The sequence below is a fragment of the Coregonus lavaretus genome (genome assembly GCF_964263955.1).
Source record: "Coregonus lavaretus genome assembly, chromosome: 12".
NCBI classification, from domain to species: domain Eukaryota; kingdom Metazoa; phylum Chordata; class Actinopteri; order Salmoniformes; family Salmonidae; genus Coregonus; species Coregonus lavaretus.
In genome coordinates, this window is record NC_139999.1 from 34059059 (window position 1) to 34131147 (window position 72089).

Sequence of the window (72089 nt, forward strand, 5' to 3'; positions counted from 1 at the left end):
GTTGGCCATCTAGTTTCACAGTGATGCCATGACATGTGCTATTGAACCTACTGCAACTCTTTTTGCTTTCTGGCACCCTCTACAGGAAGGAGCTGCGGGGTGCATGCTGCCTTTAAGAATGCCACTACCAACGGCCGCGCTAAATCCTCATAGGACCAATCCTTCCTGCCCAAATGAGTTGTCGCCAAATACCAACACCATCTGCACACCAAAGGGTCATTTGAGACAATCTTACTACAGCCTGACAGGATATCTGAAGGGTGAGAAAGTGTCTATAGCAGCTGTTATCACTTTTTGATAACCTGTTATGATTTTACACAATTCATTTTAGATTGGAGGGTTATTTTTAGATTTAGCAAGTTTGTCATGGAAATAATGCAGACAATTACATTGATGTAAACTACAATCTGCAATGTTAAAGCTGATCTACCCGCTAAAAAATAAACATTCAAAAGAAAAAAAGTTGTAAAAAAAAAAATGTATTAATAAAAAAAGTTGTCAGGGTAACAATCTGCTGCATCGAATAAAATAAATGTAGATGACCATTCAATGTGTGATTAAGTTTTTTTTGAATGGCACGCCTTATCAAGAGGCTGCACTGAAAAAGCTTAAGAAACCCTGCTCTAAAGCACTTAGTTTATCATAAGCATGTTTGTCAGGGTAACAATCTGCTGCATCAAATGCCTTTCATGTGAAAACAATTAATGGAAATGTGTATTAAGTGTGATTTTTTTTATTTGAGTGACAGAGCTATTCAAGAGGCTGCACACAATGACTTTTAGTCACATATTGACAGGAGTTTCACTGAAAGTGCAAAACAGCTCAGGTGTTATACAAGTGCCTCTTTACTCACATTTATAGACAGTGCAGACCAGACATAACAAATACAATGCTATGCATAGCTACATGAAACAGAGTAACATTTTAAGCACTATATTTTGGGGCCACTACAGTCCTCCATAACAGTAAAAACAAAGGAAATCCAACTATTGAAAAACAAGGACAAAGAAAAAAACACTTCTCATTTGATTCTGCAAAGAGCCATGAAGTCCAATTCAGACAGTTAACTCCAGAGTGCTGTCGATGTTGGTCGGGGTTGTCAATGTATGTTCTAGAATACTGTCAACGCCAGGTCGTTGTTATGCCAATCGACAAACAAGCAGATACATTGGTCATATCAAAGCACGATATTCACAAAGTTGAGTGTTGGTGAAGCCAGCCTTGCTCAACTTTCCATTACTGCACAGCAAGCCAATAAGGGACAGAGACAACCCCACCCCCCACAAAAAACTATTGCTCTTCCATTTCTTTTCACCCCATTTAAAAACCCTTAAAAATCCCAAGTCGTAGATGAACATGTTGACCCATTGTCCAAGTATCCACCATGAGCAGAGTCAATAAATCAGTCTTCTGTCCATTCAGTCGTGAGGAGTCAGTCCCAGTCCTAGTGTGGCCCATGGGCGACAGACAGTGCCCAGTTATTGTGCAGTGTCATGTTCTCCATTCTGCTTCAGTGAGGAAGCTTTGTGTCCATCATCACACTAGCTGTACAGAGGCAGCCTGGAGGTAGCCCTGCAGGTACTGGAGGGCCTCAGCATTCAGGCTGGCGCTCAGCATAGAGGGGACCTGCCATGGGAGGAGAACAGGAGAGATTCACTCAGTTGCCGTCTACTACTGAAAGCATCTATAGTAGTCAAAGAAAAATTATTCAGGGAGGCATTGGCAATCTAGGAGCCAAAATGTTGTACACTTCTCCCTGCTCTGCTTTTTCTGGGGCCGCACACCATCTACGCTGCGCTAGAGCGCCTTCAATGCTATGCTTGGTGGCTTGCTCTCAGTCGGCTGGGGCTTCACTTTTATAAGTAAGCTTTGTCCGAGACAGAATGGACCATAGGACAGGAGCCCATCTCCTGTGTCTGTAGTGTGAGGCAGTTTGTTGGGCAAGTACAACCATTTGAAAGAACACTAGTCGGTCACAAGGCCTTACCCCCTATCCAACTCCTTAATTCTGAGTGTCAAACAGAGGCATTGGGTCCCATTTTTAGAGTCTTTGGTAGGACTCGACCGGGTACCGAACCGCCAACCATCCAATCTCAGAGCAGACACTAACCAAAGACACAGAGTTGGTGCTTAACTTTTATGCCATGTTGTTTTGCTTAAACTGACCGACAATCATATGAAGCGAGTAGAAGATTGGAACAAGATGGACGTGAATATAAATACCTTGCTAGCTAGCGTTAGCTATCTCTTGGAGCCTTGCTGTATAGTTGTTCCTGTTATAAGCAGTGATTTAGTCAAGAGGCCCACTGCCTCTAATATAGCCTAGTATTAGTGCATTTCAATATATCAACTTACCCGTCCAGGACATGCAGTAGAGAGCTTGTGGAGAGACTGAGCTAGCAGGATCTTGGGGTTGCTGACCACCTCTCTGATTGGGTCATGCTCCTTCTTCCCAGCAAAGGCCAGCTGGGAGAAAGCAGTCTGGTAACCGGGCGTGTCCTCTATGTCAATGAAGTGCTCGTCGTCAGGGATGCTGTCATCCTCTGGTAGCTCAAACAGACCAATCAAGGCCTGGAGCAGGGGGGTCCTAAAGAATAACAAACAATTTAGCAGGCCATTCATTTGGTAAAAACACTGCAAAGTGTAATAATACTCCAGGACAGTTTCTCACCAGAGTTTGGTGTACTCAGTGTCCATCATGACAGGGCACTCAGTGAGGATCTTGGTGATGCCCACAGCACAGATCTTCTTCTCCACTGGTCCAGACACTTTCTGCACCTCTGGAATGACTATCTTCTCCAGCACCATGCCAAACATCCTACAAGAGAGAGAAGACCCAGCACTGAGAATACCTTTCCACATGGTTCTTATCTTTTATCATCAGATTCAGTAAGGACTATAATATGGAATATGATACAACTTCCAGGCTCATCCTAACATGCATGTATCTGAAAGTGTGTGTAATGCAGTAAGAGGACATGGTTGGCCTTTAAAAGCCAAAAGGGACAACTGACTGGCTTGTCTGCAGTGAGCAGATTAATGCAAATGAGTCATCTGCACACTCAGCTCCAAGGCTACACTAACGGACCTCGACAGAATCAAACACATCAAAGGTCAGTTTAATTTAATCTGACAAGGGATACTTACTTTGGCTGTATGCTGTCAAAAATCTCCTGCAGAGCAATGGCTCCGTACTTGACACCATACAGATTGATAAACACCATGAAACCTGTGGAAAATAGGAGGGCCTGTGAAAACGTGCAGCACTGAGAGATCAGAGCCACACAGAGCTCATTCTAAAACTAGGCTAATATAACCCTACACACTCCTGTTGTGCTAGCATGACAAAGAGGATGTGGGTGCAGTTTCAATTGTACTTTAAATAAACATGCCCAAAAAATGTTAAGCTATACTCACTCTTGATGAACTTGGTGGTTTTGGAGCTCTGCAGTCTCTGGAAGAGCAGGATGAAGATCTGTTTCCGGTACTGAACAATGGACTCCCTGAGAGAGCGTGAGTGAACAAATAAACTCATGATACAGCCCCCATGTCAATTACATACAAAGTCCACCGTTAGCAGACAGACAGGTGGCGGTGGTTGACTCACGTGGGCATGTGCTCTATGATGCTGTTCATCAGGTAGAAACCTTGGTGGTCATTGGCCTTGGAGGCTATGAGCTTCTGGAAGACTCCTAGCAGGCCAGGCTGTACAGGGAGAGCTCTTTAACGTCAGATTATCACAACTAACTAATTTCACCAATCAACAGTTAAATTAAGACTGGTAGGTTACAGAAAAGTTCAGTAAGAGTCCGCTTATTACAGCAAGAGTCATCTTACCATCAACATACCCCCAGCTGTAACTCACTATTTTGTCAGCAGCAGAGCTGGCTATGGTGGCGCCTCCCTTCTCCAGATAGGCCTGAAGCAGGCGCACCAGAGGGGGAATGTTGCCAGTGCGTTCCCACAGCACGGGCTGCAGCAGGTGGGGGAAAAGGGTCATGTAGGAGTTGGGGATGGAGCAGGTGTGGATCTCCAGAAGCAGGGACATCACCTGGAACACGTACGGCACAAACTCTGCAACAGGAAGAGCGACAGTTGACGTAAGAAGGGCAATGTGTAGTTTGCCAACATTCAAGCTTGTCAACATTGCATCCATGCGATTCAGAGGATGGCTATTCAACCCCTTCATTCACCTTCTACTCAGTTTCCTAGGCCTGTTCTAGTCAGATGGGTATCTTATGCTTAACATGGACTTCTGTAACCTGCTGCCTTCTAGGGTACAGCCACATACCCTGTACATCATTCTGTAGGATCTCAGTGAAGACTGGGAAGAGGGCCTCCTCGAAGCTGCCCACGGTGGTAGGGTTGGCCTTGCAGGTGATCCGGATGGACAGGCACAGGGACTCAAACAGGTAGTGGTTAAAGTGAGGCTTGCTGGGGTTCTGGAAGAAACATGACACAGGTAAATACTAGGGCTGGGAATTGCCAGGGACCTCACAATACGATATCACAGTACTTAGGTGCCGACACAATATGTATTGCAATTCGATACTGCGATTTTATTGCGATTCAATGTTCCAAACATATTGCTCACCATATTTCTGCTCTGCAGAGGGACAAGAGAGACCCATGAGAAAACTAGTTCTGATCAGTCATGGAAATAAAAGTGCTAAAAACTAATTGGCTCCCTATTTAAAAAGCTGGAGAACAAGCTATGAAGGAAAAATACTGGTTTTGGTGCACAGGTACAGCCAAGTAGTGCAAAAATTATATTGCAATCATGTCAAAAAAGAATATCCCGATATGCAACTATCGATCCCCCCCATCACTAGTAAATACAGCGGCCCCTTAAAGCCAGACTAAGTCTCATTTAGGTAATTTGTGTTAATGAAATGTTAAACTGTCGGTGCGACAAAACAAACCCAGGCAAGACGTCATAACGTGCTCCATCTTGAAGTACTCAAAGCGGCCGCTGGGCCAGCCACCCTTCAATCAGTCAGTATCAGACAGCTGGAGTTCTGATTTGCTTGTAGCCTACAACAAGCATGTAAGCTACTCTTTTTTTATTTATTTTTTATTTCACCTTTATTTAACCAGGTAAACCAGTTGAGAACAAGTTCTCATTTACAACTGCGACCTGGCCAAGATAAAGCAAAGCAGTGCGATAAAAACAACAGAGTTACATATGGGGTAAAACAAAACAAAACAAAGTAACACTCTACTCAGTAACATTCATAGCTGACTTCACTTGTAAATTGTATAATACAGTAACTATATAATACAAATTACAATTTACAAGTGGAGTCAACTACGAACTTACAGCAGTAAAACGTAATTCAAATTTACATAGACAAGTTCAACAATATAGGCCGCCTACTGCGGTGCAATGGTAGTGCAGTTATCGTAGTGCCATTATCTGCTTGATTTCTTGCAGTGCAAACACTTGCCTGGAAAAGTCTACCCTCAGAAATTATAGCAGGGTTGAATTATAAAATAAATGTGTCATCAAAAGGTTGCAATAGTAAACAACATCCAAGAGGAAAACAATTAGCCAGCTAGCAACTCCAGCAAAGTTTGCAAGTGCATGAACGTTTATGTCTGTAGGCTATACACATTTTCAAGCAATGCGTGTGTGGATCTATCGGTTTGCTAGCCAGCTAAATTAGCTAGCTTAACTTACCAGTAGCAGAGCTTTGAAGTAACCCAAATGACAAATGAATCTTTCATCTATAGATTAAGATATATACACTGAACAAAAATATAAGCGCAACATGTAAAGTGTTGGTCCCATGTTTCATGAGCTGAAATAAAAGATCCCAGAATTTTTCCATACGCACAAAAAGCTTATTTCTCTCAAAATGTGTGCACTAATTTGTTTACATCCCTGTTAGTGAACATTTCTCCTTTGCCAAGATAATCCATCCACCTGACAGGTGTGGCATATCAAGAAGCTGATTAAACAGCATGATAATTAAACCGGTGCACCTTGTGCTGGGGACAATAAATGGCCACTCTAAAATGTGCAGTTGTCTCAAGTTGAGGGAGCGTGCAATTGGCATGTTCACAGCAAGAATGTCCACCAGAGCTGTTGCCAGATAATTAAATGTTACCATAACGTTGTTTTAGAGAATTTGGCAGTACGTCCAACCGGCCTCACAACTGCAGACCACGTGTAACCACACCAGCCCAGGACCTCCGCATCTGGCTTCTTCACCTGCGGGATCGTCTGAGACCAGCCACCTGGACAGCTGATGAAACGGGTGTATTTCGGTCTTTAATAAAGCCCTTTTGTGGGGGTAAAAACGAATTCTGATTGGCTGCGCCCCTGCCCAGTCATGTGAAATCCATAGATTAGGGCCCAATGTATTTATTTAAATAGACCGATTTCCTTATATGAACTGTAACTCAGTAAAATTGTTGAGTTTATATTTTTGTTCAGTATATTAAACCAGAAAAAAATGTGATTTTATTTGGGACTGACCGAGTCTGGCTTTAAGCTTACCGTATGCTTCCCAGTCTAAACAGTTTGCACATGACGAAATTGTGAGGTTTTGGTGTTCGGCAAAGAGCACACCATTTTTCCTTGAGGCAAGCTGAAGTTCGGTAGTCGAAGTCTACGCCCCTTTGTCGGTGACTAAGACCTCCTCGACAAAAGCATAAAAATAACAGATTTCTTGAGTTATCCTAGATAAATTCAGATGAGTTTTAGGAAGTGTACTAGCTACAGCGTCAAGAGGTTCAAACCGTAATATTGCCTCTTTTTTCGTTTTTCAAGTGAAGGTATTATAAGGGAGTATGCGAGCACAGACGTTCACTTCGCCTAGCAGAGTTCTGCTAGGAGCAAACCGAACCTATATATTCGTACGCCTTTAGACACAATGCAAGTCAGCTCATGTGTACATGCATCCACAGCAACGCAGACAAGATATGAGTGTGTAACCTACCTTGCTGACCAGCAGGAGCTTGTGAGTGAGCTGGCCAATCAGAGTGGGGATGTAAGGAACAATGGCCTCCTGCAGGAGGGAGAAGCTGCGCATGATGGCTGGAAGAGAATGAAGGAGATGTCAGGGTAGAAGACAAGGATCAGTACACACTGAAAAATAATGTCCACAACCTTAAAAGGAAGGTGACATTAGGTCCTCCGTGACGACATTAAGCAAAAGGAAGGATAGCTAAAAATATAATGAAAGCCATAGAAGTTATTAGCAGAGCATTTTACCCTCAAACCCCAGTACCTTTCATGATATATTCGTTCTCTGAGGAGCCAGGCAGAGCCAGGGCCTTGAACAGGTTGTGTAGCAGCTGTTCTGTGAAGGGGACCATCTCTGCAGGAGTGATACTGAAACACATGATGACAGATGATTAATCACTACTGATATGAGGCACCAAAAGTTACAAACTAAGGTTATTGGTAATGACCAAAGTTTTATTAACAGACAAACTAAAATGGATGAGATGTATAGTTGATTATATTTGTGTAGAGTGGTGTTGAAAAAGATGAAGTCTACATTTAGTTCTAAGTGTAGCTGGCTTACTACTCACAGAGTGGAGTTGTTGGGGCCCCTCATGGTGAATAGTCTCTCCAGTGCGTGGGCAGCGTAGGTGTGCTCTACTGTGCTCTCTGCCTGCAGGTGGGCCACCAGCAGAGGGACAGCCTGCAGCAGCAGCTCTTTGGGCAGCTGGAAGACAAGAGGGGACAGAGGAGGACTGCTTATTCACAGGCCCCTGCAAGCATTGATTTTAACCCTTAGTAAATGGGCTGAACTCGTGACAGTGAAGTTTCAGAGGGTAGAGAATACAAAATCATACCTGACTCCTGAAGATCATGACATATTTGATGGCATCAGCCTTCAACACTGGGAACTCATTGACTAGAATAGAAGAGAGTAAACATGTTTTTATAAAAGTGTAGCTACAGTTGAAGTCGGAAGTTTACATACACCTTCGCCAAATACATTTAAACTCAGTTTTTCACAATTCCTGACATTTAATCCTAGTAAAAATTCCCTGTCTTAGGTCAGTTAGGATCACCACTTTATTTTAAGAATGTGAAATGTCAGAATAATAGTAGAGAGAATGATTTATTTCTGCTTGTATTTCTTTCATCACATTCCCAGTGGGTCAGAAGTTTACATACACTCAATTAGTATTTTGGTAGCATTGCCATTAAATTGTTTAACTTGGGTCAAATGTTTTGGGTAGCCTTCCACAAGCTTCCCACAATAAGTTGGGGGAATTATGGCCCATTCCTCCTGACAGAGCTGGTGGAACTGAGTCAGGTTTGTAGGCCTCCTTGCTCGCACATGCTTTTTCAGTTCTGCCCACAAATTTTCTATAGGATTGAGGTCAGGGCTTTGTGATGGCCACTCCAATACCTTGAATTTGTTGTCCTTAAGCCATTTTGCCACAACTTTGGAAGTATGCTTGGGGTCATTGTCCATTTGGAAGACCCATTTGCGACCAAGCTTTAACTTCCTGACTGATGTCTTGAGATGTTGCTTCAATATATCCACATACATTTCCTTCCTCATGATGCCAGTCCCTCCTGCAGCAAAGAACCCCCACAGCATGATGCTGCCACCCCCGTGCTTCACGGTTGGGATGGTGTTCTTCGGCTTGCAAGCTGCCCCCTTTTTCCTCCAAACATAACGATGGTCATTATGGCCTAACAGTTCTATTTTTGTTTCATCAGACCAGAGGACATTTCTCCAAAAAGTACAATCTTTGTCCCCATGTGCAGTTGCAAACCGTAGTCTGGCTTTTTTATGGCGGTTTTGGAGCAGTGGCTTCTTCCTTGCTGAGCGGCCTATCAGGTTGTCGATATAGGACTCGTTTTACTGTGGATATAGATACTTTTGTACCTGTTTCATCCAGCATCTTCACAAGGTCCTTTGCTGTTGTTCAAAGTACGTTCATCTCTAGGAAACAGAACGCGTCTCCTTCCTGAGCGGTATGACGGCTGCGTGGTCCCATGGTGTTTATACTTGCGTACTATTGTTTGTACAGATGAACGTGGTACCTTCAGGCATTTGGAAATTGCTCCCAAGGATGAACCAGACTTGTGGAGGTCTACAAATTATTTTCTGACGTCTTGGCTGATTTCTTTTGATTTTCCCATGATGTCAAGCAAAGAGGCACTGGGTTTGAAGGTAGGCCTTGAAATACATCCACAAGTACACCTCCAATTGACTCAAATTATGTCAATTAGTCTATCAGAAGCTTCTAAAGCCATGACATAATTTTTTGGAATTTTCCAAGATGTTTAAAGGCACAGTCAACTTAATGTGTATATAAACTTCTGACCTACTGGAATTGTGATACAGTGAATTATAAGTGAAATAATCTGTCTGTAAACAATTGTTGGAAAAATTACTTGTGTCATACACAAAGTAGATGTCCTAACCGACATGCCAAAACTATAGTTTGTAAACAAGACATTTGTGGAGTGGTTGAAAAACAATTTTTAATGTAAACTTGCGACTTCAACTGTATAAAGCAATCCACAGCTGTGATGGTGAATTCATTAATCGTTTGGTTCTCGGTTTAACTTTATATTTACCGTTTTGGGATTTGAGGTCTGTGAGAATGTGGTTCACAAAGAATTCTGTGAGGTTCACCAACTCGTTAGCTTGCGTGATACCATACTGAAAAAGAAACATTTTGCATGAGTCAATGTAATTTGCTCAATGTCTCTCCTGCAATAATATTTATAACCCATCAGATGTTACACAAACACACCCAAACACGATAGGCATAATGACCTGAAACCATACCTTCGCTGTCTGGGCTTTAGAGGCCAGAGATGTGACCAGGTAGATGGCAGCGTCTTTGTGCTTCCAGTTCACCCCTGGGTTCTTGGCATACTCCCCGAGCATGGAGTTGACATAGCCAGAAAAGATGGCTGTGACCGGGCCCTCAAAGAACTTACAAAGGCCTCTCACCAAGTCACAGGCAGCCCTGCGCCGAGTGTCTATGTCTGCAGGAAGGAGACAGAACCGAGGGGTCAACATCAGTGTACCTTGAACACCTATACTTCAACAATCCTCCAGTTCAATTTTGATCTTGTTGAGTTTTAAAATGGGGGGGGTTAACATGTATGCACTCACTAACTGTAAGTCGCTCTGGATAAGAGCGTCTGCTAAATGACTAAAATGTAAATGTAAATTTTTTTATTACCTGATCCTTCAAGATCTCTTCGGATATATTCCTCAGAGTTATCCTCAAAGGCCTCCTCATCAGCACCTGGAGACAGACATCTATGCATCAGTATCAGAGACCATTATCAAATCGCTGCCATTAACGTACAATGGCAAGAGCAGAAACAATATAGTCATGTAGCCATTTATCCCCAAGATACTGTTTCAGTCTCAACTCACTTCGGAACTCCATGTTGGGCACAATGACCTTCTCACAGATGCTGGTGAGTGTGTTCTGGTCCTCAAATAGATGCTTGTAGTGGGGCCTTTCACACACAGATGCCAGGAACTGAATAGCATTGCTCACAAGCTATGTCGCAAACAAAAAAGGAGCAAACGTATTAGCAGGTGGTCAACATGATCTATTGATAAGCTACATTAATGTATTATCAGCAGTCTCACCAGGTCATACTTGACCTCCTGGCCAGTGGAGACCAGCAGGTTCCAGATAGCGGTGACAAACCGAGGCAGGTAAGGCTGGAACTCTTCATCGTACTTCTGGGCGTACAGAGCAGCGTTGTCACAGATCTGAGACTTGAGCAGCTCCAGAAGACCTGCCTCCTCTTCATCCTGTTAGGTGGAAAAGACAAGACAGTATCACAAGTTGAATCAACTGATGCATTAATAACCAATTGAACATCCTACAGTGCTGTTATTCACCACGTCCACTCACATCTGTTTGTAGTAGCTTGTTATCCAAGGTCAACAAGTTATGGAAATTAGACATCCAGGTCTCCATGTTGTCCTCAAAGAACTCTGGAAGGTCCTGTGAAGGCAGAGACAAAGATGGAAGAATGAGATAACTCCAGTGAAAAAGCAGCACATTTAAATGCAGTAAATCCTTGTGGGCATAAAGCAGGTAAGAGGCAGGGGACACACACCTGGAAGTTGAGACTGTAGAAAAGCTTTGAGATCAGAGTAAGGGACGAGAAGAGGATCTTCAAAGCGTTGATGTCCTTCGCATGGGTCTGACACAGCTCAATCGTGGCCTGAAAGAAACAATAGACATGAATAGCAGACAATGACTTCCCATGTCTAAATAATTAAGGTCCTACAAAAGTAAAAGCAAGGGACGGGCAGCACCAACTTCCAGACCTGTTGTTTTTACTTGAAATACATTTCAATTGTTAGAGTTGATTAACTCTGAAACCAATCCACCACTAACCTTGAAGAGTTCAGTCAGCGGATTCGCAAATGTGTCCAACACCAGTTTAATCTCCAGCCACAGCTCATTTGACTTAAACTCATGTCGATACCTGGGAAAACAGATGATCAGTGTTAACATATTTCAAAACTAACCACAAATACATGATTTACTATGACACCGTGTCATGCTCATGGTGGTGTACCTCTTGAAAAGTGAGTGTGCGGTCCGGAGCACTCCGTTGATTATGTGGAAGTCTCCGCTCTGGAAGCGGGTCACCATCTCTGTCAGGAGGTCTGGCCACTTCAGAGGGAAGTCCTCTCTGCCGATGATGCTGATGGCATCACTCAACTGTAGAAGAACAGTAAATACTACAGAAAAACTGAACCATCTCTACAAATCTCCCTTTTGATTGTATACATGGATTATCCTAAAGGATTGTGAACTCATGGATTCCAAGAACCTCCTATGAAAGTATTTCAAACAAGCACCAGCCCACTGACTTTGATGTAGAGTAGATGAACAGGTAACAGGTCTCAACTCTTGTGAAGACATACCTGTTTCTGAATCTGTTCAGGGCTGCTCAGCATCAAATTTACAATGTTGGCCTTGATAGTGGTTCGGTCCGGATCCGAGATTTTGTTTGGTTCATCTTCAATCTGAAAGAGACATAACAATACAAAGTAACACTTGTCATGCCAACATTGGGCCAACAATACTTGCACAACCCATAACATTTGTTCCAATATTCAGGCCATCACCACTAACTTACTATGCGCCAGTTCCTCTTGATGTAATTTTTGAAGGTGACAGCTGCACACACCCGGATCACATTGTCTTGGGATTTCTCCAACAATGTAAGCAGCAATATTGGGTAATTCTGGTTCCCTTCAACTGACTCAAGAAACTTTTCAGCTGGAAGAGGGAAATATGAACATTCCAGTCAAGCACTGGGACATTTTACATAAATGCGCAAGTATATATATCATAGTATATGTTTATAGCTTCTATGACTGATCAGGGCATGAGTGTTTTAAATGAACAAGCATTCTACTCTGACTGAGCTCCCATACCTGGACGTCTTACGGATGGATCTGGGTCCAGAGTTTTGCGCATAAATTCTGTGAGGGTCTGAAGGTTTCCATCATTTAGCTCCATGGTGCCCTAGAAATATGTCATAATCATTACATTAGGCATAGTAGTGATGGTCTCAACTGACTAGTAACTTGATTGTCTTCGCTACAAGTTAAGTGGGAAGTTATAGTTTGACTAAAAACCGTTAACGTTATATTCACCCGATCAATATATGATTGAGTAAGTCATACTAGCTTTACATCATCACTAAAACACCAGTTACTGACAAATACCTTGGCCTAACGCTAGCAAATGTTAGCCCATCTTTGCCATCTGGCAGCACATTTTTCGAATACATTTTTAAATGACAACCTTTGCGCTCCAATGAAATTCGTTATTTTTCTCTACGTCAGACACTTTACCCACTCACAGTAAATCTAGGGAAGGACTTGGGGGGGGGGGGGGGGGGGGTTCCGTTAGCAACGACTTGGGGGGGGGGGGGGGGGGGGGGGGGGGTTCCGTTAGCAACTAGATAGCAAAATTAGCATGGTACTCTGGCATGGCGATGCTGATTCAAAATACTTCAGTTTCACTACTTTAAGGCAGGTTGCTTACATCTCAAATAGCAAACAATTGTTTCGAGGATATAAACTTAGCTACGGAGTAGAGAGTAACTAAATCACAGCAAGTTGACTGAATGACTGCGCAAGTTAACTAGCTAATTTAGTAGCCAAACTAGCCATTGCTGTCTGGTAGGCTAACTTTGCACGTCTTCTCACTACTTGTACGCGTTAGCAGCTAGCGAGCTGATATTTTGTTACACTTGGGCGAATTTGCTAACTAGTTAGGCCAGATAGCCCTTTCTGCAACAAATAATTTCCTGTTTAGGGGAAATAGCTAGCTACATAACTAAACGTGAATAGTTAGCTAGTATCGCAGTTACACTGTTCTTCTACTAGTACATTTTGGCTAGTTTGCTGATGCTAAATAGGTAACGTTAACTTGCGAAATTATCCACGATGTGCAAATTAGAAATGTCTACCGTAGTTTTCTGTTTTTCTACAAGCTAGCCAGTAATGTACATTAAGATGTATCATTTGATACAGCGGTGAGATTAGAGATGTTATACCTTCTCTTGCTTTGAGTTGTCCGTCAACCGGTATGTGCTGTGGCACGATTCGCTGCTGTCTGACTAGCTAGTTTAAAGAAATCTCAAGCCACTGACTGCGCGGTATGTCTACTGGGCGTGCGCAAAATAAGTTCGGAAAACCACGCTAGACACGCCCCTGTGCACTTGAAAGGGAGTGGATGGCATTGGCAGGTGTTCAGAACAGATGCTATGTTATTCATTGATGAATTTATCACTATTATTGATTGATGAAGTGTGTTCACTGAGTTATAACCTCATATTCATGTAATGGAAGACTAATAGAACAACTTAAAGAAGAATCAAATAGTCTGTTGGTTCCTCTTTTCTTGTCTGGTGCCTTTGAGTCAGGACATAGCTGCCCACTAGAATGTTCCATATTGCAGCACATATACTAAATTAGCAGCCAAGAACAAGTCCATTCTGCATTTTTTAATGAAAACGTTTATCCATCACAGAGAAACATTTAATACAATAATAATGCACTTGTTAGAACAATTAAGATGCAAATACAAAACAGCTTGAACAGAGTAAGCAAGCTCATTTAACCATTCTACAAACAAATGACAACTTTAACATGACAACAATAAAACAACATTAACACTTTTTTAATGAGCCTAAACCCCCTTTCCGGTCTGACAGTGTAAGGAGCAGTGGCTCAGACATTCTACAGGTTGTACGTCTGGCGGATGTTCAGTGTGTCGCGCAGCATCAGGTCTCGCAGACGCCACAGTGCGTCCGCCATCGTGGAATGGGCGCCCTTGCTCTTCAGCCAATGGGACGGCAGCCGGCTCTCCTGCTCTTTGGTCAGCCGCACATCTTTCTTTCGAGCTGCTCAAACATGTCCACATACAGAACACATACACAAGGTCATCACACTCACATACTTCTGCTCTGATCTTAATGCAAACATTAATCATGGGAAATGATACATGCATTAATGATACACTACGCAGGTGACTCGATAAATTACACTACTGTCTGTATATATGTTTTTTCTGTTATTCAATAAGGTAATTTACTGATACACCAATCACTGACATACTGTATAAGTGATTTGTAGATTTGTTGTGGTGTAAATCACTTTCTTTCAGTGAGGAGAACTCACCTGAGAGAGTTTGGTCCCACTTGCTGATGGTGGAGGACTCTGCATTGAGTCCCTCAATGTACTTCAGGTACGCCTCCGAGTGGAGCAGGCGCTTGGGCTTGGGTGGCGGGGCTACAAATATGGGTGTTGAGGGCTGCTGGAGGGCAGGCTGGCCCTGTCCTGGATAGGGTGGCGGGGCCTGCTGCCCAAGACCAATCATCTAAAAAAAAAGTGGCAAAGGCCTCTTTACTTCTCATACTCAAATACAGATGTGAGTAATAAAATAACAAGCATTTAGTCTATGTGCTCTTCTTAAATACAATTGTATAGAAGTGTAGATTACCTGGGTTCCATAGGCTCCAGGAGCACCCGTGTTGACACCTGTAAGGAAGGCATTAACAGTCACAGAGTGCTCCAGACCACAGCTGTCAGCAGCTGGCCATCTTGGATTGTGATGTGTACTACTGACTTTACTACTGCTCTTTTAAGAGAAGGACCAATTTGGGCCATTACAGCCTCCCAGGGACAATCTGCATTCAAGATAAAGGTACTTCAGAAAACGGTATTTCCATTGTTACAATATCATTTAGCAATGCATGACCCTGTTGATGAATCACTCAGCGACTGAGTATCACTACAGGACCTCAGCCTATGTTACAGGTAGCCCCTCCAGTGAGTTAGAGTGGCAGACAGGAAGCATCTGCAGGGGCGTGGCAGGTAGGGTGGCTGTGAAAATGCTCTTACCCGGGTATGGCATGCCAGGGAACCCGGGGATGCCTGGCATCAGGTGATGATGGGGCAAGAGAGGCAACCTCATGTGATGTGGTGGCATGCCAGTCATACTAAACATGCCGTCAACTAGGTCCTGCAGCATCATGTGTGGCATATATGTACCCATCATGCCTTTGGGGAGGAGGAGGGTATAGCAACAGAACAGATGCATGCATCAGTGCAACATGCAACTACCTAGCAGAGATCATGCACTAGCTAAATTACTAAACATCAATCTAGATTTAGGATATTTGATATTCCATAATCAGACATTCATACACATGCAATTAATTCACAAATCACAAGCACTACTTCAAATCAGACTGATGGTAGAATGATGCAGTGAAACTGGTAAGCTTCTAAATAAATGTTGAAGCAGTGTATCATTGAAAATAGGGGATAGTACAGTACTAGAATAAAGACGAGCCAAGGGTCAAGTGATAAGTAAATGAAAAAGGTACAGCTTCTTATTGCAGCTCCAAGTGTCTCCAGGGGGTTGCATCCCCCTGGGGATACCTGACACATGTCATGCTGGGATAAAGCAACACCATGGGGGTTGGGGGAGGCACCACCCCCATCAGCACCCTACAATGGTACCTGCTCTAGGGAAAGCCAGCTGCTGGGCCGCCCTCTCCCGCTCCTGCTGCTCGGCCACTTTAGCTGCTCGCTCTGCAAACACAACACATACTATTACAACTTTTTGCAAGGGAATTTACAGAGACACTACTGCAAGGGGCATTGAACAAACTACCACAGTCAATTTTAGTCTACCACAGCCTAAGTACATTTGTAAGATCTCTTACCCTCATACTCCGCTTTCTTGGGAGACTCCAGGTTCCTCCACTCGGTGCCCACCAGACGGCTGAGCTCCCCGAAGGAGAAGTCTGGGTGCTGGGCCTTGATGACCGCACGCATCTCACTGCTGAACAGGATGTAGCCACTCATGTTGATCTTCCTCTTGGAGCCCTCCTTCTTGGATATCCCCTTCATGGACTTGGGAGTGGACTGCAGTCAAGTAAGGGAGAGTATGTCATGTGATCTCTATACTGTCATTGCTATACACACCCCCAACTGGATGGCTAAGAGGGCTTTTTCTTGAATCTCACCTTGAACATGCAAATCATTTGAGACATGTTTTGTTTCAATCAGGATGCATGCGATTCAGTTGACACGTCTATATCAGGGTGCGACGATCTTACCAATAACTTTTGAGACAAATGTAAAAGAGCTTTACCTTCACAACATGACCACACATTTGCCCAGTGTATGTTGCTGCTCTGACCTGTGGAGGGGTGTAAGGCATGTCCATGTCGATGCCTGCCATGGGGCTCTGGAGCTGGGGTATGGAGGTGTCTCCCAGCTCCCCATCATCCTCCCCCAGGTCCTCCAACTCCTCGTCTGTCATGTCGGCAAACTTAGCCTCCAGCACTGCGATCTTTCTGTCCAGCAGAGGGGATGGCTCCTTCTGAGGCACGATCAGCTTCCTGTACGGGACACATGTGGAGTACACTGGGTGCAGTTACACCTGGGTGTTGTGTTCTGTTCTACCTTAACTAAAAGGAGTGTTTGTTACTGACTCCGAACTCACCCATTCAGGGTCACTCAATTCTGTTTTACTGCGTTTTGGAATGGTTTCTTACTATTGCTGATTATGTGACAGTATCTTGAGGTAAGTAAAAAGTCAAGCCACTCACCTGAAGTAATAGATCTCGTCCTCCACCACCTTCCCAGAGAGGGAGAAGCGCTTCAGGCCCTTGAACTTCTTCATCTGTTTCTCACTCTCGATGTAGCGACTCTCACACAGCAGAACATCCTCCTCAGGCACTTCAGTGGGCCGGCACGAAAGGTACTCTTTGAAAGAGGACACTGCACACTTCCCTGTGGAACAAGTGAACAGAGAGGTATATAAGCATGGCACATGCCCAGTGAAATACAATCAACCCATGCACTTAAACTTGCTTCTCTTATCAACATTTGAAAATAACATAGCTTAGCATCAACATTATAATACTGTCTGTCAAAAGGGGACCCTATGTCAGGGCAGAGAGAATACCTATGATACAGGTCATGGGGCAAGACTCCTCCAGGTTGCTAAGGAACACTTCCTTCTTGTAGAACATCCTGGTGGGCTCGTGTTCTGTCTCCTCTGGGTGGATGAAGATCGGCCCAAAGAAGTAGGCCGCTCCGTCCCGCATCCACATCTTCTCAATCCTGTCAGATAAAAATAAAACCCACTTTATTTCAACTATACTAAATAAATAATAACTATATATCAAGCAACATTCCATTCTGGGAAATGTGTTTGTCGAGTTGTATTTACCCTACCTGCCCACTCGGTGGCGCACTAGTCCATGTGAGCGAATATAGATGCAGTCTCCCACTTTCAGCCAGGTGTCATTGTAACAGAGCTGCTCATAGTACTGGCAGCCTGGCTCCCCATTGGTCATGTCCAGGGTTACATCCTCCCTCTCCTACACATACACATGCAGTAAGGTTGTCTTTGTTTGCACTCTGTTGGATCACATATTAATCCAATTGAATCTAATTCCTATTGCCCAAGATTTTCCAACCACTCACCTTATCCATAGTGTCCAAGGCTTTGCCCTCTTCTTGTATCTCTGCTGGCTTCTCTTCTTCTTGCTTAGGGGCAAACATGGATGCAACACGGACTACAGGCAACGGTACGCCCCGAGGGACAAACCTAACAGAGCTCAGGGGCATGGTCCACATCTTGATCTTCTTGAAGGACTTGGTCTTGGCTGAGTAGCGAGACTCACAGACATACACATCGTCTGCCCTGAAGCCCTCTGGGTGAAGCTTAAAGTAGTCCTGGGATCAGTTACAAAACAAAAGCCAAGGTCAAACTACATACAATGATTCACTTGAAACGTGTTATGCTTAAACCACATTAGAAAGAGCTGGAACATGAAAATGGAAATAGAAAAGAGCTTAGTACCTTGACAAACATGACAACACATTTGCCCAGTATCTTGCTGACAGGAATCTTGTTGAAGTAGTCACTCTTGAAGACCTCCTTCTCCAGGAACTTGCGTGTAGCGAGATGGAAGGTTTCATTTGGCCTGTAGAACCAGCAGCCATACAGCCACTTCTCACCTGGAATGGGGAGGGAAGTACACAGAGCAATACTACTACAAAAGGACAGCACAATTGATTAACCATGTGTGCATGCTTTTTGAAGCAGTCAAACTGAACACATACAGCAAATGGAATGATTGAATGTGACAAGTCGGACCATTTCCACAACAAAATGCAAATAGAATACAGAATCACTACTAATGCTTTTCAGTAATGGATGTGCAAAGGCACTAACCTGCATCATCCTGCCACAGGCGCTCAATGCAGACGATATGCGGCTGCAGGTTGGGCTCAGCAGGCTCCACGTACACATAGTCTCCCACGTGGTACATGCTGTCTTTGAAGCTGCAGTCCTGGCTGTAGGTACGCTGGAGACCAGACTGCCACGCCCCTCCGGCAGGGTCCTCACTCTTCTCAGCTTCTGTGGGTTCACAACTCAACTCAGTTAATCAGTCAATCAATAAATACTATTTCGTAGGGGCATAATGATGACTAAAGTCCTATAACCGATGCCACTGGGTAACTGTTGTTGACACTGCTTTGATTTTTTAAAAACATTTTAGTCATTTAGCAGATGCTCTTATCCAGTGCATACATTTTTATTTTTTTATACTGGAATCGAACCCACAACCCTGGCGTTGCAAGCACCATGCTCTACCAACTGAGCTACACGGGGCTATGATTGATTGGTGGGATAGGTATATCTATCTGCCTTGCTACAAGTTGCTAGGTTCAGAGTGTCAGAGTGAGCGCAAACCTTTTTTCTCCTCTTCCCTCTTGAGCTTGTCCTCCTCTATCTCCTTGGGCAGCTTCTCCTTCTTCTCCTTCTCCACGTCGCTGTGCAGGTGTTTGGAGGTGTAGCTGAGAGCGGGGGTGAGCAGGATCTCTCCATTCTTACACAGTTCATCTCGGATCCGGATGAAGAACTGCTGCAGCTCCACCGCATCCTCAAAGATCTCAGAGTCCGTCCTGGAGTGACAATCACGTATACTTAAAATATCACTCCCAGGGTAATTTCATAGGATGTTCTAACTGTTAAATGCACACAAATCAGCTCTATGGTTGATATTACCCAAATAATGCAGAGAAAAGAAAAGAAAAAGGCAAACACTGTTTCCTAATTGTGCCCCACCTGTGCATGCGCCTGGCCTTCTCCAGCACCTCAAACATGTGATCCTGGAACACGTCCAGTCTCTTGTAGCGTCCCCGGTCCACGTTTGTCCTGATTATCTCAAAGTTGAGCAATGGTCTGTCGGGGCTGCTGGGGTCAGTAGCAGGGATCTCAGCCAGCGAGTCGCTGTAGCAACGGCCTTCGTCGTCCTGGTGACCCAGCACGGAGACGAAGAGGCTGCGGATGAGCTCCTGGATGAGGCGGGCCACGTCGGGCACATGGGCATCCTCGCCTCCCTCCAGGTCCCGGCGGGTCTCCAGCAGAACACGGTGTAGCACCAGAGCGTCGCGGTAGATCAGAGACTCAGGCTCATTGTAGGTGCAGGCGTTGTTGAACATCAGCACCAGGTCCTCCACTAGCGCGTCCACATCCTGGTACTTGTTGGCCAGCATGTGGCTCCTGACTTTTTCCATGTCCACAGGCTTCTTGATGGCGATGTAGTAGTTGGGCAGTTCGGCGCGCGACGGCAGCCGCAGGAAGATGGTGCTGAGGCGGCGGCCACGCTTGTCTGTGAAGTTCTTCACCGCCTCGTACAGCTCGTTCAGCTTCTGCTGCAGGGGGGTCAGGTACTTGGACTTCTTAGGGGTGATGCCACTCTTCCCTGGAATTACAGCGGGGGGGGGGGGTGTATTAGTATTTTGGGGATGAAGTGATAATGCGAAACGACTAGACTAGAATGACATCCATATACTGTATTTGAATGATTTAAGCCAAAATGTCAGCAATGTACTTATTTTCAACTTTGGTGACATGTCATCATCGTCAGGCGTTGGGCCGAGATCCCTCCGTTTGTCTTTTATGACTTTCTCCAGGACGTTGGCATCGTTATATACCTGGAACAATGGCAAGTAGTCAGTGGTAAAACTGAGGGCATTTAGAGCCAAAGACATACAGTGAGGGAAAAAAGTATTTGATCCCCTGCTGATTTTGTACGTTTGCCCACTGACAAAGAAATGATCAGTCTATAATTGTAATGGTAGGTTTATTTGAACAGTGAGACAGAATAACAACAAAAAAATCCAGAAAAACGCATGTCAAAAATGTTATAAATTGATTTGCATTTTAATGAAGGAAATAAGTATTTGACCCCTCTGCAAAACATGACTTAGTACTTGGTGGCAAAACCCTTGTTGGCAATCACAGAGGTCAGACGTTTCTTGTAGTTGGCCACCAGGTTTTCACACATCTCAGGAGGGATTTTGTCCCACTCCTCTTTGCAGATCTTCTCCAAGTCATTAAGGTTTTGAGGCTGACGTTTGGCAACTCGAACCTTCAGCTCCCTCCACAGATTTTCTATGGGATTAAGGTCTGGAGACTGGCTAGGCCACTCCAGGACCTTAATGTGCTTCTTCTTGAGCCACTACTTTGTTGCCTTGGCCGTGTGTTTTGGGTCATTGTCATGCTGGAATACCCATCCACGACACATTTTCAATGCCCTGGCTGAGGGAAGGAGATTCTCACCCAAGATTTGACGGTACATGGCCCCGTCCATCGTCCCTTTGATGCGGTGAAGTTGTCCTGTCCCCTTAGCAGAAAAACACCCACAAAGCATAATGTTTCCATCTACATGTTTGACGGTGGGGATGGTGTTCTTGGGGTCATAGGCAGCATTCCTCCTCCTCCAAACACAGCGAGTTGAGTTGATGCCAAAGAGCTCCATTTTGGTCTCATCTGACCCCAACACTTTCACCCAGTTCTCCTCTGAATCATTCAGATGTTCATTGGCAAACTTCAGACGGGCATGTATATGTGCTTTCTTGAGCAGGGGGACCTTGCAGGCGCTGCAGGATTTCAGTCCTTCACGGCATAGTGTGTTACCAATTGTTACCTTGGTGACTATGGTCCCAGCTGCCTTGAGATCATTGACAAGATCCTCCCGTGTAGTTCTGGGCTGATTCCTCACCGTTCTCATGATCATTGGAACTCCACGAGGTGAGATCTTGCATGGAGCCCCAGGCCGAGGGAGATTGACAGTTATTTTGTGTTTCTTCCATTTGCGAATAATCGCACCAACTGTTGTCACCTTCTCACCAAGCTGCTTGCCAATGGTCTTGTAGCCCATTCCAGCCTTGTGTAGGTCTACAATCTTGTCCCTGACATCCTTGGAGAGCTCTTTGGTCTTGGCCATGGTGGAGAGTTTGGAATCTGATTGATTGATTGCTTCTGTGAACAGGTGTATTTTATACAGGTAACAAACTGAGATTAGGAGCACTCCCTTTAAGAGTGTGCTCATAATCTCAGCTCGTTACCTGTATAAAAGACACCTGGGATCCAGAAATCTTTCTGATTGAGAGGGGGTCAAATACTTATTTCCCTCATTCAAATGCAAATCAATTCATAACATTTTTGACATGCGTTTTTCTGGATTTTTTTGTTGTTATTCTGTCTCTCACTGTTCAAATAAACCTACCATTAAAATTATAGACTGATCATTTCTTTGTCAGTGGGCAAACGTACAAAATCAGGAGGGGATCAAATACTTTTTTCCCTCACTGTAGCTGCTGCACTGCATACTGCTGACATTACGGAAATGTAGTGTCGACCTTATAAATCATGATTCATGATTAAAGGTAAGAGACTAGTACGTTACTGCTAAATAATCTAGTATGCACACTTCACGTTGGCCGTAGTCTGATCCCTGTTGGCCCATCACCTGTGAGCCCTCCTCGTTGTAGTGGCGTGCGTTGCGGAACATGAGCTTCATGTCCTCCAGCAGAGCGTCCTCCGTCGTGTACTTCTCAGAGCGGATGTTGTGGTCGATGATCCTCAGGTCCACGGGCTCCAAGATGATCTTGTAGTAGTCCGGGTAGTCCTTCTTGGAGGGCTTGATCATGAAGAGCTCACAGAGCCTCCGGCCAGTGCCCATCTCCCGGGCCTCCGTCACTGCGGAGTACAGGGCCTTCATCCGGTTCTTCTTGGTGTTCTTCTTATGGCTGGTGGTCACAGGGGTGTGGGTTAGTTAAAAGAAGGAAACATTGTCTTGAAGGATCATTAAAAAAAACAATGTAATGATATGCTGGCCGAAGTTAGACATTCATCATTTAATCATGCACCAAACAAGAATTATATCAACCAAAGGTACAGGGACTTTTTTGCAGAAGTAGCCTGGCATTTGCTATTACCTCTGCTGAGAAGGTGAAATAAGAAGTGCGTACCTCTTCCTCTTAGTGCTGCCAGTATCAGACATGGTAGAAGAGAGCATGCTGTCCCCGTCCATGCTGTCGTCCTCCCTCCTCAATAGCTCCGTTCTCTTCAGCTAGGAAAACCACACACACACCAATATCAACCAGCTGCGCTTCCTCCCACACGTTCATGAATATAAACTACCACCTCTAACTCTCCCCATCTCATTATCTCTCTCTTTAACATATCTCTACTTACACAAAGGTAGTGTACTCACAGACATAAAAGCCATCATGGTTTGGCAGGTCCACTATTTCATCTTCTGTCTATTTATAAGTAAAACATGCAACTACCCACAAAATAATTGATTGCAACCGAGTACAGTACAAAATAATTGACTGCAACTGAGTACAGTACATAGAGAACACTGCCCAAGACACTACTGCATAGTAACACAGACAGAGGACAGTGAGTCAGACCTCACCTATGTTTAAAGGTCCTGTACAGTCATCCTATTTTCCAAGTAAAAATAGCCTTTCAATGACCAAAACATCACCCATAATATTTTTACTCTATTCAAATGCTCAGAATTTAAGAAATTGTACCTTCTGTCATCTCTAACTATCAGGAAGCTTGAAAGAACAGGCTGAGTGGGCAGGGAGCTTATATTCATGAGCTCGCCTTGACTGACAGCTCTTTGAAACACCCTTGTGGTCATTGCAAGGTAATAAGGTAAAAAAAAATGGGCCACATGTCATTGATGACAAGATAAATAATGGGCCACATGTCATCCCGAGCCTAAATAGTATCCCACTGGGCACACACTGGTTGAATCAACGTTGTTTCCACGAACCAACGTGGAATAGACGTTGAATTGACATCGGTGCCCAGTGGGATGCCTCAACCCATTTTCTCTGCAAAATGCTTTCATGGTCAACAGAGCTGATCATGGACTGTTGGATATCAGACAAACAGCAGCAATACACAATTGCATTTCTATTATTTTGTAACTAATTACAGAATAAAGTTCACTGATACGTTTCTTCACAATAATTAGTAATAATTACATGAAAACAGCATACAATAAGTGTACTGGACAATTTATTGGTGCCTCTGCATTAGCATTATAAATGACAATATGTTCAGAATTGTACGTATTGATCAGACATTTATTTACAATTGGCCAGCATTGCCTAAATATTGATCAACATGAACACTCATGAGAAATAAAGGTGAGAAATAATGGTGAGACATCATTTGACATAACAAAACATATTAGAGCCATTAGCCTAATATAGTCACCCGGCCGCCCTACACACTTTGTAACACCCCGTCCGAACGCTTGAAAAAAACTAAATGTGATATCATATCACGTACAAGTGAATTACTTAGGCTTTAGGAAATACAACCAACTACAGAGATTGATGGAGAGCGTGAGAGGAGGGGGACCCTTGTACCCCGCTTCAATTAAGCAGGCTTAAATCACCCACAAGATTGAAGCGGGAGACAAATCCAGCTATGGCCTCCTCCTTGTCAGGCCTCTCACACTGGGCAGACAGGGGTCCTGGGATGGACAGCTCACACAGCTTCCCCACATACGGCGCTGGATCAAGGATGACCTCGTTGAAGAGGAGATCCAGGAGCCTGTCTACGTAGCCTGTAATGTTTTTGAAAAGGGAAATGTTTGTTAAATGGGTAGTGAATTTAATTTCCTTTTATTTACTGTTCTGAGTTATAATGCTATCAATTCATGATGAAGTGATCTACTCATTCTACATTGTGTTTTCTGGTGTTTTTGAAGTACTGAATTTGAAATATGCAATATTTGGTCGTGCACCTTTTTTGAAACTTTTCAATGTTTGTATTTTGAATTTTTGTGTGCCTGAAATGCTCAATTAATGCAGATTTGAAATGAATAACTATGACTTACAGTATGTTGGGTCTGTCTTCACAGGCGTCACAGCATATCCCCCTTCTTTGCCTTGGGAAAGCTGATTTTGTATCCCAGCATTCCTGCTGCGGTGGTAGCCTGGGAAGCTGTGCAGACAGAGTAGTTGTTGAATTTTCTAAAATGTCTATCATGACAGCGTGATGATAGTGGAAAGAGAACCGGAGAGGGCCCCAATGACACAAGCTACATCAACTGTAAGACAACAACCCACACAATGGAATGGCAAAATATGATTTTCAGGGGTTAATTACAAATACTATACACACCGTAACTCCTTTGTGGACAACCTTCCTTCGTGCCAGCAGTTCTAAGACTCAATGTCGGGGGTTTAGGGATGGAAAAACCAAAACCACATAGTGACTATCAGGTGTGTTACGCAAAATATATATCATTCACAAGTCAAAGCAGCCACAGCCGCATTATCTAATGTTAGACCCCCGGTCCCCCCAAAATGTTGGCTACCGTGTCAGACTCATCAAACTCTGATACTTACATTATGGTCAGCGCTTGCAAGATCCACTGATCCACTGTCAATGATGGTACAGATTCCGTCCTCAGGATTAGCTTCCTGGCAAGACCTATCGAATGTTCTCCCCAATTGATAAAGTAACTTCACTATAAATGTGCACTGCACACACGTGACATGATAATAATTTTCGGTGCAGCCTGTCCACCCGAAACGAAAAGCAGCCACTGCTGTCAGATGTCTTCATTCTTCGGAAAATAGCGTAAGGTTAATTTTACACTATGAAATCCAGTCACAACACAGTGTGCTTTTGACGGCATGCTGGTAAGTAGATTGCTAGCCAACAGTCACACCACAGATTAAATGTTACCAGTATATTTGGTCGTATGTTCTGCGTAGGCTCACATGTGATGCCGGTTTTAAGGCGGTACATATTTAAATGAGTTAAGATGATAAGACGCTACCATTGGTGTATTAAATTTCCAGCTTTATATGACGTTGCATAAAGCCGGAAGTAAATCATTGGTAATGCCTGCCTCCTGAATCCAAGTGTTTTACACTTTATGATCAAACTTTATCAATGCACCAGCTACAGTAATTTTTCATACTACTTTGAACTGGTTTCATTCAAATATCATCCAATTTGATGAAAAACACAATTTTCAATGACTGGGACCTTTAACACCAGAGAGGCCTGAGAGACCAGATTACCTAAGCAGCAGTATCATCTCATTGTTAGTTAATACTCCAGTAATGTTACACCCAACAATCACCATAGGACACTTTACAGCCCACTAAAAACCATACAGATGCTGATACACAACTACAGCAGAGCTTGGGTTTCAGCATTGGCAGCTCATACACCGACTGACCTGCTGAATGTGCTGGAGTTTCAGCACACGCTTATAGATAGAGGAGTGAGGCACATTGTAGCGCTTGGCGTTCTCAAACATCAGAGTGAGGTCTGCGTCTAGCTGATCAACACTCTCATACTCATTGTTCTTCATCTTGTTCCTGTGTGTGGGGAATTAAGAGCTCTCACACTTGGAAAGGGATAGGGTAGAAATACACTGTACAGCTCATGCCATGTCATGCCACACAAAACATACAGCAACTGATTTGGGAAAATGATGAAGCCTGAATAAAATGTTCAAAACATACATCTTGGAGACCAGATTACATAAATCACACTTGCATTAATTTGTTTCAAATAACCTATTTTGTGGAACTACACAATCTGCCATTTATTTAGCAGAGGTCCTTCCACTGGCTGGCCTACCTAATCTGGTGCAGGGAGATGGGCTGGCTGATCTGCTGGTAGTAGTCTGGGTAGTCCTTCCTGGAGGGCAGCTGGAGGAAGGGCTCAGAGATGAGCTGGCCCTGGCTGTTCCTGCCGCCCCGCACAGCCTCGTACAGCTGGAAGATGGGGTTACTCATGTCCATGCTGTGGTGCATGCTCTCTGCCTCCGACTCCCCCTCGTCATAGTGGACAGACCCTGGGCAATGAGAGAGACAACTGAATCAGACAGATGAAGTCTGAAGTATTCTGACAAACCCTCATACGACAGTTTACTTAGCACTGCAATGTCCCCTCTGTTCTTATATGTTCCTTCTTTTTTTATAGGATTGATAATGCAGAGCCAAAACATTTAAATTAGTTGAAGTGAAGACCAATGAGACGTACCAGCCAGAATGCCATCGTCATCACTATCATACTGAAGAGCCATGGTAATAGCCGACAGCCGGTCTCCCTGGGCTGACCTTCTGTTCCTGACACACACACACAGCTGTTTAACTCATGGAAATATGCTTCTAAATGTTGCATGTTGTTTGTTTGACTCGTAAATTCTACTTTCTACAATGTCTGTGGTGTTACTTGCCTGATGCGAATACTGGATTTGATTGGCTCAGCATGCTCAATTTCTGTCTTTCTCTGTGCAAAGATCTTTTTGATGGTGTTAGCATCCTTAAATTTATAAGAATGAGAGAGTTATAACAAACAAAACTGACATACATTCAGAATTGAGTCAGAATTCTATAGTACAGCATACCTTAAACACTTGTGACCCAGGCTCATTGTACATTTTGGCATTCTTAGCCAGAAGATCTATGTCTTTTGCCATGGCACCAACACTTCTGTAGTGGCTCATCTAAGAAATAAATAGACCAGTGATTTACTGTACGCACACTGTAGTGTTACTTTAACCACTTACAGTACATTCAGTCAGATGGTTGGGTAGCATACCTGTATCTTCTGGGCAATGATTTTCAGATCTATTGGGTCCTTTATTATGGCATAATAGTCTGGGTATTGCTGAGGGGAATAAATCAAACTGTATAATATATAAATATTAATCACAAAAACATGCAAAGAGCCACAGTTTCTGAGATAATGGTTCTCTTACCACTTTAGAGGGCAGTTTCTGGAATAGATCACTGACTAGACGCCCTGAGGGCTCGGAGAACGTCACCACCGCATCCAGCAGCTGCTCAAGGACCTCCTTCAGGCAACTGGGTGCATTCTGTCATTCAAAGTCAAACACAGTCATAAGAAGCCCTTACAGTTCAACAGAGTGAACAGATATCTTCCATTTATTTGCCATTTCGTGCTATGTTTTGAGGGTTTACATGTACTACATGTGTGACAGGGGAGTCAACATGTTTTCATGTAATAAAATACTTTTCATGCTACATCGGCATACTAGTGTTACCTCATCCTCATTGGACCCTCCGGGATTATCTTGTGCATCGTCCCCGTCCTCATCATCGTCATCATAATCCCCCCGCTGAACAAACTCATTCTTGGTACGCAGGTAGAGGTCCCACAACTTACAGGCTGCTCTGTACTCTGGAGAATCTGACTACACACATGCAACACATTCCCTTTCATTTGGTTAATTCCAGGTTTTAGGTCCTACACTGGACATTTATTATTTAAACTCCCTTCATACAAAACATGACTTGTAAACATGATTTGTCTTCCCTAAAGAATCCAGTGAATGTGTTTGTTATTACAGGGAGAGATATATTACCTTGTAGTATGCCTTTGCATTGTTGAATAAGAGCTGAAAGTCAGCCGTTATCTGCTCCACATCATCGTACTCCTCCATCTTCAGCTTCTGCTGGATCTTCATCATGTCAATGGGCTGAGTCACAACGTCATAGTAATCCGATTGATTCCTTCAACACAGCAAACACAGTAGAAAGTTAATTTAATGAGGCTTATGTTCTTAGTAATGGAAACTATACATTTTTTTTACCCATTCTATGTTAACCATCCTCTTTACCGTCTCTTGGGTGCTCTTATGAACAGCTCACATAACATTCTTCCCTGGTCATCCTTATAATCTCTGATTGTGTTGTACAATTCATGGCATACTGCAATCTGGAGGCAAAACATTGTAGATGAATACAAAACAATACAGGCAACAACAATGTTTATGAACACTTATTCAAAAACTACACATGGGTTTGACTGCGGATTTAGAGTTCACAAAATTCAATAATTCATTTTTGGGGTAAGACATTATCCGAAAGGCATTACCACAGAAGTCGAGTACACACAATATATTTCAATCGGAATGCAATGCTTCCACACAAAAAAGCTGTTAACTGAACTTACTGGATCAACAGTTGGAATGTTTGAGGTTCTTCTCCTTTTCCGACCTACTGAAGATGCTGAGGATGAGGGCTGTCCATCGTCAAAGTCCCCCCCACTGACACTACTAGAGGGGGACGTAGCCCTTCTCCTTTTTGAGCCCATGAGTCTAATACCTGGAAAGAAGAAAAAGGAAAAATAACAACAGCATTTGAAGTCAATTTACCTAAAAGGTGACAAATATTGTGGTGAAATTGTATAAACTTTATCATCAAAAGGGCTCTAACCCTGCTTCAATGCCATTACCTAGAATAGAATAAAGGCCCTGTTTAGTGATTAGTGGTCCTCACTCTACGACTCTTCACTGTCTGAGAATGATGAGGAGAGCAGTTGGGTGATGATTTCACAGATGTCTGGGATAAAGCAGCTGTAGCCTAATGTGGTCATTTAATTCCAAATTTGCTGTGTCACCATTAACACTACTGGCAGATGAAAACATTATTGTTTCTCTTTTGCTGCGAGATGACAGAGCTGTTGTGGCATTAATGTCTTTACAGACAACAATGGTAAATCGAGCTTGCTAGCTAGCTAACAGTACCTGGCTGGCCTCCTCAGCATCAGTTACCGCAAGCTAGCTAACGTAGCTAGCTAACGCTACCAATCATCTCCAGACACACAAAGAGAATGCTGTGAATAAGTAACTAAATACTTGACCACACTATTAGGTGAATAGTCATCGTTTAAACCTGCAAGATCTTACCTTTAGTCTCGTACTAACTTTTATCTGTAGAAGAGAATTCAAACCTTTCGAGAAAGCTGATAATGTTGAGAGAAAAAATTGGTGTGAACCTAGCAGCAGTGAGGACACAGCCTATCACTTCCGTTATAAACTTCAAAATAAAATCTGATTGACACTTTAATGATTTGATCTAATCCTTTTAGGTTGCGTTTACACAGGAAGACACATTTTGATCTTCTGACCAATCAGATCTGAAAAAGATCTGATATGAAAAGACCTGATGTGATTGGTCAAAAGACCAATTAGTGGGAAAAAATATCAGAATTGGGCTGCCTGTGTAAACACAGCCAAAGACCACAATCTGCCTAGCTTTTATTTATTTTATTGTAATAATTTTAGACCAAATCAAAGTTTATTGGTTGCATACACACATTTCCAAATGTTATCGCAGGTGCAACGAAATGCTTGTGTTTCTAGCTCCAACAGTGCAGTAATACATAGCAATAAAAAGTAAATACACACATAATCCAGAAAAATGTACTAAAATAAGTTAGTTAGGATGAGCCATGACTAGAATACAGTATATACATATAAAGTGGGTGAAACAGTATGTAAATATTATTAAAGTGACCAGTGTTCAATGCCTCTATGTCTATGTACGTAGGGCAACAGTCTCTAAGCTGCAGGGTAAAGTACCGTGTGGTGGCCGGCTAGAATAGTGGCTAAGGTTCAGGGCAGGGTACTGGGACCACAATCTGCCTAGCTTTTATTTTGACTATTATAATCCTTATAGACCACAGTGGATAAAATGACATGGACAGGGGAACCTGATACAGTCATATTAGATCAACACTCCGACTCTGAGACGCTACATCACCTGTACTCAAAATAGGAACACTCAAATCAAGAGAGGGATTTGTTTGAGCTTTTATTTTGACAGTGAATTCCAAAAGTCATTTCCTAATTGTTGCTAGCTGTTGCTTATTGTTGCCAGTTGTGTAAACAATACAACGTCCACAATTACATATTGCAGAAATGAAAAATTTTCTAGGTTTTCTTTAATCAGTGCAATCAACTGGGAATGGAAACTAGAGTGCAAAAGCTGACTTAAATCAGTCTTTTTTTTGTACTTGTGTGGTCCAAAATCACTTCCTGGAAAATACATGAGAGGAAACTATGTTTTAGGCCCCAAACATACCATTCTCCCATCGGTGATCCTCTGCCACTGTACTGCTTTTTGTATATAGACAGTGGCGGCTCCTGAAAAAATTCTCAGGAGGGGCAATTTTTCTGATGATTTAGGTGACCTACACACATTTTAAAAAAGATATGTCCAGCAACAACATGAAGACAGGGGCAGCATATAAGTCAATACCAGAAGCATTTATTGACTGATCTGGGGAGATGGATTCCAGTTTCTGTGACAGATTATAAATAATCTCTGATGCCTTTGTTATATTAGCTTTTGGTTGAATGTACTGTCGTAGTAAATATATAATGTTATAGCTTGGTCTGACTAAAATCTTGTGCATGACCCATTTTGTGTTCAGTTCTTCCAACTCACGAGTTCTTGCTCTGAGGACACACACACACACACACACACATCATCACTGATAACACACACACACACACACACACACACACACACACATCATCACTGTTAAACACACACACACACACACACAAAAATCCCCTCTCTTTAGGCTGAACATTTGAAGACAGAGAACCCGACTCAGAGCCAATGCAACAGTGGAGGGGTATGGACAGAGCAGACCCGCCTCCTACGCCTCGGGAACCAATCAAGGGACTAGAAGAAGGACCCCTTTTCTTTATGTTGCATTGTATAAAGTAATGCTAAAAACTCTGTTTTTGATCCCTTCTCAACTGTTCTCCATAAGAGGCAATTGAATGGGTCCATGCATGTAGCTTGAGCAGATACCAGCTATCTCTGTGTTTAATAAACTGCCTTTTTGCTTAAACATATTCCTCTCCGTTTAGCGTCGTTGGTATTGTACTTCCTCTCCATATGATTACACCAACATTATCAACAGTACACAACGGTAACAAACTATTGGGGGAACTCACGGGGCAGATAGTAAGGTCGCAAATCGCAATGACACAGAAAGCAGTTCAATGTCGGGGTACAGTCGCTCTCTTACCAGGATCGCGGTCCGCTCTGACCAGGGTGAAGCCTGTCTCCCAGCTGTATTGGATTCCGCTTGCCAGCAGCGTTTTCATTATTTAGTCCGTTCGTAGCGAGTATGTACACGATCAACAAGATCAGTCCAAAACCGAAGATCAGTCCAAAGCAGAATGTTTGCAGAATGTTTGTAAACTAAGTCTACAAATTAAAAACATAAAATAACGCCACACTGCAGGTCGCAACATAGACGCTGCTAGCCGCCATTGTCTTAGTTACGTTCAACGTTACGTCACGTATGACGAAAGCGCGTAAGTGCATGCACATAGACACCCATAGAGAATGTATTGAAAGCTTTGAAATGTGAAAAAAATAGATTTTACATGACAGGCTATGAGAGACTTCTGGGCGATTTTCAACCTGACTGAAATCGCCCAAAAAACGGGCGGGGCCATTTGAAGCACGACTTTAGCCTGATTTGACATTTAGTGGCTGGCAGATCAGACGTGAACACTGATAACTGCTGTTGCCGTGATATAATTTTTTATAAATTTATAAAAAAAATAAATTAAAAAAAAGTTTTATTTTTTTATAATTGATTAGAAAAAAAATCCCTTCCTTTTCCCGTTTGGCAGTGCGTCGCCCATATCGCCCTATTGAACAAGCCGTCCCTGTATATAGATGATTCCCAACACCGTTGTCTCCTACCTCTGGTCTTCAGATGTCTGAAGAACGCCACAGAGAATATTATACCTGTTTGGCTGTTCAACATCTAGACAGCAGTGTAGTATTGTTGTTATAAAACCATATGCACAGATTGATTTTGTTTATGTCATTCCTAAACCTCAGGTACAGTACGAAGCCTTTGCCCTAGGTCGAAAATACTGGAAATTGTTATGTTCAACCTTTGCCTAGCCTCGAAAGACCGCTAGCGCGCTGTTCTTCCTAATGTTGTACCGAAATATTCGGCCCTGTTTAAATTAATGGAGTGACTACCGATACAGAGTTTCTTTATCCCAATTTGACCATCCTAAAAATACGGATATTTCTGTATTTGTGCAAGATTTTTTTTCTTCTCCGTAGCTGAGTGCAAACTCTGCTGCCTCTATGCTCCCCTCCTAGATCGGCTTTGTCTGTTCATTGGTGAGCCTACTAACTACATGTTGTACACAAAACTGTTCGAACTATTGCCTTCCATGCCTCAGTAAGCACAAGCATGATTTCATGGGGAGTACGCAACATGCCAGTGGAGGCTGGTGGGAGGAGCTATAAGAGGAGGGGCTCATTGTAGTGGCTGGAATGGAGAATTGGAACAAAGTCAAACATGTGGTTTTCATACTGTATGTTTGATGTGTTTGAAACCATTCCATTAATTCCATTCCAGCCATTACAATGAGCCCGTCCTCCTATAGCTCCTCCCACCAGCCTCCACTGCTACATGCAGCAATTGACATGTTTTACACAAAATACCTTACCCACATGTTCATACAAACTTTATTGTTGCGAGATCAGCAGCAGAAGAAGTATGCAGGTCGGCAGGCTAGCCAGCAAGCTGAAGCTACAGGAGCTGCAGGCTGCAAGCAATGGTGGGAGAAGAGGAATATTGGGACAGGGACAGGGACACAAAAAGGTGGATTTCTGAGGAGGAATGGAGGGGAAAAAAGAGGAAGAAGAGGTTGAAGAGAATGAGGAAAGCAGAGGTTGGATTTGAATTTGAGGAAGATTGTGATAAAAATGGAGCTGGGGTGTCGAAGAAGATTGGTGTCAAGTGCAAACAGGGTGAGCCGTGCACCAGACCGAGTTCTTTGGGTGAAATGGAAGTGAATGAGGGTGAGGTAAGTGAAGTGGAAGGTGTGGTGAAGAGTTTGGAGCCCAAGCCAGTCATCGATGGACATGATAAAGAAGAATCTGGTACAGTAGGTGTGACATTTTTGGAGAAAGTGGATCCTTGCCTTCTTGCAGATCCATTTGGGCTTTCATGGTGGGTGGGAAAGGAGTTGGGTGCAGTTGAATCAGTGAAAGTAACCTGTAGGGAGTGGGTGCTCCGTGTCACGTAACTTTGGTCAAGATCTGTTTCTTGCTTTGTGCTTAGGAATAGGGCACCATTGAAATGAGGGATTTCTGGGGTAGCATTAAGTGTGCAGGTGGAACAATTGAAGTTGAAGATTCCTGGTGTTTGTGATGCCTGTTTAGTGCGACGCAGACCTAGTGGTGAGGGTGGTTAAACAGAGGAGTCACGGTCAGTCCTTTTGAGTTTTGAGTGAGTTTTTACATGACAAAGTCATGCTAGGATATATCAGTTATCCGGTTAGAGCTTTTGTGCCAAATCCAATGTGATGTTTCAGGTGCAACATTTATGGTCATGTCACAGCAGTGTGTAGAAGGGAGATTCCACAATGTGGGAAGTGTGCAGGAGGGCATGGGACAGAGGATTGTGTAGTTTCAGTGAATAAAGTTGTGTGTGTCAACTATAGGGGTGCCCATGTTGCTGGGATTCGGAAGTGTCCGGTGCCAGAGAGGCAGGTGTAGGTGGCCAGAGTCAGAGTAGTGCAGAAGGTGTCGTAGGCTGAGGCAGTGAAGAAAGTAGAGGAGGATGGGTCAAGGGTGAGGGCCTGAGAGGATCCCTGTGAGTAGTGGACCTGTGCCAGCACAGAGGGATAGGCCAACAAGTGATATATGCTTCAGCAACTGTACCTCAGAAATGGAATGTAAATCAAATTGAACTCGCCCATTGTTAGACTCTTTTTACCGGTCCGGATACATGCTTGGCTGCCTAAAACATTCAGACTTTTAGTTTAAGTCTAAAACCTGTTAGAAGATTAAGGGCATGGTCCGTAGACTCTCGTAACCGGAAAACACTGTTACATACAGATTTCGACGATCAAATACTCAGTAGGTCTATAGTAATTTATAACTTTCTCAGTTTCAACTCAGGATTATATATCAAAAATATTGTGTAAGCGTGTACATATACTTGTTTCTAGCCTTGTATTTTATGGTTTTCTTTTCATAAGAGTATATTCAGATTAATGTATCTTATACGCCATCTGACCTATCACAATGAGGTCGAGGAGCCCAGTCAGGTACTGGGTATCGGTCCGGGAAGTTCCCTTCAGGGTTGACCCCCAATTATTGCTGTTGAGTTTTGTAGTTATGACAGGCCCATCCACCCCCAGGGACAACACCATACAGACATTCAGGATTCCCAAACGGGCAGTCCAGTGGTCCTCTTTTAATGTTGCACGGTTTCCCTCTTTTGTCCTCATACTGTCCTGGAGCTCCCGGGGGGGATATACTTCTTGGGGTTAGTTGTTAACAATTGTCTGTACAGTCATCTGTTTTACTGTGGTTTGGATCAAGAGGCATTTCAGCAAAGGCAGTACACAGCAAAAGACCACTCCCATTACCACCAGTGCTATGCCTATCATGATTGCCATTTTTGCAAACATTGCTCCCCACTTTCCCAGACTTAAGTCCAACCAGTCTCAGGCGTGAGCATCATGCCCAGCATTGTCCTTAACTTCTTTCCGTAGTCCTTTGAGCTTAGTCATTGCTTCAATGAATGAACCATCCAGGGCAGTATTGTTGGGAATGAAGGTTCAACACTCATCCCCAAACATAACATAAACTGCTATTTTTTTATTTTTTATTTTTTTATTTTTTTATTTCACCTTTATTTAACCAGGTAAGCCAGTTGAGAACAGGTTCTCATTTACAACTGCGACCTGGCCAAGATAAAGCAAAGTAGTGCAATAAAAACAACACAGAGTTACATATGGGGTAAAAAAAAACATAAAGTCAGAAATACAACAGAAAATATATATACAGTGTGTGCAAATGTAGCAAGTTATGGAGGTAAGGCAATAAATAGGCTATAGTGCAGAATAATTACAATAGTATTAACACTGGAATGCTAGATGTGCAAGAGATTATGTGCAAATAGAGATACTGGGGTGCAAAAGAGCAAAATAAATAACAATATAGGGATGAGGTAGTTGGGTGGGCTAATTTCAGATGGGCTGTGTACAGGTGCAGTGATCGGTAAGGTGCTCTGACAACTGATGCTTAAAGTTATTGAGGGAGATAAGAGTCTCCAGCTTCAGAGATTTTTGCAATTCGTTCCAGTCATTGGCAGCAGAGAACTGGAAGGAATGGCGGCCAAAGGAGGTGTTGGCTTTGGGAATGACCAGTGAGATATACCTGCTGGAGCGCAGACTACGGGTGGGTGCTGCTATGGTGACCAATGAGCTAAGATAAGGCGGGGATTTGCCTAGCAGTGATTTATAGATGGCCTGGAGCCAGTGGGTTTGACGACGAACATGTAGTGAGGACCAGCCAACAAGAGCGTACAGGTCACAGTGGTGGGTAGTGTATGGGGCTTTGGAGACAAAACGAATGGCACTGTGATAGACTACATCCAATTTGCTGAGTAGAGTGTTGGAGGCTATTTTGTAAATGACATCGCCGAAGTCAAGGATCGGTAGGATAGTCAGTTTTACGAGGGCATGTTTGGCAGCATGAGTGAAGGAGGCTTTGTTGCGAAATAGGAAGCCGATTCTAGATTTAACTTTGGATTGGAGATTCTTTATGTGAGTCTGGAAGTTGAGTTTACAGTCTAACCAGACACCTAGATATTTGTAGTTGTCCACATACTCTAGGTCAGACCCGTCGAGAGTGGTGATTCTAGTCGGGTGGGCGGGTGCTAGCAGCGTTCGATTGAAAAGCATGCATTTAGTTTTACTAGTGTTTAAGAGCAGTTGAAGGCTACTGAAGGATTGTTGTATGGCATTGAAGCTCGTTTGGAGGTTTGTTAACACAGTGTCCAATGAAGGGCCAGATGTATACAAAATGGTGTCGTCTGCGTAGAGGTGGATCTGAGAGTCACCAGCAGCAAGAGCGACATCATTGATATACACGGAGAAAAGTGTCGGCCCAAGAATTGAACCCTGTGGCACCCCCATAGAGACTGCCATAGGTCCAGACAACAGGCCCTCCGATTTGACACATTGAACTCTATCTGAGAAGTAGTTGGTGAACCAGGCGAGGCAGTCATTTGAGAAACCAAGGCTATTTAGTCTGCCAATAAGAATGCGGTGGTTGACAGAGTCGAAAGCCTTGGCCAGGTCGATGAAGACGGCTGCACAGTACTGTCTATTATCAATCGCGGTTATAATATCGTTTAGGACCTTGAGCGTGGCTGAAGTGCACCCGTGACCAGCTCGGAAACCGGATTGCATAGCGGAGAAGGTACGGTGGTATTCGAAATGGTCGATGATCTGTTTGTTAACTTGGCTTTCGAATACTTTCGAAAGGCAGGGCAGGATGGATATAGGTCTGCAGCAGTTTGGATCTAGAGTGTCACCCCCTTTGAAGAGGGGGATGACCGCGGCAGCTTTCCAATCTCTGGGGATCTCAGACGTTATGAAAGAGAGGTTGAACAGACTAGTAATAGGGGTTGCGACAATTTCGGCAGCTAGTTTTAGAAAGAAAGGGTCCAGATTGTCTAGCCCAGCTGATTTGTAGGGGTCCAGATTTTGCAGCGCTTTCAAAACATCAGCTGTCTGAATTTGTGTGAAGGAGAAGCGGGGGGGGGGGGCATGGGCAAGTTGCAGCAGAGGGTGCAGAGTTGGTGGCCGGGTTAGTGGTAGCCAGATGGAAAGCATGGCCAGCTGTAGCAAAATGCTTGTTGAAATTCTCGATTATTGTAGATTTATCGGTGGTGATAGTGTTTCCTAGCCTCAGTGCAGTGGGCAGCTGGGAGGAAGTGCTCTTATTCTCCATGGACTTTACAGTGTCCCAAAACTTTTTTGATGGTACATGGCGCCGTCCATCGTCCATTTGATGCGGTGAAGTTGTCCTGTCCCCTTAGCAGAAAAACACCCCCAAAGCATAATGTTTCCACCTCCATGTTTGACGGTGGGGATGGTGTTCTTGGGGTCATAGGCAGCATTCCTCCTCCTCCAAACACGGCGAGTTGAGTTGATGCCATAGAGCTCGATTTTGGTCTCATCTGACCACAACACTTTCACCCAGTTCTCCTCTGATTCATTCAGATGTTCATTGGCAAACTTCAGACAGGCCTGTATATGTGCTTTCTTGAGCAGGGGGACCTTGCGGGCGCTGCAGGATTTCAGTCCTTCACGGCGTAGTGTGTTACCAATTGTTTTCTTGGTGACTATGGTCCCAGCTGCCTTGAGATCATTGACAATATCCTCCCGTGTAGTTCTGGGCTGATTCCTCACCGTTCTCATGATCATTGCAACTCCACGAGGTGAGAACTTGCATGGAGCCCCAGGCCGAGGGAGATTGACAGTTCTTCCATTTGCGAATAATCGTACCAACTGTTGTCACCTTCTCACCAAGCTGTTTGGAGATGGTCTTGTAGCCCATTCCAGCCTTGTGTAGGTCTACAATCTTGTCCCTGACATCCTTGGAGAGCTCTTTGGTCTTGGCCATGCTGGAGAGTTTGGAATCTGATTTGATTGATTGCTTCTGTGGACAGGTGTCTTTTATACAGGTAACAAGCTGAGATTAGGAGCACTCCCTTTAAGAGTGTGCTCCTAATCTCAGCTCGTTGCCTGTATAAAAGACACCTGGGAGCCAGAAATCTTTCTGATTGAGAGGGGGTCAAATACGTATTTTCCTCATGAAAATGCAAATCAATTTATAACATTTTTGACATGCGTTTTTCTGGATTTTTGTTGTTGTTATTCTGTCTCTCACTGTTCAAATAAACCTACCAGTAAAATTATAGACTGATCATTTCTTTGTCAGTGGGCAAACGTACAAAATCAGCAGGGGATCAAATACTTTTTTCCCTCACTGTATATGGGTGGTGATGAGATGATGAGGTGCAGGTGCGCTGGAGGTGATTAGGGTGCATTGGGTTTCCATTCCGGTGTTGCCGAGGTGGTACGCTCAGACCGGTGGCTGAGTAGACCGGCGAATCAGAGCGCCGGAGGGGAGCAACGGGAGGAGACGTGACACTTGTGGTGGTTGGGACTTCCTAAGTAGGATAAGCATTCCGCAGAGCAATAGGGTCTTTCTGATCTTTTGAGGTAACAGAATTTCAGATTAAAGTCAGCACAGACCCTGTAGCTGTGGAGACGTTGTACTACTATCAGTTGCTTCAATGGGGAGGGGGCACATACTAGACAATTTGTTTTCTTATTTATCACGTTCACTGAGTACTGTGCCTATTTGTACCAATCATTTTGTAATGCTTCCTCCCATGCCTTATCCCTGTTTGTAGGGGTAGTTTCATCTGTCTCAGGTTCTAAACTACCTATGCTCCCTAGGATATTCCACAGCCGTTGTAGACCACCTTCTGATTTTGTCTGTTCTGTTGAGGGCGGTGTAGTGGTTTGGAGGGCAGTACCATTTAGTGGGCTAGTTCCTTGACTCTAACTCTTTCTATTTGCATCTCCTAGGGTTATATTGCATGTTCCTCCTTTCTCAGAGGAATGTATTTCTAATGCTGGTACTTGTTGTCCTGGGTACTGTTTTACATCTTCTTTGGTCAGAGTAATATCTATTTCATCTATCAAGGTACACCAATTGTAGTGACACTTAATTTCTACTACATATGTTTTGAATTGATAACCTGGTTCATCTAGTTTGCATTTATCCTCTGTTTGAGTCACCCAGGTCTTGCATTTTTGATCACTAGTCATTACCTTAAGTGTGGTTATTCCTATCCTGGGTTGTTGATGCATCTGACCTATCAGGTTACATTGTCTGGCCTCCACTTGCTGAGGTTTTTTGCCATTAGAACTGCTAGACTACATACTTTCATTTTAGTTTCAGGAGTTAGTTTCTCAGGTATTGGTGGGACCATAAGACATTTGGCTTGTTTTATATCCATTATTCTTGCATGTTCTATTCTTAGAGGCCTCCTATTCTCATCTCTTTTGAATTGTATTTCTACACAATGGTCTTTAAGGCATTTAATCCTAATTAGCGCGTACCCTTCTATTTGGCACCTGCCTAATTTTGGCCATCCTGTGTGCAGAACCTGATCTTTATTCATAATAGATATTCTCCCTGGTTCAGTAAGGCTTTCCCTAGAATAACGTATAGTTGTGGGCAGACTCACTACCATCTTTCTTAGGTTAACTGCTATCAGTGTTAGGGCCATTCCGCAGTTTTTCAACTGTTCTGATTTCCGTTTACTGCTAGGGGGACCATTGAAGGGCGGAGACGTCAATGGTGGGGAAGTCACTTTCCTCGATGGTAGGGAAGTCACTTTCCCCTCTATCTCCTGTTGTCCCTCCATTGCCTGGGTCATTGCCTTTGTTTGGGGCACCTGCCATAACAGGTATCCCATTAGTAGTGTTCCACACGTTATCAGGCCCCATCCCCTGACTCTCTGGATTTTCAGGAGGGAGTATCTGCTGGCTTTTGATGTTTGTGCTGAGGCTTGTGCTTGCTTCTTCTTCTTCATGGACCCCGCCTGGTGCCTCAATATCCTCAGCTTCCTCATGGCTCGCTGGTGGTACGCCGATTCCCTTTGGGACCCTGGTGCACTGGTTCAGATGGTACCACGTAGTACTTCCTTCCACCTGTATCGCCGTGGGTGTTGCTCGGATCACTGTGAATGGTCCTTCTCTCCTGGGCTCGTTCCACTTTCTGCGTAACACTTGGATGTAGACTTGGTCTCCTGGTATCACCGGGCCTGGCTCCTCTGGTCTGGGTTCCGGTTCTCATCTTTTTTCCTGAAGATAAATAACTTTATGCATAGCAGTTAGTTGTCTCACATATGCCTTAAGTTCTATTTCTAATTGTTCCAATGAGGGACATTTATAGGGTCCTCTTAGAACTGGCACTGGAGTGGGTCAACCGTAAGCATTTCATGCGGGGTTATGTGTGTATTTCTGTTAGTTTGCATGCGATAGCTCATTAAAGCAAGTGGTAGTGCCTCCATCCAGTTAAGCTTTGCACCAGTACAGATTTTATTCAATTTAGCCTTGAGGGTTCCATTTATTCTCTCAACCATTCCATGCGACTGTGGGTGATATACTCATTCCAGTCTTTGTTTAATCCTTAACTGCTGTAGCACTTGTTTTACCGTTTTCTGAATAAATGCTGATCCATTGTCTGAACTGATTTCTGTCGGTATTCCGAACCTGGGTATTACTTCTCTGGTTAGGAATTTAATTACTGTCCCTGATCTCAAGTCTGCTGATGGTACCGCCTCTACCATCTACTAAATCTATCTATTATCACAAGCATGTATCTCTTGCCATTTACCTTTTTTATCATATCCACATAATCCATGACTAGGTGTCGAAATGGTCCTTCTGGGACTGGTATGTGACCTATAGGCGTGGTTGTGCCTTTACGCACATAATTTTGCACGCAAACTTCACATTTTGCCAATGCATCATCTACCATTGCTTGCAAATATGGTGACCAGTATCCTTGTTTTTTATTTATTTTTACCACTTCCCCCTTGTGCAATGGTCAAAACCATGCGCATCAGTTATCAGCAGATTAAGCAACATAGTGGGTGCTACTATGGTTCCTTCATGAGACCTCCATAGTCCTGTCGTGTCTTTGGTGGCCCCTCTTTGGTGCCACATTGTTTGTTCATAAGTCCCTGTCCTTTACTGCATCCTAATTATATTATCTGGTTGTGGTGCCAATTCGATAATGACAATTGGTGCAGTTAATATTGGGATGGTGCATTTAGATGCTTTTTTGGCAGCCTCATCTGCCGCATTATTGCCTCTAATAAAATAATTTCATTTTTTGTGCGCCTATTATTGCCAGCTTTGTGGGGTACATTAATGCCTTCATTAGTTCTACGATCTGCTGGTGATGTTGAATGGGTGTACCATCACTTTTTCTAAATCCTTGTTGTTTCCAGACTGCCCCAAATAGGTGGCATACCCCATGTGCATATGCTGAATCAGTATACAGTTGAAGTCGGAAGTTTACATACACCTTAGCCAAATACATTTAAACTCAGTTTTTCACAATTCCTGACATTTCATCCTAGTAAAAATTCCCTGTATTAGGTCAGTTAGGATCACCACTTTATTTTAAGAATGTGAAATGTCAGAAAAATATTAAAGAGAATGATATATTTCCGCTTTTCTTTCTTTCATCACATTCCCAGTGGGTCAGAAGTTTACATACACTCAATTAGTATTTTGGTAGCATTGCCTTTAAATTGTTTAACTTGGGTCAAACATTTCGGGGAGCCTTCCATAAGCTTCCCACAATACGTTGGGTGAATTTTGGCCCATTCCTCCTGACAGAGCTGGTGTAACTGAGTCAGGTTTGTAGGCCTCCTTGCTCGCACACGCTTTTTCAGTTCTGCCCACACATTTTCTATAGGATTGAGGTCAGGGCTTTGTGATGGCCACTCCAATACCTTGACTTTGTTGTCCTTAAGCCATTTTCCCACAACTGTGGAAGTATGCTTGGGGTCATTGTCCATTTGGAAGACCCATTTGCGACCAAGCTTTAACTTCCTGACTGATGTCTTGAGATGCTGCTTCAATATATCCACATCATTTTCCTTCCTCATAATGCCATCTATTTTGTGAAGTGCACCAGTCCCTCCTGCAGCAAAGCACCCCCACAGCATGATGCTGCCACCCCTGTGCTTCACGGTTGGGATGGTGTTCTTCGGCTTGCAAGGGACCCCCTTTTCCCTCCAAACATAACGATGGTCATTATGGCCAAACAGTTCTATTTTTGTTTCATCAGACCAGAGGACATTTCTCCAAATAGAATGATCTTTGGCTCCATGTGCAGTTGCAAACCGTAGTCTGGCTTTTTTATGGCTGTTTTGGAGCGGTGGCTTCTTCCTTGCTGAGCGGCCTTTCAAGTTATGTCGATATAGGACTCGTTTTACTGTGGATACAGATACTTTTGTACCTGATTCCTCCAGCATCTTCACAGGATCCTTTGCTGTTGTGCTGGGATTGATTTGCACTTTTTGCACCAAAGTACGTTCATCTCTAGGAGACAGAACGTGTCTCCTTCCTGAGCGGTATGACGGCTGCGTGGTCCCATGGTGGTTATACTTGCGTACTATTGTTTGTACAGATGAATGTGGTACCTTCAGGTGTTTGGAAATTGCTCGCAAGGATGAACCATACTTGTGGAGGTCTACAAAAAAATGTCAGATGTCTTAGCTGATTTATTTTGATTTTCCCATGATGTCAAGCAAAGAGGCACTGAGTTTGAAGGTAGGCCTTGAAATACATCCACAGGTACACCTCCAATTGACTCAAATGATGTCAATTAGTCTATCAGAAGCTTCTAAAGCCATGACATAATTTTTTTGAATTTTCCAAGATGTTTAAAGGCACAGTCAACTTAGTGTATGTAAACTTTCTGACCCACTGGAATTGTGATACAGTGAATTATAAGTGAAATAATCTGTCTGTAAACAATTGTTGGATAAATTACTTGTGTCATGCACAAAGTAGATGTCCTAACCGACTTGCCAAAACTATAATTTGTTAACAAGACATTTGTGGAGTGGTTGAAAAACGAGTTTTAATGACTCCAACCTAAGTGTATGTAAACTTCCGACTTCAAATGTATATGTTAACTGTCTTATTTTTTCCTAGAGTGCAGGCTGCGGTAAGTGCTTTTAGTTCAGCTAACTGGGTGTCAAGGTGCTGATGTGGATGCGGTGGTGAAGTCAAGCGCAGGACACAGAGGAATAAGTCAAGACGACTTTACTAATCACCTCTATAGGTACACACAAATAAACGACCTCAAAAACACAAGAGGCGAAACAATACGCGAGTGCGTAAAATCACACGAAATGCCAAGGTACCGATCCTATACATTCATGACAGGCGGACAATAACACACAAAATACAAACATAACATAGGGGAACTTATAGGTGACATAATGAATACAGAATACGTAACAGGTGCACTAACTAGACATGACAAAACAAACATCGAAAACATCAAACGGTAGTAGCTAGTACCCCGGGGACGACGAACGCCGAAGCCTGCCCGAGCAAGGAGGAGGAGCAGCCTCGGCGGCATCCGTGACACTGGGCTGAGCATGGCTGTGGACAGTATTCTGCTATCACTTCTTTAAACTCCTTTCCTTGTTTTTGTACCACTGCATAACCTGCATGATTTCCCGAATGGTCTTTATAGCAGGACCCATCCACAAAATATTATTCTACGTACTCTTTCCCCATGTTAAGCAATGGGGTTGACTCTAGGTCTGTTATAAGGCTGGTAAACATCAGAGATTCTGCTACACAGTCATGTGCTTGTCCCTCAAATTCTAATGGAATTCTTTCAGCTGGGTTCACCGTGCTACATCGTATAATGGAAACATCTGGGTAGGTTAGTAGGGTCATATATTCTAAGGTTCTAGCATTGGTTAAAACAAATCTTCCCTGCTCTATTAACTCCACTATTTTATGGTGTGTGTGTATTGTTATTGGATATCCCATGGTGATGGTGGAAGCTTTATCATAAGCATATTGTAGTGCAGCTAAGCCCTGATAACAGGGTGGGTATCCCTGGGCAATGGAGTCCAATTTGGTACTATAATATGCAATGGGTTGTTTGCGTCTTCCACTGCATGTTTCCTGCATAAGTACTGCCGCCGCATACCTATCACACCTATTTGCCACATATAGCAGGAATGGTTTTGTATAATCTGGGGCTGCCAGAGCCAGAGTGGACTGCATCTCTTTTTTCAGTGTTTCAAATGCAATTAGGGCGTCACTGTTCCACTCAAGACTTGCCCTAATGTTTAGTTGTCCTGCTTCCTTCATAATTTCTCGCAGAGGAGCTGTCTTAATCACATACTCCTCTATCCAGTCTGAGCTAAATCCAGTCATCCCTAAAAATGTCATCATCTGAGCCACTGTTTGAGGAAGTGGTGCTTTGCTAATTCCTTCTAGCTGTCCTGGTGCTATTGCCTTTGTTCCATGTGCTATTGTTCATCCTAGGTATTCAACTTGGGATCAGCAGTACTGGAGTTTTGTTTTTGACACCCTGTGCCCTCCTTCTGCCAATTGCTTTAAGACCTTTTATAGAATCAGCATGGCATTGTTCCAAGGAGGAGGCACAGATCAACAGATCATCTACATACTGAATCAATGTTCCTTCAAGTACTAATTCCTCCAGGTCTGCTCTCAGTACCTGATTTAAACACGAGGCGAGTATTTAAACCCCTTTGGCATGCGGGTGTATGTGTACTGTTTTCCTTTACACGTAAATGCAAACAAATGTCTGCATTCTTCCACCACGGGCACACAAAAAAAATGCTCCACATAGATCAATCACCGTAAAGTATTTGGCTTCTGGGGGAACATTGGTCAGCAGCGTGTGAGGGTTTGGAACTTCAACAGGCCAATCCTGTACTATGTCATTTACTGCCCTTAAATCATGGACTAGCCTCCACATCTTCCCATCTGCTTTAAGAACCAGTAACAGAGGTGTGTTGCAACAACTTTGTGTTTCTATTAACACCCCTACTTTTATTAGTCCCTCGATTGTCATGCTAATAGCTTCTTCTGCCTCAGGTTTCATATGGTATTAGGCCTTCCACAGGGGCTTAGCGTCTGGTTTAATCTTAACGCATATAGGACTTGCTGATTTTACTAACCCAACATCTGTATCATGTTGTGACCATACCCCATCCAATGTTTCTCTCCATTTCCTGTTTTTGGGACTCCCCACTGCCAGTCCCAGGTTCAACCCCCTTTCGGCTTCCTGTAATATCTGGACTATTCTTTGTTCCCTAGTTCATTTTTACCCTGTTATTCACTTTTTCCTATTGGTAATTTGTCCACAATCTTGATTCTCCTAGCCAGAACTCAGTTATTGTAAATGTGTGTGTTCGGTTTTCTCTTATTACACTTATATCTCCTGATGTCCACCTTCTTTGAGTGGACAATCTCATAAATCTTCTTTTTATTCTTCTTTTTCTTATTTCCAAACCGCTTGGTATCTTTCCACTCTTAGTACTTCAATGGGCATTCGCGCACCATTCACTCTTCCTCTCCTAGTGCGAGACTGGGTGCGTCCTCTTTGCCGGGTTACACTTAAGCAATGGTCCAGGAGAGGTGCGCAGCCCCTTTCCCACCCAGGACAGGAATTTCTTTCACACTTCTCACTTTCAGTACTTTAATCACACATTCATTCACGCTCTTCCTTTCCAGTGCAAACTGGGTGCGTCCTCTCTGCCAGGTCACTTTTATGTGACGATCCAGGAGAGGTGCGCAGCCCTTTCTCCTCCAGAGACAGAAGCTTTCATACTTATTTTTACACTTTCTTTCTATGTTTTCAAAAAAACAACCTGCAAATTCAGCCCTCTTTCTGATACACTTCCTCGACACAGAAAAAGCGTTATTTATACAGGATTTCTGCCTGTCTAAGCAGCCCTTTATTGATTCACTTCCTCAACACAATAAAGCGGTATCCACAGGACTTTTGCCTACCCGTGCAGTCCCCCAGTGATACCGCTCTAGTGTGTTGAGGAAGTGTATCTGCAGGACTTTTGCTTACCCTTGCAGTCCCCTAGTGATACCGCTCTAGTGTGTTGAGGAAGTGTATCACTAGGGGACTGTACGGGTAGGCAAAAGTCCTGCAGATACCACTCTAGTGTGTTGAAGAAGTGTATCTGCAGGACTTTTGCCTACCCGTGCAGTCCCCTGGTGATACACTTCCTGAACACACTAGAGCGGTATCCGCAGGACTTTCTATTTCTTTTTCTAATTACCCAAACAGATGGGCAGCCGCTTGCGCCGAAATGAATCGAACAGAACGATCAGCAGGATAAACAGATGAATCAGACAAATTGAAGAAATGCACCAGACGAACAACTGAGTGACCCCAATGAATTGAATGCCCAAATTGAGTCCGACTGATTGAATAAGATGAACGTGTTGCATTCGCAACTCAAACAGGTTGAACAAAACAGGTCTGGACAAAACGAACAGATAAAACAACCGGATCAAACAGATTGATCTAACTGATCAAATGAACAACCTGAATGAAAGAGGTGAACAGTCCAACTTAACCAAACGAAATGAAACAAAACCGCCCACGCAAACCACCCACCCACATGGGCTGAGAGGATTTACTTCTACCTAGGCTTTTTCTACTTGTTGCAACCCAAGGCTTTTTATTCCTTCATTATTTTGCATGCATTTTTAATTCAAAAGCTCCCAGTTTATGTTTTTCTAGTTCTTAAATTTGAAGAGACCTACTTGGTGTCCTGTTGCTGAGGCCCCGGAGCAAACCACACAAACTCTATACTATTAAGCAAGAACTTTGCTTACCTTTTTAGTAGCCACTTGTTTGTGTAGTTCGTCCAGGCCATCCACAGCCACAGGTTTTCACCGTTTCTGGTCCCTTTTTGCCAATCATGTTCGTGATGCCAAGATATGTTGTGGAAATACTTTTCAAAGATATCTCTCAGACACCGGAGCTTGTGAATTCAGTATAGACTTTATTGCAAAGTAACAAGCCGAGCTGGTCCATGGAGCAACTGCCCATCCTGACTCGGAGTTCTCATTTTATACAGTTTCATTCTTATACAACATTCATAGTCACTCCTCTTTATGTAAATGACTAACGTATTTTAGTTTCATGCCACTATTGTTTCCAAACCTAAGTTGTTTCTCTCTAGGCGGGGTTTCCCCTCCCCTTCGACTCTTGACACAATTATATTGGTGGCGTGATACTAAGAGTTTCATAGAAAATAATGAGTACATTCTTAAAGATTACATTACAGGGTGCGCTGATTGTCGTTACTATCCAGGCATGCATCTGGATTACAAAGCGTTAATCATGCCTATTCTGTTTTGCCCTTCTCCTATACAAAAATGTGTGATTACAGGTTTCCCTTAAGCCCATAATGATTATGTTATTCCATCTCAACATTTCATAATATACAGTGGGGAAAAAAAGTATTTAGTCAGCCACCAATTGTGCAAGTTCTCCCACTTAAAAAGATGAGAGAGGCCTGTAATTTTCATCATAGGTACACGTCAACTATGACAGACAAATTGAGAAGAAAAAAATCCAGAAAATCACATTGTAGGATTTTTTATGAATTTATTTGCAAATTATGGTGGAAAATAAGTATTTGGTCACCTACAAACAAGCAATATTTCTGGCTCTCACAGACCTGTAACTTCTTCTTTAAGAGGCTCCTCTGTCCTCCACTCGTTACCTGTATTAATGGCACCTGTTTGAACTTGTTATCAGTATAAAAGACACCTGTCCACAACCTCAAACAGTCACACTCCAAACTCCACTATGGCCAAGACCAAAGAGCTGTCAAAGGACACCAGAAACAAAATTGTAGACCTGCACCAGGCTGGGAAGACTGAATCTGCAATAGGTAAGCAGCTTGGTTTGAAGAAATCAACTGTGGGAGCAATTATTAGGAAATGGAAGACATACAAGACCACTGATAATCTCCCTCGATCTGGGGCTCCACGCAAGATCTCACCCTGTGGGGTCAAAATGATCACAAGAACGGTGAGCAAAAATCCCAGAACCACATGGGGGGACCTAGTGAATGACCTGCAGAGAGCTGGGACCAAAGTAACAAAGCCTACCATCAGTAACACACTACGCCGCCAGGGACTCAAATCCTGCAGTGCCAGACGTGTCCCCCTGCTTAAGCCAGTACATGTCCAGGCCCGTCTGAAGTTTGCTAGAGTGCATTTGGATGATCCAGAAGAGGATTGGGAGAATGTCATATGGTCAGATGAAACCAAAATAGAACTTTTTGGTAAAAACTCAACTCGTCGTGTTTGGAGGACAAAGAATGCTGAGTTGCATCCAAAGAACACCATACCTACTGTGAAGCATGGGGGTGGAAACATCATGCTTTGGGGCTGTTTTTCTGCAAAGGGACCAGGACGACTGATCCGTGTAAAGGAAAGAATGAATGGGGCCATGTATCGTGAGATTTTGAGTGAAAACCTCCTTCCATCAGCAAGGGCATTGAAGATGAAATGTGGCTGGGTCTTTCAGCATGACAATGATCCCAAACACACCGCCCGGGCAACGAAGGAGTGGCTTCGTAAGAAGCATTTCAAGGTCCTGGAGTGGCCTAGCCAGTCTCCAGATCTCAACCCCATAGAAAATCTTTGGAGGGAGTTGAAAGTCCGTGTTGCCCAGCGACAGCCCCAAAACATCACTGCTCTAGAGGAGATCTGCATGGAGGAATGGGCCAAAATACCAGCAGTGTGTGAAAACCTTGTGAAGACTTACAGAAAACGTTTGACCTGTGTCATTGCCAACAAAGGGTATATAACAAAGTATTGAGAAACTTTTGTTATTGACCAAATACTTATTTTCCACCATAATTTGCAAATAAATTCATTAAAAATCCTACAATGTGATTTTCTGGAATTTTTTTCCTCATTTTGTCTGTCATAGTTGACGTGTACCTATGATGAAAATTACAGGCCTCTCTCATCTTTTTAAGTGGGAGAACTTGCACAATTGCCCCACTGTACGTACTGGAAAATAACCCATACCGGTTAATTGAAATGCATTCCAGGTGACAACCTCATGAAGCTGGTTGAGAGAATGCCAAGAGTGTGCAAAGCTGTCATCAAGGCAAAGGGTGGCTACTTTGTAGAATCTCAAATATAAAATATATTTTGATTTGTTTAACACTTTTTTGGTTACTAGATGATTCCATGTTTCATTTCATAGTTTTGATGTCTTCACTATTATTCTATAATGTAGAAAATAGTAAAAATAAAGAAAAACCCTTGAATGAGTAGGTGTGTCCAAACTTTTGACTGGTACTGTATATTTTAACATGTACACTACCGTTCAAAAGTTTGGGGTCACTTAGAAATGTCCTTGTTTTCGAAAGAAAAGCAATATTTTTGTCCATTAAAATAACATCAAATTGATCAGAAATACAGTGTAGACATTGTTAATGTTGTAAATGGCTATTGTAGCTGGAAACGGCTGATTTCTAATGGAATATCTACATAAGTGTACAGAGGCCCATTATCAGCAACCATCAGTCCTGTGTTCCAATGGCACGTTGTGTTTGCTAATCCAAGTTGATCATTTTAAAAGGCTAATTGATCATTAGAAAACCCTTTGCAATTATGTTAGCACAGCTGAAAACTGTTGTGCTGATTTAAAGAAGCAATAAAACTAGCCTTCTTGAGACTAGTTGAGTATCTGGAGCATCAGCATATGTTGGTTTGATTACAGGCTCAAAATGGCCAGAAACAAAGAACTTTCTTCTGAAACTCGTCATTCTATTCTTGTTCTGAGAAATGAAGGCTATTCTATGCGAGAAATTGCCAAGAAACTGAAGCTCTCGTACAACGCTGTGTACTACTCCCTTCACAGAACAGCGCAAACTGGCTCTAACCAGAATAGAAAGAGGAGTGGGAGGCCCCAGTGCACAACTGAGCAAGAGGACAAATACATTAGTGTCTAGCTTGAGAAACAGGCGCCTCACAGGTCCTCAACTGGCAGCTTCATTAAATAGTACCCGCAAAACACCAGTCTCAACGTCAACAGTGAAGAGGCGACTCCGGGATGCTGACCTTCTAGGCAGAGTTGCAAAGAAAAAGCCATATCTCAGACTGCCCATCTTAATCTTTTCTTTTTATTGGCCAGTCTGAGAGATGGCTTTTTCTTTGCAACTCTGCCTAGAAGGTCAGCATCTCGGAGTCGCCTCTTCACTGTATCTGGTGTGACCACCATTTGCCTCATGCAGCGCGACACATCACCTTCGCATAGAGTAGATCAGGCTGTTGATTGTGGCCTGTGGAATGTTGTCCCACTCCTCTTCAATGGATGTGTGAAGTTGCTGGATATTGGCGGGAACTGGAACATGCTGTCGTACATGTCGAATCAGAGCATCCCAAACATGCTCAATGGGTGACATGTCTGGTGAGTATGCAGGCCATGTTAGAACTGGGACATATCCCAGCTTCCAGGAATTGTGTACAGAGCCTTGCGACATGGGGCCGTGCAGTATCATGCTCAAACATGAGGTGATGGCGGCGGATGAATAGCACGACAATGGGCATCAGGGATGCTGGGCCATGTTGACTCCAATACTTCCCACAGTTGTGTCAAGTTTGCTGGACCATTCTTGATACACACAGGAAACTGTTGAGCATGAAAATCCCAGCAGTGTTGCAGTTCTTGACACAAACTGGTGTGCCTGGCACCTACTACCATACCCCTTTCAAAGGCACTTAAATATTTTGCCTGGCCCATTCACCCTCTGTATGGCACACATACACAATCCATGTCTCAATTGTCTCAAGGCTTAAAAATCCTTCTTCATCTACACTGATTTGAAGTGGATTTAACAAGTAACATCCATAGAGCCCCACATTGGAGGTGTCATAATACCAATAAAACCTAGCGGTCAAACAGGGAAATGGTTCCAATAGTTTTTCCACCATTCATTCAAGGGATTTTCGAAACACTTAAAATAAGGGCTGTGTTTCGTGTAGGCTTACCCTGGTGTGACGTTTTGATAACCATTTCAATCTCTTTCGGACAAGGTGACGTTTATCAACATATTCGGCTCTATTTACTCTCAGATTCAAAGTAGACATCATGCAAAACTACAAATCCCTGCATCTCTAGCCGACAACTTTGCTAACAGGTATTGTGTCTATTTAAAACTTGCACAAGACAGTTCACAGAATTGTCCATTTAAAGAAATGTAGCCAATTTATTAATTACTTCATTTAACACATTAGATAGCTAATCCAGAGATTCTTAATTTTGCCTCGATTCGACAGTCTCGTCCAGATCATCATGGCATTTGTAGTTCTTTATGATAGCCACATTAGCAGCTAATTAGCATTTCATTTTTGAGGGGTAAATACATGCGACTATATAAATAAAAGTCACCTTGTCCTAGAGAGGTTTACACGGTTATCAAAACGTCACGTAAGGGTAAGAGCAGGTGTCCTTAATGTTTTGTACACTCAGTGTATATTTATATATATTACAAAATTGGACGTTTTCATATATTTCTACATACTGTATATGTTTATATATTTAAACATGCACTGCGTAACTATACTATATATACAAAGGTATGTGGCCACCCCTTCAAATTAGTGCATTTGGCTATTTCAGCTGACAGGTGTATCAAATTGAGCACACCGCCATGCAATCTCCATAGACAAACATTGTCAGTAGAATGGCCCATACTGAAGAGCTCAGTGACTTTTAACGTGGCACCGTCATAGGATGTCACCTTTTCAACAAGTCAGTTCATCAAATGTCTGCCCTGCTAGAGCTGCCCCGGTCAACTGTAAGTGCTGTTATTGTGAAGTGGCCACACAAGCTCACAGAACGGGACCGCCAAGTGCTGAAGCGGGTAGCGTGTAAAAATCGTCTGTCCTCGGTTGCAACACTCACTACTGAGTTCCACATTGCCTCTGGAAGCAACGTCAGTACAATAACTGTTTGTCGGGAGCTTCATGAAATGGATTTCCATGGTGGAGCAGCCACACACAAGCCAAAGAACACCATGCGCAATGCCAAGTTTCCGCTGGAGTGGTGTAAAGCTCGCCGCCATTGGACTCTGGAGCAGTGGAAACAACTTCTCTGGAGTGATGAATCACGCTTCACCATCTGGCAGTCCGACGGACAAATCTGGGTTTGGTGGATGCCAGGAGAACCCTATCTGCATAGTGCCAACTGTAAAGTTTGGTGGAGGAGGAATAATGGTCTGGGACTTTTTTGTATGGTTCGGGCTAGGCCCCTTAGTTCCAGTGAAGGGAAATCTTAACGCTACAGCATACAATTATATTTTCGACAATTCTGTGCTTCCAACTTTGTGGCAACAGTTTGGTAATAGTCCTTTCCTGTTTCAGCATGACAATGCCCCCGTGCACAAAGCGAGTCCATACAGAAATGGTTTGTAGAGATCGGTGTGGAAGAACTTGACTGGCCTGCACAGAGCCCTGACCTCAACCCATCGAACACCTTTGGGATGAATTGGAACCCCAACTGCTTGCCAGGCCTAATTGCCCATCATCAGTGCCCGACCTCACTAATGCTCTTGTGGCCCTCTACTCTTTTCTATTTTTACCAATGACCTGCCATTGGCATTAAACAAAGCATGTGTCCATGTATGCTGATGATTCAACCATGTACGCATCAGCAACCACAGCTAATGAAGTCACTGAAACCCATAACAAGGAGTTGCAGTCAGTTTTGGAATGGGTGGCCAGTAATAAACTGGTCCTGAACATCTCTAAAACTAAGAGCATTGTATTTAGTACAAATCATTCCCTAAGTTCTAGACCACAGCTGAATCTGGTAATGAATGGTGTGGCTGTTGAACAAGTTGAGGAGACTAAATTACTTGGTGTTACCTTAGATTGAAACTGTCATGGTCAAACATATAGATTCAATGGTTGTAAAGTTGGGGAGAGGTCTGTCCATAATAAAGAGATGCTCTGCTTTTTTTTACACAATATTCCAAAAAGCAACTCCTGCAGGCTCTAGTTTTATCTTATCTTGATGTGTGCTGCAAAGAAAGACCTAGTTAAGCTGCAGCTGGCCCAGAAAAGAGCGGCACGTCTTGCTCTTCATTGTAATCAGAGGGCTAATATTAATACTATGCATGCCTGTCTCTCTTGGCTAAGAGTTGAGGAAAGACTGTTTTTATAACAAACATGAATGTGTTGGAAATTCCGAATTGTTTGCATATAGTCAACTTACACACAGCACTGACACACACACTTACCCCACCAAACATGCCACCAGGGGTCTTTTCAAAGTCCCCAGGTCCAGAACAAATTCAAGATACAGTAACAAATACAGTATTATATAGAGCCATTATTGCATGGTACTCCCTTCCATCTTATATAGCGCAAGTGAACAGCAAACCTGGTTTCAAAAAAGAAATAATGCAACACCTCACGGCACAATGCCTCTCCCCCATGTGACCTACTTGTTGTGTGAATGTACTGACATGTACAGTGCATTCGGAAAGTATTCAGACCCCTTGACTTTTTCCACATTTCTTTACGTTACAGCCTTATTGTAAAACGGATTAAATTGTATTTTTTCCTCAAATCTACACACAATACTCCATAATGAAAAAGCAAAAACAGGTTTCTATAAATGTATGCAAATGTATTACAAATAAAAAAGAAATATCTTATTTACATAAGTATTCAGACCCTTTGCTATGAGACTTGAAATTGAGCTCAGGTGCATCCTGTTTCCATTGATCATCCTTGAGATGTTTCTACAACTTGATTGGAGTCCACCTGTGGTAAATTCAATTGATTGGACATGATTTGGAAAGGCACACACCTGTCTATATAAGGTTGACAGTGCACAGTTGACAGTGCATGTCAGAGCAAAAACCAAGCCATGAGGTCTAAAGAATTGTCCGTAGAGCTCCGAGACAGGACTGTGTCGGGGCACAGATATGGGGAAGGGAACCAAAAGAAATCTGCAGCATTGAAGGTCCCAAAGAACACCGTGGCCTCCATCATTCTTAAATGGAAGAAGTTTGGAACCACCAAGACTCTTCCTAGAGCTGGCCGCCCGGCCAAACAGAGAAATCGGGGGAGAAGGGCCTTGGTCAGGGAGGTGACTAAGAACCCGATGGTCACTCTGACAGAGATCCAGAGTTCCTCTGTGGAGATGGGAAAACCTTCCAGAAGGACACCCATATCTGCAGCACTCCACCAATCAGGCCTTTATGGTAGAGTGGCCAGACGAAAGCCACTCCTCAGTAAAAGGCACATGATAGCCCGCTTGGAGTTTGCCAAAAGGCACCTAAAGGACTCTCAGACCATGAGAAACAAGTTTCTCAGGTCTGATGAAACTCTTTGGCCTGAATGACAAGCATCAGGTCTGGAGGAAACCTGGCACCATCCCTACGGTGAAGCACGGCGGTGGTGGCAGCATCATGCTGTGGGGATGTTTTTCAGAGGCAGGGACTGGGAGACTAGTCAGGATTGAGGGAAAGATGAACGGAGCAAAGTACAGAGAGATCCTTGATGAAAACCTGCTCCATAGCACTCAGGACCTCAGACTGGGACGAAGGTTCACCTTCCAACAGGACAACGACCCTAAGCACACTGCCAAGACAACGCAGGAGTGGCTTCGGGACAAGTCTCTAAACGTCCTTGTGTGGCCCAGCCAGATCCCGGACTTGAACCCGATCTAACAGCTCTGGAGAGACCTGAAAATAGCTGTGCAGCGACGCTCCCCATCCAACCTGACAGGGCTTGAGAGGATCAGCATAGAAGAATGGGAGAAACTCCCCAAATACAGGTGTGCCAAGCTTGTAGCGTCATACCCAAGAAGACTCGAGGCTGTAATCGCTGCCAAAGGTGCTTTAACAAAGTACTCAGTAAAGGGTTTGTATACTTATGTAAATGTGATATGTCCGTTCTTTATTTTTAATACATTTGCAAACATTTCTAAAAACCTGTTTTTGCTTTGTCATTATGGGATATTGTGTGTAGATTGATGAGGGAAAAAATGAATTTAATCAATTTTAGAATAAGGCTGTAACGTATCAAAATGTGGATCAAGTCAACGGTTCTGAATACTTTTTGAATGCACTGTATGTGTAACTGATAGATGCACACACACACACACACACACACACACACACACCACATAATGTTTTTAAATGTATGTAAATTGTAAAGTATTTCGTTATGTGTCGGACCCCAGTAAGATTAGCTGTCGCCATTCACGTCGGCTAATGGGGATCCTAATAAATCAAAAATCTCATGTGAAATCATGTGAAAACATGTGTTTGGAACACTTCACATGTGAAAAAAATAGTTTTTGAAACTTCACGTGATCACAAACTACAGAAGGACATAAACAGCTATAACATACAAAAAACATAATAAATACAACTCATAGAAAAGCCTCATTAAAACTGGAATTGTCATATGACTACCAATTAGCAGCAACTTTCCTTTGTATATGAAATTGATGTGGAAAATTATCACTATACTTATTAAAAATCTAAGTTCTTCCAGAGTTTTTGTAGAATCAAGATATACTTTATTACACAGAGTAACGGAAGCCGAGCTGGTCTGCAGAGCACCTCCCGTCTACCTCTCAGCTCTCCGTTTATATAGTCATATTCACATTCATCTTAGCTTAAAGCCCCTCCCTCTTGGGTTCCCCCACCATTGTCTTCAGTTTCCCTCTCTCTACCGCTCCGCCCACTTCCTTAGTCTATGATAGCGGCTAAATTAGACTTTTATTCAGTTTAGAATCAATAGTAGTTCAATCAATCAATCAAGCCCTTGGCAAGCAACAATAATCTCTGTAATTTGTTTGAGGAGATAGGCAAAAGGCCACAGTCTGGTTTCAGTCCCTGATAAGGTAGGACAGCCATGGATTAAGTAAGAGCGAGGAAAATCGACCCGAGGTCAGATCCCTATTTCACACACACACAAACCCAGTGAAAGGAACCAATCAAGTTCCCGCCCAGCATCAGAGAACACCCATGTCTAATTCTGACTCCATGTTCGTGATTAACTCTGTTTATCTCATAGTTTACTAAAAAATATTCAACATATCCCCCCACTGTGGGACCCCATTGGTCCCACAACCCCACAAAAGTATATAATGATTAATATAGTAACTAACATAAGAATAATTATGTTTATGATACCTGGCACAATCCTTGCATTTAAAGTTATAATTTTCAAACCGTAAGATTCAAAAGTTTCTACTCAAATAAACCATATACGTGTATCCTAACACATTAAAACTAACGTAGCGGGGGCGGAGCTAGCATGTTGGAGTGAACGGCTGTGTGTGAGAGGCTCCCGCAACTTTTTTGCGAAATAATCTAACCTAACTTACTTTATTGCACTTGTTACAACAAACTTTTCTTTCTAATACAATATTGTAACTTTCTATGTGAAAATGCCTAGTAATAAGCGACCAAAGGACAATAAATCCACATCAGAGGCCTACTCCCCACCAAACAACGAGACAAACATGGCGGAAGGCACAGGTAACAACGTGACACTTACAGAACTTACCCGGGCTTTGGGAGAACTACGTGTTGCTATAGCGGAGGATCTTAAGGCTACTATTGCTGAACTGGACACTAAAATCGAGAGCACCATTCGAACGGTCGCTTCGCAGGGCCAGAGTATTGTGGACCTTGAGAAAGCTTCAGAATTCAACGCTGGTAGGATCGACGAGTTAGAGAAACTATGCACGTCATTGCAGGATAATGTGCAGAAGCTTTCTGTGAAAGTGATCGACCTGGAGGGCAGATCCAGGCGTCATAACCTTTGCGTGGTGGGTCTGGCAGAAGGGGTGGAGGCGGGCTCTCGCCCAACCGACTTCTTCGCCAAGCTACTGAAGGATGCAATGGGACCGGATGTTTTGGCGTCGGATCCCCTACTGGACCGTGCACATCGCGCCCTTGTCCCAGTGCCTGGACCGGGCCAGCGTAAAGTTTCAAGACCAAGGATCTTATCCTGCGCGAGGCTCGAATGAGGGGCAACCTGTTACATAAAGGGCACCCCTTTCGTGTCTATGAGGACTATGCGCCCGATGTGGCAAAGCACCGCGCTGGCTACAGAGATGTCATGACCAAACTCTACAAACTCCATCTTCGCCCAGCCTTGCTCTTCCCTGCAAGACTAAGAATTACCCCGCCTTCCGGGGAGAAGATCTGGCTCTCCTCGGTTCTGGACGCAGAGAAGTTTATCCGGGAATATACACCAATCCCCCGTACAGGTTAGAGTGCCTTGTCATTGTGTGTTAAGGTCTGCTCACGGACTCGAATCCATACCATACCATAACGGGTGAAACCGTATTCAACGGTCTCAGCAAGGGCTACCGAACATGTAATACGATGTGCTGACCAATGGAGGGTGGTCAGAGCTCTCACTTAACGTTAATTTCACTTTAATTCCGACTGGGTTTAGAGCGATGCCTGTTTGGGACGCCTTCCAGGTCGGATCATTGACACTTTCGGATGGATATACTTATATTCCCCTATTTTTGTTTTGTTTCGTTATTTATTTTTCAATTCTTACATTATTCCTGTGCGTACATATAATAATAATTATTTGTACTTTATTATTATTTTCTCTTTAGCATTTTAGTATTATGTATGTGTATATTTTAAATTTGTATAGATTATTATTCTGGGGTATGCATGTTTGTGTATGTAGATGTGTGTGTATGGATGTATGTGTGTATGCGTGTGTATGTATCTGTATATATTTAAGAATATTTATTTTATATGTATATTTTTTTTGGGTGTGTGTATGTATGTGTGCGTGTATACGTGTGTATATGTGTGTGTGTGTGCGTATATATATACGTATGTGTGTGTGTGTATGTATGTAGGTATGCACATGTATGTATGTATGTATGTATGTATGTATGTATGTATGTATGTGTGTGTGTGGATGTGTATATGTGTATGTGTGCACATATGTATTTTTAATTTTTTTACATTTTTATTTACTTTGTTATTTTTTTGATTGGGGGGTACGTTCAATTTATCAAAATCCTTGTTCCCATCTCCTAACCCACAATATGTAACTGTACTGCTGTCTGTCGGTTACTGATGGTTTATGTTTAGACCGGTATTGCTTAGCAATAGAATCTTGTGATGTTACATCTTGCTTATCTCAGGGATTGACCCAAGATGAACCTTAAGTGCGCAATATGTTTAAGTTGCAACTTATTCTGTTTAGGTTTATTAGATGCTAATTGAACACTTTAAGTGCGGGAGCCTCCTCAGTTCATATGTTAGTAGAAGTTCTAGGATAGTGAGAGATGAACGTGGTACCTTCAGGCATTTGGAAATTGCTCCCAAGGATGAACCAGACATGTGGAGGTCTACAATTTTTTTTCTGAGGTCTTGGCTGATTTCTTTTGATTTTCCCATGATGTCAAGCAGAGGCACTGAGTTTGAAGGTAGGCTTTGAAATACATCCACAGGTACACCTCCAATTGACTAAAATGATGTCAATTAGCCTATCAGAAGCTTCTAAAGCCATGACATAATTTTCTGGAATTTTCCAAGCTGTTTAAAGGCACAGTCAACTTAGTGTATGTAAACTTCTGACCCACTGGAATTGTGATACAGTAAATTATAAGTGACATAATCTGTCTGTAAACAATTGTTGGAAAAATTACTTTTGTCATGCACAAAACTATAGTTTGTTAACAAGAAATTTGTGGAGTGGTTGAAAAACGAGTTTTAATGACTCCAACCTAAGTGTATGTAAACTTCCGACTTCAACTGTATATTTTGAAACTCCATTGGATTTTTGCCCAAAGCAAAAAATTAAAACAATTACTGAACATAAAAACTAACGTAGCGTTGTTTTAACCATAATATCTAGGGCATGTTGAGAATAGTGTCAACATCTTTAGCTCACATAACTTCTTCACCCATAACACAAGTAGTATAACAATCAAAATAATAATTCATCATCCTCAATATCTAAGCCATTAATTGTAGTGTCAACATCTTTAGTTATTAACATATTAATAACTTTATATTAACATACAGTATAATTATCCATAAATCTAGCATTAGCTTCCTCATAAGGAGAATAACTACAGATCAGTATCTCAATGCATTCTTAGTTTAAATTACTATAAAATTAGCAGTGTGTAATACCTCCTTAATCAAGGCCCCGTGTAGCTCAGTTAGTAGAGCATGGCGCTTGCAACGGCAGGGTTGTGGGTTCGATTCCCACGGGGGGCCAGTATGAAAGAAAAAAATAATGTATGCACTCACTAACTGTAAGTTGCTCTGGATAAGAGCATCTGCTAAATGACAACAAAAAAATAAAAAATCTACCTAATACCTCAAATAACAATCCCTTCCTCCCCCAGCACTTAATCTTCTGGCGTGTCTTCATTATGTTCTTCAGATAGTTTCATAGTTCAACTTGGATTCCCCATGACAATGTCACACCTGAGCCGCCCCACCTCTACCCCCATTCTGTTTTGTCCATTTGCCAATCAGTATCCAAGCACCATGAGAGATGTTGTATTTGAACAGATCTCTTTTCATTCCCACTGCACATGGACTCCTGTCACACTCTTGAGAGAAAAGGCATAAGAATAAAGGCAGTTGATTGCTTTGATTGGATGCTGGTTCTGATTCAGGTCTCCTGGTAGAGGTGGTGCTGGACAGGATCGTCTTCAACACCTTTGTTGTTCCTCTTCAGCCGGGTAGAGGGTTTTCTTTTTTTTAATTGAGGTTCACACCATTCTTGACCGAATTATCTCTGCTATGCATCAAGACACCAGCCGTAGTAACCTCGAGAAAGGACAGATCATAAAAGTTTAGTTGAGTTCATTTCCAATCCAAAAAATCCCTATAAGCATTGACTATATGACAAATTATTATGTTTCACCAATCATTCTTAATACCAATTTCTAATACTTGACCCTGCTGCCTGATAGCTTTTCCTTTTGAGGGGTGACTGCATTCCAAAGGCTATCTGTATCTAGGTGCCATATAGTTTCACATTCTCCCTTGAATTCTCCCAAATTATATAACCCAATTGTTTTATTGTAACACTCATATTTTTGCTCATAGTCTATTTGATATTTCTCTGGTGTTCCCTTTTCCTTGTTCTTATTCTAACGTATAATTGCTTACACTTCTCTCCCCATCCTGGCTGATTATACAATTGTTTATATTCAGGATTTCCTAAATATGACAAACATTCTGCTGGGCAATATTGGTCTTTCCGAGTTCCTGAGATGACAGTAGTTGTGGTTGAACATAGCTCAGTCCTGGTAATTGTGGGGATTTGGAACTACTGTTAATAATTTTAAAGGAGATGAGGTGCATATTAAACAGTTTTCTTTCTTTAATTTTAATGTAGTATATTGTGCCCATCTATACCAGTCATTGTTTAGCACCTCCTTCCATTCCCTTTCTTCTGCGTTTGATGGGGCTCTAACTTGTATCGGGTTAAGTGCACTTTCCCAAAGAATAACTACTTCAACAACCCTGCCCCCTGGAAATGTAGCACTTATAAGTACTACATCAAATTGTTTATCTAAGTCTTGGGCTGTTATCCTTATGTCTATGATCCACCTGTCTTTTTTATTTTATTATCTTAAAGTCACAGTTACCCCATGTCATTTCCCCATAATCCTTGTGCTGGTTCCTCCCACACCAATAACTATTTGACCCTCGTACTTTAATAGCGATCCCTTTCTGTATTTTAGTTATGGTTCCTGCTTGTGCAGGAATATACATTTTAATCCTGTCTGTTTCTCTTCTCTGTCTTGTTCTTTTGCTCATTACTATTGTCAGTATGCCATTCCCCTTATTCTTAGGGGGACTAGTCAAGGGCAGAGAAATCAATGATGGGGATATCTGGTGCATCTTGGATGTCTGGAATATCTTGTAGGTCTGGGATCTCTTGGAGGTCTTGAAGGTCTGCCCCGCCCCCGAGGGAATCAGCAAGAGCACGTAGCTCATCAGTTGCATTCCCATTGCCATCCTCCCCCATCTCCTGATTCTGGCCAGCTTCAGCTCCCTCATCTCTAGGTCATTGGTTTCCTCGTGGTACTCTGGTACAGTGGTTTAGATGATACCAGGTCGATCTCCCCTCTATCCGTACAGCCGTTGGTGTAGCCTGGATGACGATGTATGGTCCCTTTTAGCTCTTAACCTTCTTCCGTCACTATGGTCTCTGGATCAGCCAGAGTCCCTCTCAATCCATCGACATCGGTCTTCGGAGAGTGTCCTTCTGGCAGCTTACCAATAGCGAAGCTCGGAGTCACCGGTGCAAAGACACACAAACACAGACAGACACAAAAAAAAACAATGCTACCCAATAGTGGGGCCATCTTCCTCTCCTGGGTTGGAACACTCCTACGGTGGGACACATGGATCTAAGTATCTGTCTCTGCCAATTTCACCATCATTGAGGTAGCCAACAACACCTGGTACGGGTCCCTCCACCTAGGGTCTTTCCAGCTCTTTCTTCTGTAGTCTTTTACCGCCACATAGTCTCCAGGGCCCAGAAAATGCTCCGATTCTCCTTCTCAGTTGGGCAGAGTTGCCTTCACCCATGGGAAGAAAGTCTTAAGAACATTGTTAGGTTAGGTAAGACACAGTATGCTACTGTACCCTGTCTTCCTATCAGTCAGGAGAAGCCTTGATATTAGGAAGTGCACAATCTTGCAGCTTGTTGCAGTCCACTCGTTTCATAGACAGGCCTCCTCTACACCCTGCCTCCTACCACAAATACACTTACACATAAAACATTTAACCTAACCCATAACACATTAATTACTACTGCTCATATACTTAATACAATTAGCATTGTATTTTTTTACCAAAAAGCCCCATGCGACCAGTACTTCCCCCCTTTGGACACATGACTCACATCGTGATTCATGCGTTCAAAAAACAAAACAACAACATTGTCTGTTAAACCAAAATAATAAAGAAATTAAAATGACAACCTTTGATAATATCTTAACTTAATTGTATCCCATAAGATTATTCAAGGAATAGAAAGATTAGGTAGCAACAGGTATCCCTCATTCAGGACTAGCTCTCTCACTCTGTCTTTGTCATGGTTGGAATGATATATAGGACTATTGCCAAATCATAAACTTCTTCAAAATTATCAGTATTATAAATGACCCTCAACTCAGTATAATAAATTACCTTAAATTCATCATCCTATGTCACTTTGCAGTGTGGGTGATCAAATCACACTAGAAAATCAGGACAAAGGTCAGAGGTAATTCAAACCCTTCAAAGAAGTGTTTCATTCTATAGTAGACTAATCATTAACAACAGTCAAAACATTTAATAAATGTTGTATCCCAAGTGTACAGTAAGTCCTTAGTACAGCTCTTTTAAAAATAAATCACATGTATTTACTTAAAAGTCACTCAGTAAATAAAAACCCTATACAACTAACATTTCATAATAAGTGGGTTGTTTGTGGTTATTTGAAAAACATATAATAAAACAACAAACAAAAAATGGCAAGGCCTTCTTTATAGTCTCGGAAAACATTTCTGAGAAAGAGAAAATCACTCCCCCCATTTTCCTGGAAGAAAAAGTACACAATTCGTTAGTTTCCATTTTGATACCTCTTAACCAGTCCAAACAATTCAAATTCGAAATCCTCACTTTGTATTGAATTTACCAGTCCACATCTCCGCCTCCTCCAACTCAGAAAACCCCCAAGAACATTACTCATGACTCCTCCTCTCCCCGGTCAATTCCACAAACCAGTGCACATAAAACGAAATAAAGTCTCATGAGATAAAAAACCCTAGGCTTTTCCTGAGTCGCACTGCTCCCACTCGATCACACCAAACATGCTTTGTGACTTCAGAAACTCAAATCCCCAAATATGCTATCTCTTGCCTCATTGGTTGTACTTTCCTACATGCCTTGTGGCCCCTCTCTACCAAAATAGTTTACTAATGTGATGATGGTCTGGCCTATCAGTGTTCTCGTCATTCTACGCCCATAACAATTTACTACAACATACACCCCTCAAATTCACCCCCTTCAGCGATTGTTTAAATGCAGCGTGATACAACATTTGACTATTTGTAACCATCATTCGTGCTGTCGCCCATACATACTGCCAATTTACATGTCACTTTTCAGAATCCATGAGAATCCATGATTCTCGGAAGGATTCTTTAACCCCACTAAATGTAATATTTTTCTCTGTCGCAAATACAGTCAATTTCTCAGTGTAAAGAATCAGTTATATTTGATCCCAAGCATCTATTAAAATGTTGTTTGAGACGTGGTCTCCTACATCTCCCTTAACATTCATACTGTAGGGGACTTCCATCAATCCTAGAAAAAAGACTCCCACTGTCACACCCTGGCTCGGGGACTCATTATGTTGAGCCAGGGTGTGTTCATTCTATGTTTTCTGTTTCTTTGGTGGGTGTTCTAGGTTGTCTATTTTCTATGTTTGCCGGTGTGACTCCCAATCAGAGGCAACGAGTGTCAGCTGTCGGCTGGTTGTCTCTGATTGGGAGCCATATTTAATCTGTCTGTTTTTCTTTCGGGTTGTGGGATTTTGTTCGTGTGTGTTCGTGTTGTACCATAGACGTCACGCATTCGTTGTTTATTGTTTTGTTCGTGTGAGCATTTAATAAATAGAATATGTTCACTCGCAACGCTGCGCCTTGGTCTCCCTCATTAGACGATCGTGACACCCACTCAAGACACATCAGATATTACCACGTTTCATTAAGTGAAATATACACCTATAAAATAACAAACCCATAACCACTTTCTGGTAATCTAATCATTTCAACCTGTTGCATTGATTTAGTAAAAATATACATTTGTTTAATTAATCCAGAACCTACAAAAAGTTGGTGCTGTCCCATCAGCATAATAGTCAAAATTAATGCTTCTCTAGTATCCCTGATTTGGTCCTTCCCACAAGTTCACTGGGCCCTGTGGAGCCTGTGTCTAAGACTGCTGCCATTCAGCTGAGCTGGGGCCATTTCCTTGCCAATTACCCTGTTGTGGTTGCCTAGGCCACCACAGCTTGGTAGGACAATTCCTTCTTGTATGTCCTGATTGATTGCACCTCCAGCAGACACCTGGTCTTCTTGGTCCACCATTCTGGTGTGTCTGATGCTGGGGTTGGTACCATTGATTCCTGGGTCCGTTTTCATTATTCTTGTTTTGCCACTGCCCAGGGGATTGTTGTGTGTATACATTCACTACTGGTGTGGCAGGAGCTCTTTGGCCTTGCTATTGACGCGGTGGTTGTTGACTTCCCTGGATGACAGGTGCCATGGTGCACCCTGTCTTCTTCTTGTCCTTTCTTGTCAGCTCTTTCAGCTGCATCTGTGTCAGTTTTCTCTGAATATCTCTCACCTGCTCTGTCCGTTTTTGTTCATCCTTCCTGTATTTTTCCACTGCGTGAATAACTCTTTGTGTGACTTTGACGTTAGTCCCACCACATCTTCCAGTTTGCTTCTGATAGGCGTTGGCATTGCTTCCATCAATGATGTCCTGTTGTCATCAGTGGATCCCCCTCTGGATCTTGTTCTGTTTCTTGTCGCCACCTCTTGAGCTGGTCCTCCAGGTAACCTGCTGGGTTTTCTTTATCCCACAATGGCTCCTTTCTCAGTGCCTTAAGGTCTATTTTGGCTGGATACTCTATTCTCAGAGTGTGCCATAGTCCTGGCCTATAACTGTCAAAGGCCACTCCATCCAGTAACGTCCTCTGCACCGCCTGTATGAGGCCATCCACCTGCAACAGGTCCTCCATTTTGGCCACTCCCACCACCCTGGCCAGCAATGCCTTCAAGTCTCCCACCGCCAGTAGCTTCCCCATCGTTTGTTCTTCAAATGTTCTAATCCATTTTCCTGCTCCTTCATACAGGTTAGGCAGTCTAGTCACCAGGCCTTCCAGGTCCTGCGATCCCCAGGGCACATAGTGAACCTGTGTCCCTTTTACCAAAATGGGATATTGTGCTCCATACTTTTCTGGCTTTTTTATTGTCCTTCTGCTTCTTAAATTAGATTTTTCCAGATGGGCCTTACCTAATTCTGTTAATATAGGTTTGCCTCCCATGGCTCCGTGCTCTGAAAATCGTCCCTCTGTCTCACTCTGTTCTAGATCAGAGTCAGCATACTGTCTAAGTTCTTCACCTTCCTCATTACTTGCATTCTCCCCATCTTTTTGCCCATCATACTTGATATAGAAATTAAAATATGTACAGGTTAAAAGTAATGACTAAATGTTCCACCCTTAAATATAGTTGTGAAATGTTCTTGTTTTAAGTATGATTAGTACTTTCTTAGTAGTGACTAATTATTATACTCCGAAACTGTGTGAGATGTGTTAGAATCTACTACCTGGTAATGTGTGAGTGTAGGACCAGTAAAGATTATGACATTGTGTTACTATTTAGCAATGTGAGTAGGAGTTAGACCGGACGGCGAAGAAGAAGGAGAACTGTTAAATATGGAGCAGAATATTGTGAGAACGGCGATAACTGAGGAATGCAGGGAGTAGACTGTGTGTGTATATGTGTGTGTGTGTGTGTGTGTGTGTGTATGTGTATGTGTGTGTGTGTGTGAACTGATGGTCAGGAGAGCAGTTTTAAAGTGGAAAACTACAGGCCGCCTACAGAGGGGTGGGAGTTTCGTATGACGTGTGCGTATAAAAATATTGTACAACCATTTTGTGGCAGAATTCTCAATGAATAAAGGCCTGACTATGCAGACCGGGACTCTGTCCGTTTCTTGATCCAAAAGCCTTACAACCATTTGGGAGACGCACAGAGACACTGAAATAGTTAGTTAAATAATTCTCATAACAGCTTGGTCCTTCGAGCCGGATCCAATACCTGCCTCTGTCATTCCAGGTAACTCTGAAAACCGTCGACGGGCGAATGATACATTCGTAAATAGAAAGACCTGCCCTTTGACATTAAGGGTTAAGACAGGCCAGAGGACACCTGATTAATGACAGAGACGGTGACGGAATCCAATCTACATTGAATCTCGGCTGCAAGGATAAGGTCAGTAGTCTTTATTCATTAATTGGAGCAGTCTGGGATTGCTCAGGGTGGGTCCGTAACGATTCACGGTAATAGGCCATTACCAAAAGAAACTACCCTCTATTCAGAGAACATGTAGTAGATTATAGAACAGTAATGTTCAACAAATAATCTGGGATAAAGAAATACAGTGAAAGAGTGAAGTGAAGAGAGGGAGAACCCATTTCTGTTGTATGAGACTGTCAGGAATTGTCAAGATTACATTTGAGGGGATAAATTCCTCTGTAACGGTATGAGATAATTCTGGGGGACTAGTCAAGACTACCTATACAGGGAGGGGTGATTCCAGGTGTTGTGTGAAACTGTTTTGAGTTACTTGTTATATTGACGTTGTCACGATCGTCGGTAAGAGAGGAGGACCAAGGCGCAGCGTTGAATGCGAACATATTTATTATAGGTGATACACGATCAAAACAACAAAACGATAACGTGACAGTCAATGGTCAAACACAAACCAACACGAACATAGAAACATACAACGGTGGCAGCTAGTATTCCGGAGACGATGAACGCCGAAGCCTGCCCGAGCAAGGAAGAGAGGCAGCCTCGGCCGAAACCGTGACAGTCGTGTTATATAGAAGAGGAGGCTATTTGGACGGTTAATATCACCAGGAAAGGAAGAACCCATTCCTGTTGTATGAGACTGTCAGGAATTATTAAGATTACATTGTGGGGATAAATTCCTCCGTAGAGTATGAGATAATTCTGGGGGACTAGTCAAGACTACCTATACAGGAAGGGGTGATTCCAATTGTTGTGTGAAACTGTTTTGAATAACTTGTTATATAAAAAAGGTGGCTAAGGGATTTTTAACAGTACCAGCCATGGGAGGCAAATCCTCACAAGAGGTCCCAGAATTAACTGGGGACGAGAAATATATGGAAATGCGAGACAAACGGAATGTGTATTATGGACCTATTTGGAGAAAGAAATGTGGATTTATTGGGCGACTTGATGTAATTAAACTGGAATCCATGATTAAACAAATGCATGTAAATTGTGGTAATGATCTAAAGAAACAGAAAAGAGAGGGCTAGATACAGCCAAGGTGTGGCTCTCCAGAGTCTCGAAAGAGAGAGGAGGGTGAGAGACAGAAAAATAAAGTCAGAAAGGAAGGTCTAAGACAGAACCCACAGCTCCCCCTGTAGAAAGGTATAGATCAAGACTATACACCTCCCTAGCAGATCAGGCCTGGAGGAATAAATCCAGACGATGAGGTGGTGGTGGTGAGGGGAAGGGTGCCACAGCAGGCTGCCATTTTGGAGTTTCCACCCCCTTACCAGAACCAAGGGGAAGCTGAGGGAGCACAGAGGGGGGTTGAGGATAAGGCAAAGGAAGATAGTACAGTTGAGGTTCTAAGGACATTTTTGGAACAACAGCAGCAACCCAATTGGTCATTGCAGTAATTACAAAGATAGAGAGAGAGACGGAAAGAGAAGGCTAAGAAAGTAACTAGAGTACTAGGATACAATAGGGGGGTCAAGGGACCGAAGGGTGGAAGACCCAGGTCCCTGAGGAGACTTGAACCCCACAACAAAAGTCCAGTTAGGAGCTAAGCTCAGGAGGGAGTCAGTATGAGTCAGGAGATGAGAGAGTAGGAGGGGGCCAGTACCTACTGTAGCCTTACCTAATCTATTGGCAGGGAATGAAGGGGCCCCAGCAACCTTAGATGTATACAGGCCCATGAACACAGAGGGACGTGGCCCGAGCGGTAGAAGGAATAGTAAGGTTTGGGCTGCCGTTAGAGGGCAGTGGGTTTCAGGGGATGCCCAGAGGGCACTTTTGCCATGGGCCGATTACGGAGAGTATGTTGGGAAAATAACTGAATTGTGTAATAGCCTCAGAGAACATTACCATCGTCATGCAGACTTCTCTAAAGTACATGAGTGTAAACAAGAGGATAGTGAGACTGTCAGCCAGTACTAAGAGAGGCTTAAAGATGTGTTTAACGCAAACAGTGGCATACCCGAGCCAGACCAGAGACAGGGGAGTGATACGCCCTACCATCAGCAACAAAAGATAGCGTTCCTCAGTGGAATGAGAACAGAGATAAGCAGAACCATTAAATATACCCTGATTGGCTGGGGCACAGCAACACTCATTAAGAGAGACCTAAAGGGAGTCCAGTCATGCCAACTCTCGGGGAGATAGTGAGGCCAGAAACAAAGGGGCAGTGTCCTGGAAATCACTGTCAGTTTTTTTTTTTTTTTCAGTTCTGCTGGGAGTATATTTGATGATGGGGATTTGTGTTGAATGAGAGGCTAGAGACTTCATAAAATAATAATTGGAATAATAATTATATATTAACTTGCTCACCCAAACGTAGACATACTATTGTACAAAGCCAATTTAGGGTTTCCATTAAGGAACGTCAATCACTACATTGGATATTAATACTATGGAGATAAATTCAATATATGCTGGTCAACTACGGCATGTGTTTGGTGTTATTTGTAGCCTACTTAGAAAGGACAGTTACCTATATCTGCTGTATTCTAAACAATGACAGATTGGGGGTTTCATAAGAGGTGGCTATAATTTTAGTTGATAACAGAGGTAATTAGATTTGAGAAATGTTGAAAAGTAATGTTAGATGGAAAGTCAGCAATAGAGGATAGAGATTGTACAGGGTTTCCTGTGTGAAAAAAGTAATAGAAATTGGGTGATGAGAAATGTTGAATTGCATTGTTTAAGCAAGAATGGCATTAAATTCATGCTTTCTAGTTATGTGTATGCAAATATGTTATTTGTTTTTGGTGGTGTGTGGATAGAATTTACTAATGCCAGGATATAGTAAACGAAGCAGAGAGATGTAGTGAGAGCAGTGGAATGGATACTCCACCCTAAGACGGGGGTACACCAGTTCAGAAGAGATATGGAAGGGCTGACCGCCAGCTTTAAGCTGAATACAGGGGAACTAGAGAGGGCAGTCAGACAGATAGTGTTGAAGGACTGGGCGGCAGTAAGGTGAAACTGGGTTCCCGGAGATGGGAAAGCGCCGGTGTTAGAGTGGGAAGAGGGAGGGGCTTATGGAGATAAATTGGCACAACTCTGTGATAATCTGAGAGAATATTATCACAGACATGCCGACTTCTCCAAAGTCCACGAGTGTAAGCAGGGAGACAGTGAGACTATTAGTCAATACCTAGAGAGACTGAGAGATGTGTTCAATGCAAACAGTGGATTTATTAAACAATAGGTTTAAATCAGTAGATTACCGGAAGGTGATTATGGGCTTGTTATTTATAGGTTTAGTGAATTTAATGAAACATGGTGTTCTGAGGGGGGAGTTTTTTTTGTTTTTTGTTTAAGGGATTATATTGACAAATGAGTGAAATATGACATTAAGAAGGGTGACAGGAACACTATACGGGGAAACAGATATTTCCTATGTTCTTGATTATATTTTACATTTTGGCCATTTGGCAGACGTTCTTATCCGGGGCGACAATCAGTTGGTGAGTGTATATATTTTCATACTGTAAAGAAAGGAACAATCCTACGAGATAATGTCTGGCATAAGGATACATTATTAAATGTATTAAAGTCACTGTTTTGATATGCGGAAATATTGACACATGGGTAAAACAATGTGTCAATAGGGGGGATAGGTTAGATGGTAGAGCAGGTTAGGAAACACTTTGTGGCCTATGGTATAACGAATTACTAAAAAAAAAATATATATATATACAGTGGGGAGAACAAGTATTTGATTCACTGCCGATTTTGCAGGTTTTCCTACTTACAAAGCATGTAGAGGTCTGTAATTTGTATCATAGGTACACGTCAACTGTGAGAGACGGAATCTAAAACAAAAATCCAGAAAATCACATTGTATTGTTTTTAAGTAATTAATTTGCATTTTATTGCATGACATAAGTATTTGATCACCTACCAACCAGTAAGAATTCCGGCTCTCACAGACCTGTTAGTTTTTCTTTAAGAAGCCCTCCTGTTCTCCACTCATTACCTGTATTAAATGCACCTGTTTGAACTCGTTACCTGTATAAAAGACACCTGTCCACACACTCAATCAAACAGACTCCAACCTCTCCACAATGGCCAAGAACAGAGAGCTGTGTAAGGACATCAGGGAAAAAATGGTAGACCTGCACAAGGCTGGGATGGGCTACAGGACAATAGGCAAGCAGCTTGGTGAGAAGGCAACAACTGTTGGCGCAATTATTAGAAAATGGAAGAAGTTCAAGATGACGGTCAATCACCCTCGGTCTGGGGCTCCATGCAAGATCTCACCTCGTGGGGCATCAATGATCATGAGGAAGGTGAAGGATCAGCCCAGAACTACACGGCAGGACCTGGTCAATGACCTGAAGAGAGCTGGGACCACAGTCTCAAAGAAAACCATTAGTAACACACTACGCCGTCATGGATTAAAATCCTGCAGCGCACGCAAGGTCCCCCTGCTCAAGCCAGCGCATGTCCAGGCCCGTCTGAAGTTGGCCAATGACCATCTGGATGATCCAGAGGAGGAATGGTAGAAGGTCATGTGGTCTGATGAGACAAAAATAGAGCTTTTTGGTCTAAACTCCACTCGCCGTGTTTGGAGGAAGAAGAAGGATGAGTACTACCCCAAGAACACCATCCCAACCGTGAAGCATGGAGGTGGAAAAATCATTCTTTGGGGATGCTTTTCTGCAAAGGGGACAGGGCGACTGCACCGTATTGAGGGGAGGATGGATAGGGCCATGTTTCGCGAGATCTTGGCCAACAACCTCCTTCCCTCAGTAAGAGCATTGAAGATGGGTCGTGGCTGGGTCTTCCAGCATGACAACGACCCGAAACACACAGCCAGGGCAACTAAGGAGTGGCTCCGTAAGAAGCATCTCAAGGTCCTGGAGTGGCCTAGCCAGTCTCCAGACCTGAACCCAATAGAAAATCTTTGGAGGGAGCTGAAAGTCCGTATTGCCCAGCGACAGCCCCGAAACCTGAAGGATCTGGAGAAGGTCTGTATGGAGGAGTGGGCCAAAATCCCTGCTGCAGTGTGTACAAACCTGGTCAAGACCTACAGGAAACGTATGATCTCTGTAATTGCAAACAAAGGTTTCTGTACCAAATATTAAGTTCTACTTTTCTGATGTCTCAAATACTTATGTCATGCAATAAAATGCAAATTAATTACTTAAAAATCATTCAATGTGATTTTCTGGATTTTTGTTTTAGATTCCGTCTCTCACAGTTGAAGTGTACCTATGATAAAAATTACAGACCTCTACATGCTTTGTAAGTAGGAAAACCTGCAAAATCGGCAGTGTATCAAATACTTGTTCTCCCCACTGTATGTATATATATATATATATATATATATATATATATGTATATGTGTTTGGAAGACCTTACAGAATGCCACAGTTGGCAGGACCAGAACAGGCAGACATAGAACTAGAGAATACACTAGCAGAACACATGAGAAAATTGTTCGTTAACCATACCCGTATGTCTAAGAATTTGTGTCCTACAGGAGAATTAAAGGAGAAGGTGATTCATAGTATATAACCTGGAGACTGGGTGTGGATCCAATCGTTGAGGAAAAATAATTGAAAGCAGTCACGCTGGGAGGGACCATACCAAGTCCTATTGGTAACTGCCTTCGCTATAAGAATAGCTGAGAGAGCCACTTGGGTCCACGTTACCCACTGCAAAAAGGTAGGCCCACATACCAACACTGTTGAATACACACAGAGTTAAAGAGAAGAACTAAACTACCAGGGTTCGGGGGTAAACTCTGTTAACGAAGAAACCCTACCCCGACCTTTCATCACTGTGGGGTGTTTATAGAGGTGTGGGAATGGGGAAGTACTAGGCAGGTGG

General features: G+C 43.0%; 2 protein-coding genes and 1 long non-coding RNA gene across 3 annotated transcripts; all 3 read right to left on the reverse strand.

Annotated features, from left to right (window-relative positions):
• Nucleotides 1-717: 717 nt before the first annotated feature.
• LOC311139066 (exportin-2-like) lies at nucleotides 718-13625 on the reverse strand. The gene is made up of 25 exons (XM_084173922.1): nucleotides 13544-13625; nucleotides 12414-12504; nucleotides 12113-12255; nucleotides 11898-11999; nucleotides 11546-11691; nucleotides 11362-11452; nucleotides 11078-11185; nucleotides 10870-10962; nucleotides 10599-10766; nucleotides 10377-10506; nucleotides 10177-10242; nucleotides 9774-9976; nucleotides 9560-9644; nucleotides 7810-7871; nucleotides 7543-7679; nucleotides 7236-7339; nucleotides 6945-7042; nucleotides 4292-4442; nucleotides 3866-4074; nucleotides 3608-3705; nucleotides 3418-3503; nucleotides 3148-3229; nucleotides 2672-2818; nucleotides 2356-2587; nucleotides 718-1626 (listed from the first exon to the last, which is right to left on the reverse strand). Exons 2-25 carry the CDS (start codon nucleotides 12496-12498, stop codon nucleotides 1537-1539), a joined length of 2916 nt encoding a protein of 971 aa, XP_084030048.1. The 5' UTR covers nucleotides 12499-12504; nucleotides 13544-13625; the 3' UTR covers nucleotides 718-1536.
• A 353-nt stretch (nucleotides 13626-13978) lies between these two features.
• LOC311138257 (protein polybromo-1-like) lies at nucleotides 13979-29684 on the reverse strand. The gene is made up of 30 exons (XM_084172935.1): nucleotides 29585-29684; nucleotides 28849-29000; nucleotides 28514-28611; nucleotides 28259-28406; nucleotides 27938-28087; nucleotides 27632-27748; nucleotides 27472-27540; nucleotides 27278-27376; nucleotides 27107-27192; nucleotides 26911-26996; nucleotides 26506-26722; nucleotides 26099-26240; nucleotides 22842-22942; nucleotides 22340-22619; nucleotides 20417-20519; nucleotides 19648-20287; nucleotides 19273-19484; nucleotides 18751-18936; nucleotides 18376-18533; nucleotides 17997-18248; nucleotides 17745-17890; nucleotides 17473-17630; nucleotides 17114-17297; nucleotides 16702-16903; nucleotides 16223-16424; nucleotides 16017-16088; nucleotides 15393-15551; nucleotides 14992-15029; nucleotides 14670-14868; nucleotides 13979-14392 (listed from the first exon to the last, which is right to left on the reverse strand). Exons 2-30 carry the CDS (start codon nucleotides 28987-28989, stop codon nucleotides 14229-14231), a joined length of 4809 nt encoding a protein of 1602 aa, XP_084029061.1. The 5' UTR covers nucleotides 28990-29000; nucleotides 29585-29684; the 3' UTR covers nucleotides 13979-14228.
• Nucleotides 23890-26023, reverse strand: LOC311138258. The gene is made up of 3 exons (XR_014614036.1): nucleotides 25027-26023; nucleotides 24740-24846; nucleotides 23890-24466 (listed from the first exon to the last, which is right to left on the reverse strand). It is a non-coding gene; the product is annotated as an uncharacterized lncRNA (long non-coding RNA).
• Nucleotides 29685-72089: the final 42405 nt, after the last annotated feature.

Excerpts from the sequence above, each read along its gene's own strand:
- LOC311138257 (XM_084172935.1), bottom strand. The coding sequence starts at position 28,989 with ATGGGCTCAAAAAGGAGAAGGGCTACGTCCCCCTCTAGTAGTGTCAGT. Across the intron at positions 28,088-28,258 it reads ATGCAAAGGCATACTACAAG|TCAGATTCTCCAGAGTACAG; the intron begins GTAATATATCTC and ends GCATGTGTGTAG. Across the intron at positions 26,997-27,106 it reads AAATCCAGTATTCGCATCAG|GAACAGAAGGTCAGCCCAGG; the intron begins GCAAGTAACACC and ends TGTGTGTGTCAG.
- LOC311139066 (XM_084173922.1), bottom strand. The coding sequence starts at position 12,498 with ATGGAGCTAAATGATGGAAACCTTCAGACCCTCACAGAATTTATGCGC. Across the intron at positions 9,977-10,176 it reads AAGAGATCTTGAAGGATCAG|ACATAGACACTCGGCGCAGG; the intron begins GTAATAAAAAAA and ends TCCTTCCTGCAG. Across the intron at positions 4,443-6,944 it reads AGCTCCTGCTGGTCAGCAAG|AACCCCAGCAAGCCTCACTT; the intron begins GTAGGTTACACA and ends TGTTTCTTCCAG.